We start from the raw sequence: 69,252 nt of genomic DNA, 5'->3' as shown, positions 1-69,252 counted from the left end.
TGTCCCTCCAAGCAGCAGCATCAAGTTTAGGCTGCCAAGGAAGAGTGAAATGTCCATGTGTGGGTTGGGAGTTGGAGGGAATTGGTTTACCTCAGGGCTGTGGAGAAGATTTAGGTTGGTTGGAATGTATGCAAGGAGAGAAGTCCTCTTAAAGGCGTACATTGGGACTGGGCCATTAGGCCAGATGACCTCCACGTTTTCTCACAGTTCTGAGCCTAGATGGCCAGGAAGGGTGAGCAAGGGGAGTCTTCAGCTTTTTCCGGGGTTATTCAGAAAGATTTCCTACTGACTGGTTTCTCCCCTCCTCCTGCTTTTGTCCCAGGGAGGGAACTTGTATATCCAGTAGAATTGAGGCTCCCCAGTTTGCAGGGGCCCCTAAGTAGAGGATGGAAAAAGTAGAGAGAGGCAGATTGATGGGCTTCTGGGCTGGAAGGTAGCCTTGAAAGATCATAGGGCCCATGTCCTTTCCTGTGGGCAGATGGAAGTGTGAAGCAGCGGGGGTGGCTACACCTCTGGTCCTGAGGCTCTGTAGCTCAGAGGACTTGGTCAGGCTGAGGCTTAAAACAGACTGTGGCCCGGCCTCAGCCGTTCAGTGGCAGGCATTTGGCTCTGGTCTCCTACCATCTAATCTTCATATGTTCCGGTCATCTTCTCTTAACCTGCGTATGAGGCTGTCCGTAGATCCAGCACGGTGTGAAGCACTTAGTGAGTTCAGATGTCTGCACAGGAGAGAAGCGCGGAGAAGAGGGGGAGTCAGGAGCACCGAAGAATCCAGCAGGGGAAGAAACATGCACGGGTCATAATGCCATCTCATTTTCTTCTTCCAAGAAGCCTGTGAGGCAAGTAGAGCAGGTGTTTATTTTACAAGTGAGAAAACTGGCCTGGAGTTCAGCTTCTATAAGATTTCACAGATGGAAGCAGAGCCTTTGGTTTGGAGGCCAGTGCTCCTCTCTGCTTGAGCCCCTCCTCTCATTGTGGATGGTGCCCCTTTTCTACCAAGTGGCTTCTGTGATTAGGAGAGCTAGGACTGACATTGCACGAATTCGCAAAATAGACAAGGTTCCTCCTTAGCACCTCTGCCGTCCATTTTCCTTCTGTGAAGCTGCGGGCCCTTGGGCAGGTTGTTGGATCTCCCGTGGTCATACTGAGGTGGGCGTGATTCACTGGGGACCAGGCTGGCAGCGGCGGTGGCTTGGTTTCCAGATTAAGGAGCCTGCATTTTGCTTCAGTCATCTGAAGTTTTCCCTTCAGATGTTGAAGGGTAAGCCGCTCCCTGTGGAGTTGAAAAGTAGGACACTAGGGAAGCAGGAACATGTGAAAAAGTGTGTGCGGGGAATTTTAGAGCTCCTAAGGAAGTTGCAGGCTTTGGAGTAGAACAGATCTGGGTTTCAGACCATCTGTGCCATTGAACAGCTGTGACTTCGGATGAGGCCATGCATCTCTCTCAGCTTCAGTTTCTTCATCCCTGAAGCGGCCCGGTTGCTGTGTTGTAGGGCTGGGGGGAAGTCAGAGATGCATGTCCCCGAGTGGCTGTCATGCGTCCGAGTTGCTTGTAGTCTCCTGGGTGCTGCCTGTGGATGGACCCTTGATTGCTTTCTGCTCTGGTGAGCTGAGAGCAGGAATCCCAGGCCTAGCTCTTGGGAAGCTCACCCCAGGGGCGATAGAATCTGGTGCATTTGTACTTTCCCAGGAGAAGGGGGATGATGTCTTTAAACTTCGTGTTGGCTGCTGGGCCCTGGGACAAAGGGGAGACAAGCCCCAGGGCTGAGACAATCATGTCTTTATTATCTCAGATGTCTCAGGCCTGTCCCCCGCCTGGAGATATATGGCCGGGAAAGCTAGCTCCACGGCCTCGGCGCGATTCCAGGTCCTAGGAATGTCTGGCTGTGTTATAGCAAACAGGATCACGCATAACAGCCCAGCATCCAGGCATCTCCGCCCCAGCAAGCTCTTTCTCCGCCAGCTTGTAAAACAGTGGGACCTACAGCAGTGTGACATGGGCCCCATGCCTCTGGGGGTCCCAGCAGCCTGGCACGGGGCGGCAATGCTGGGCAGTGGTGGAACCATCTGAGACTCTGGGCACAGGGCCAGCAGCGCAGGCCTGGCTGTACCCAGGGAGCATCTTCCAGACCAAGCTCTGCCTGGCTCACATCTGACTTGTAAGCCATGGGCTGCCCTGATTCTAGCTGCTTTCTCTCCCTTGTGTCCCCTTGGGAACAGCTGCAGGGAGCCACTGAGAAGGGTTGTTTATAGATGCACTTGGCACGCGATGGGGAGACCAGCGGCGATGAGTCCTTGAGTTCCAACTTCCAGCTGCTCCCAGGTGCTGGGGAGCCTTCTGCTCTGGGCCCCAAAGAAATGAGTCCACACTGTTGTCTTTGGCTGAGGCTTCAGGAACGCGGGGATGAGGGGACCAGGAGACAGTGGGTCAGATGGCTGTCCAGGGCACCATTTATAATGAGGCCGTGTGGGCTGGCCCTCCGGGGAGGCCTTGCACAGGGACCAGGACTCTGGACCCCCGCTGAGGCTCTTCTCTGGGGCCTTGAAAGGGGAGTGGGATCCTGCAATCCAGGCATAGTGGTAGATGAAGATGGTTTCGTCTGTTTGCCTGATTCTCTTGTTCTGGAGAAGGAGTGCAGAATAACAGCCACAGAGCTGTGGTGTTCACTTCTGCGCCCGCTCCAGCGCAGTCCGTCCTCAGGTAGTCTGTCTCGAGCCTGTCTGGGACTCAGCAAATGGCTGCATTGCATAATTTTCTGTATGCCTTGGTTCATTGGAAACATATTTAGTGATTGCCGACAACAGCTTCCCTGCCCCTCCTTGCCCATATAAAATAGAGGATCCGGATCCCACCTTGTGGGAGCTCTGAGTCTGAGAATGAGGATATGAAAGTGTAAGCAGTAGTGTGTGTGGCCCAGTGTGCCGTGTACTTCAGGGGAAGCGCAGATCTGCAAAAGGGGTGCCCGCCTGTTTTTCTGTAAAGTGTGTCCTCTGCCCAGCGGAAGTCGGGGGTTCCACCCTGAAACATCTGGCTTGGCCAGGCTTGGAATCATGGGCGAGGGAGTGGCCACAGGAGCATTCTGTGATGGCCACAGCAATAGAGCTAGCTTAATAGCCTGGTACCAGCAGTGTGACAGGCAGCTAAGTGCTAAGTGCTATTCGTGCTTTATCTTCACAGTAGCTCAGTTTCTAACCGAGGAAGCAGGTGGAATGACTTACCCATGGTACACAGCTAGGACGTGGTAAAGCTGGGGTTACTTGACTCTAGGGCTTTTAAGCACTAGCGCCGCCCCCCCCCCCGCCCCCCCCCGTAGACAAATAACATGTAATTTGAAAGGCTTATGTTAGATACCAGATTTATTTTAAAATGTCAGCTGGAGGTAATAACGTAAGGGTTTTGTCTCTAAAGGCAAGAGGTGTAGGTTAAACGTTGAGAACCCCTTTCTTGCTAATGAACTGATACTTCTGCTGGGCAAGCTAGACAGGGGGGTTCTGATGCTTGAGAGCAAGTTGGAGGGGAGTAACCTGCTTCTCTCCTCACCATGCTGGGGCCCTCCTATCCCACTGACTCTTGCTGTGGTTGCAGGTGGGTGCCTGAGAGCAGACAGGGGTGGGGTGTGTGTGGTGGGGGGGCTGCTCTCATCACACGTATGGCTGTGCTACCTGGCCCAGTGGGAAGGAGAGCGTGCATGTCCTACGGCAGAAGTGGTAATGGGCCAGGAGACTGTTGACTGGACACTGTCTATATTACACTTCATTTCCCACAGTAGCCTTAGAAATGGCATGGGGGGAAGGGCAGTGGGGACTGTTGGGGGTTAACTTATCAGAGGTCACTCAGCTCACAAGAGGCCTGAGGAGACTCATTCCCAGATCAGTGCAACGTTGGTGCTCAGGCTTCTGGCACCACGCTGTGCCTGCTCTTCTGAGGAATGAGTCTAAAGTCCCCTCCCCGAAGCCCCCTCTGATGAGTGACTGAGCTACCCTCTCTCTCAGCCTCCCTCTTCCCAGACTGAAGCATCTGAATTCTTAGCAGCAGCCCTGCATCCTCTTGGTCACTTCTCTGGATTTATTCCAGCTCTGTGATGAATCAGAGGGGCAGCAGCTCGCCCTGTCCTGGCCGCGATAACCATCAGCCTTTTCTGAAGCTTCCCAGGTGGCTCCAGCCGCTGTCCGGGATGGTGGTGAGGAGGAGGCCCAGGCTGCAGGAGGTGCTGGGAGAAGGGAGGAAAAGGGATGGAAAGACTCCCAGGAGAAGAGAGACCAGCAAACTGGAGTGTCACTGTACCCTTATGGGGCCAGGAAACTGCTATCCTCACACCCTAGCACACAGTTTCCCTCTGTCTTCAAGAAAGAGCCAGGTGCTGGCTGATGACAAACATAAGTATCACCCCATTCAGTGTTCCAGTTGGTTCTCCAAAATGACAGGGTCGGGGTGGGGGCCGTGTAGAGTAGAGGCTTTGGAATTAGAATTGGGTCCACTTTGGCTCTGCTCCTCACCTCTCTTTAACTGATGAGATTCAGAGGTTTTTAACTTGCTTCACTTTCCCCAGGCTGTCAGCAGTGGAGCTAGAGTGACACCTGGGGTCCTGATGTCTGGGAGAGACCGCACGTGGTGGGAAGGGAGAGACAGGTGGCATCTACAGGGGTCTGGTTAGGGGCTGTTCAAGTTCTGCCTTGGAATCCGCTGGTTTCTTTTCTTTTTTCTTTCTTTCTTTTTTTTTTTTTTTTTTAAAGATTTTATTTATTCATTTGACAGAGATCACAAGTAGGCAGAGAAACAGGCAGAGAGAGGAGGAAGCAGGCTCTCTGCTGAGCAGAGAGCCCCATGTGGGGCTCGATCCCAGGACTCTGGGATCATGACCTGAGCCGAAGGCAGAGGCTTTAACCCACTGAGCCACCCAGGCGCCCCAATCCGCTGGTTTCTGTGTGCTTACGATCTCTTTGCTTTTCTTCAGTTTCTTAGTAAAAGATCTTTTTGAAAAATGCCTCCCTTTTTGTCTGAACTGAAGGGGATGAGGAGCCCTCTATACCGTTTTCTATACCTTGGTCCAGGTTAGGTGTTCTAGAGGAGGCATGGGAATACCCCGAAGAGAGTTCAGGCTGTGGATTCTCAGCCCCTCTTGGGTGTGGTTAGGAACCCAACAGCCTGTCTGGGGGGCTGGACACCAGACCTATACCTTCCGCCACACCAGCCAGGGCGGGGTTGCTGTTGCCGGCTCTGGCTTTGTCAGCCTTGGCAGTGTGACTCCAGCCTTCCTCACTCTCTGCCCCAGGGAAAGCTGGGGCATGAAACCTACAGAGCAATGTGTAGGTCCCCCGCAGAGTGATAGACTTGACCTTAGCCCAGCCAGAGACATAATGCTGCTTTGTGGGGAGTGCTGGGCTCAAGGCTCTGAGGCCCTTTAGCCCAGGACTATCAAAGGTCAGTCTAGGCCAGCAGTGGGGTGAGGGAAGGTGGAGATGGTTGTGGGATTAGAGAAAAGGCCTGGTGACACACTACATCCTGACTAGGAGCCTGAAGGCGTGGGCTCTGGCTGTACGCAAGTCTCTTCTTTCTGTGGGTCTCAGTCTCATCTGTGAAATGGGGTTAAGTCACACACCAGCCTCTCAGCTGGTTTATGCAATAGGAAATACATATGTTCCAAGCTTGCTTGTAATCATGCTGCGGGGTAATGCTGGTGGGTGATGGTTAGTGTGAACATGACCCTGTCGTCAGCAGATTCTCAGTGAGCGATGGTGCTGGTTCTTTCTGATGGTTGGCACAGTGTCCCGAGGGGCCTGGCTCATCTCAGGAGGCTGTGTCACTTTTCCCAAGTGGAAGCTCCAAGGAGGCTGCAGTTCTACAGTTGCTACAAAGTCCAGAAGAACCTGGGTAGGTGAGGAACCAAACTGAGAATAGAAGGTTTGGCTCAAAAAGGTGATGCTATCCTGCTGAAGACTGGGAGGTGGAATCAGGAAGTCGGGGGTAGGAGTAGGGTCTTGTCTTGGGCATGGGCTCTCCCAGTGGTTGCTGGGTTGAACTAATTATGTCTAGTAATTCCTGGTCCGGGACCAGTCTGTGCCAGAGTTTGTTCTGGATCCCTCCTGTCTCCCTTGGTGCTGTATCCTCCATTTATCGGTTTCTGGAGCTCAGTTTTTATCTTCTCTGGGGTCCCCCTTGGTCTTCTCAGTTCTGGGGCTTCTACTGTAGCCTTCTTAATAAGTCTGGGGGTTTTGCTTATGGGACTAGAGACTGGCCCTGCTCCAAGGTCATATACAGTGTGGTCTCTCACTAGACCGTGAACCCGTTGAGGGCAGGGTGCAGGTCTGAATTGCCTCTGGGCTCCTGTGTCCAGCATGCTCTGTTGCCAGGCTGGCCAAGGCAGCACAGGCCTGAGTTGGCCCTTCTCCCTCACAGGTGGCCTGGGTTAAGGTGGGGATGGGTGCTGAATCAGAGTATATGGCTCCTTGTGTCCAGCTTCCTCTTTCCGGCTGGCCCAAGGCTTGGGAACAGTGGCTGCCTTTCTGGGGCAGCCAGGGCGCCTGGCCAGAGTATGCTCTGTCAGGCACTGTCAGCTCTTCAGCAAGCCCCGGTCCTCCTCTTAACCTAGAGAAGGCCCCGGGTTATTGGTGTTATTCTTGGCGGACCACTGGGCCCCTCAGCAAACAGGGAGGCGAGTGTGCACCCGGCCTGGGCCTGTTTGTGTTGGCCTCGCCAGGCGGGGGATTAGCTCAGCTGGGCTGCTAATTGCCTCCGAAGTGCCGGCCGGGATGCTGACAAGGGCTGGGCCTCTAGGCCCCTCCTCCCCAGCAGGCACTATGCCAGGCTTGGGGGCCCAGCCCAGGAGGGCCCCTTCTCTCCCCTGTCAGCGCCTGCTTGGCCTAGACCCTTGAGATGTGGGCAGGGGGTCACCAGGGCTGGCAGCTCAGGAAGGAGTGGGGGGAGATGCCTATGAAGTCATTGCCTGGGCCAGGCCAGGCCATACTTCGCCCCTTCCCCCACATCCCTTAGACCCCCTCCTCCTTTCTGGAGTCAGATGCCTTCTGAAGCTCAGCAGTTTCTCCTTTTGTCAGGAAGCTGCTGGGCTCCTCTGCCCGAGATGCCCTCTGGTCCCTCAGCGCTGTGCTCTCCTTGTGTGTCTTCCTTTCTGTTCCTGTGTCTGTCCTCCCACCTTCTGGCTTTCCCTCACTCTGTTTCTCAGTCTTTCTTAGCCCCTCTCAGTTGCCCAGAACCCTGTACTTCCTTCTACCCTCTGTCTACCTGTGTTCTCTGGCCCTTCCTTGGCCCAAGACCCATCTCACACCCTGCCCCTGGTCTCCCCAGACAGCTTGGGCCACTGCTGTCAAGCAGGTGCTGAGGAGGAGGTCCATTTTATCATGGTCTCTCAGCTTTCCCAGAGACCTTCAGGCCTGAGTTGTGAGACAGACAGCTGTCAAGAATGGATCTGGACACAGGCTCTCCATGAGCTGACAGTACCTGGGAGTCCTGAAAGCCTTCCATGCTCGTAGGCGGAGCCCCTGGGCCCCACTCTGTAGGCTTCCTGTAGTTCTGACATTCCTTCCTCCTCCTGTTCCCGGTCCTGGCTCTGCTTTTCAGCCATACTGAGAACTTGGTTCGGCCTCTCCTGCTGGCGCTTTGGGCTGCCTTTGCCATTGCCTTGCTTGCTGCTGCCCGGGCATTCTGGCCCCACGGGTTCTCTTGTCTCCCGGCTGGGGATCTCTGTCCTGGGACATCTGTCTGTTTCTGATTTTGGGGAAGGGGCCAAAGTAGGATCATCTGTCTTTAGCCCTCAACTATCCCTGATTTCCTCCTGTTCCATCTCCTCTTCTGGCGCCCTCAATTTTAGAGCCACCTTAACTGCCTCCGACATTCCTGAAAAGGGAATAATAATATTTATAATAGTAGCTGCCATTTGTTGAGCTTTACAGATTTGATTTAACATCCCCAAGAAACTGGTTATTTAGCCTCACTTGAATTTGGGGCAGGGGGAGCAGGCCCATATTACAAATGAAGAAAATAAGTCCCAGAGAGGAACAGTGAGTTCCTCGATTTTCCATATAGTGAAGAAGTGACAGCATTGGGACTCCAGCCCATGTCTGTTTGATTATAAAGCCTGGGCCCTTTGCACAGTTGTAGGAAATGGTTGGGTATGGAGACCTTCACCTTCTTTGCTTGGCCATCGTGGACTCTTTGTATGACCTGTTCCTTTCTCTCTGACGTGACCCTGATTTCGGAATAAGGTGTCCTTTTCTCTCCATCCATATCCTAGACCCTTCCCTCCCTCCATTATCCCCTTCCCCAGTTCTTCACCAATCCGTGTGCACCTCTGCTCTCCTGGAAGAACTTGCTTCAGCTCTTTTATATGCCACTAAACTTTTGGAAAGCAGGCATATAGTTGCCTAACTGCTCCCAGACATGTGAATTTGCTGCAGGGGGGCGGGGGCTGGGGAGGACAGGTCACAGCCCCCTTGGTTAGGACGAGGACTTCACTAGACTGACGTTCCCACGAAGCCACCTTGGCTCTTCCCGTCAGCTCTGACTTGGGTTACGTTGCGTGGAGTTTTCCATCCACACTTCTCATCCTGACCAGGCTCCAATTCTGGAGTAGACTTCCAGCCACAGGCCTTGGATTCCTGTGTCCTTGGGCAGGAACTAAGTTCTTTTCGATTTGTTCCCTACCTTCTCAGTTGGCACCCACTTCACCAGACCCTCCTCTGTCATTGTCTTTGTTCCTCCTCTGTCAGTGCTCAAAAAGCATTCTGAGGCCTTAGCTTCTGGCCAAGGCTTAAGTAGCTGATCGTGGCCCCATGACGTGTGTGCAGGTAGAGCCTCTTGTGTTACAGGGGATTCCAGACGGCACACAGGTGGCTTCTTTCCATGTGGCCATCAAACTAGTTACTCAGAAGGAACGAGGGCCGGGAGCGTCCCCATATCTAGACTATGAACTGGTTATCTGCTTTCCCCATGTCCTTCCCCATGTCTCTCTCCTCCTTTTTCTGCAAACAAAGACACTTTCACAATTGCAAGATAAAGAAATAATCATTTTATCGTGCATCAGACTATTTCGTGGGGATGTTACAATGGCAAGGGACCTAGTATAAAAATTAGAAGATGGGGTAGGGCAGTAGAGGGGGTAGCAGCATCCAGAGCTGGGGCTTATCCAGCCCTAGGCCTCAGAGGACATCATCTTTGTCTTGTGGAGACTAGTGGAGAGGGTTTCGGGCAGGACTTGGATCCTCTGGCCAGCTTCCAGAGTGTGTGGGCTACATTAGGCATGTGCTGGTTCTCCCCTCTTTATTTGGGATGGTTTGGAGCTAGGTGTGTCCAGGGAAGCTCCATTTTCCTGTGGTTGTGGGTCCCTTTGGCCTTTGAGGTGCTGGCGGTGGTAGCAGTAGGGCTGGGCAGAGCTTCCTAGACTCTAGTCTGCTTTACAGAGGTCATACTTTGAGAACCCCACGCTGGGCAGCTTTGAGAGAGCCCCTAGGCAGGTGGAGAGGTGAAGCCTGTGAACGACACAGACCCTCTTACTTCTAATCCTAGGGACAGTATCTTTAATACCAGCATCCAGCCTGGGCCTGCCAGTTCCCTGGTTCTGGCAACAGGGTTTGGGGGCGGAGTAGAGTGGCTCTGCCCTGACTCTGGAGGGGGAGGGTCTCCCCTGCTTCCTTTGTCTGGGTCTGGCCTCTGCCAGTGAGGGATAGCATTTTCCCTGGCAGTGAGCAGACAGCTGAACAGAGACTGCCCGAGGAGCAGTGAGCCGAGCTGGGCCTCTGTGGGGACACTTAGTGGGCTCAGCTTTCATCCACATCAGAGCCTGCCCGCCCCAAGATTACCCCTCATTCCAGTGTGGCTGCAGCATCTCACTTGGTTTTGGCCTTCTTGGATGGACACTGAGCAGAGAGCTTGGCTGGGCGCCAAGGGTGTTGACCCTCTTTTAGTGAGGGAGCCAACACCAGGAGGCACAAACCACAAGGCCTGGAGGAGAGTTTCTACCAGAGCCCGTATTCTCAGTCTGGGACTTTGAATTCAGACATGGAACCCTGGAGCCAAGACTTGGGGTCTGAGAATCTCTAGTGGGGATCCCAGAGCCCAAGACCTCAAACCAGGAGCCTGGAGCCCCATTAAGGGGGCAGATTGGAGACTGGGCCTCCAGCAAGCTCCACTGGGAGTTGGGAGCCCTCCTGAGAAGCAGCAGTGAGGTCAGGACAAGTTTTGCTGTGTGCCATGTCCTGCTCATAGAAGTTTGGGCTGTACTCCTGCTGGTTTGGCTGGGGCCAGGCCCGGGCTGCTGGTGCTTTCTCTCGGGGACTCTTCTTCAGTGCCCAGGGTACCCAGGGGCAGGGGTGCCTCAGCAGCTGACACCTCACTTCATCAGCCCTCTAGCTGTCCACTGCTTCCCTTGGAGCCTGTTGTGCTGCTTGGAACCAAGTGGCTGCTAGGTCCAGCCTATAGTCCGTGGCTTCTGCTGCCTCCTGGCCCCTCTTCTCCAGCTGGTGCCCACTCCCCAAGGCTCAGACCCAAGGAGACCTGCAGTTCCTTGGCTTCAGGGCTCTTCTGGCTGTGCCTCTGCAGCCAGCTCGCTCTGGGACCTGGCTGAGTGTTGTCCCCAATGCTGTGAGATGGACACAAGCATGTTTGTCTTTGCACCTCCCAGGACTGTTGTGATCACCCTATGAGCTGGCCCAGGATAGGGCCTAGAACATAGTATTTACTTAGGAAATGTGGTTCAGTGAGGGAAGTAATGGGTGGGAAAGGGCTTTTTAACTGGCTGGTTCCTCTGCGTGTGTGATCTCCATTCTTTCTCTCACAGAGGAGCGGCACCGTGAGGAGACACACATAGAGGTGTCCCTGCAGAGGCCTGGCTGGGACCTCTGATCCAGGATGACAGCTGGTGCCTGGGAAGGACCAGGGAGTGGTAGCTTCCCCTCCTTGATGGGGAGGCTGGGTGGGCTGGGCTCCAGGGCAGGACTGGAGCCTTCCCTGGCCCTTGTCTCACCTGCTCTTCCTGCCTGGAAATTCCCACAGAGACTGACCTCCAGCTGCTCATGGAGGGCTGAAGCGAACCCTTTGCCCTTGAGCTGGCACCTGCCCTTTTCCAGGGGACTCGAGAGACAGGGCTACCAGGCTGAAGCTGCCAGGGGCCGGGTGTGTGTATAGGGGTACAGCTTCCATCAAGATGGCACTGGTTTCCCCCTGCCTTAGGGCCACCTCCTTCCCGAGATGGCAGGGTAAGTCGGCATGTGGCAGACACTCCTTGTCACCCAGCTGAAGTCTGCAAGTAGGAAAACAGATACGGATAGCACCCGAGTGGTCAGCAGTGGCCACATGTGGACAGCCAGAGGCATGAGCAAAGGTCCCTTTGGTCAGTAGCAGCCACAGAGGCCCAGGCTTCAGAGAGGCCCTGGCTGGTGCCCTCGGGGCCGTCTGCCTGCTTTCGGTAATAAATAACATGAGGACCCAAAAACCAAACCAAAACAAAAAATACAACCAGTATCTTTTGGGGTAGGTGCAGGGGGACTGTTTAAATTACCGGCCTTCCCCGGGCCGCGAGGTGGGCGCGGGTGCCGCGGTCACCGGCACGTGTGCAGCTCCACCAGCCGCTGGCACTGGCGGCACTTGACGAAGCAGCACCAGTGGAACTTGCAGCTGCAGCGCTCGGCCAGCTCCACCTGCACCGTGTGGAAGCCGCGGCCGCAGCACAGCAGCTCGCAGCCGTCGATGGCCTTGGACGTCTTGTTGCACGTGCGGCCCCGAGTGCCCAGCACGCCGCTGCGCATGTCCTGCTCGCAGAAGTCCGGGCTGGGCTCTAAATACACCAGGTCCTCGTCCGTGTGCGGCTTGAACTGCGCGTTGCGCGGCACCAGCGCCCTGGAGGAGCCCACGCGGCGCGGCTCCACCTCGGTGGCGCCATCGAACTTCTCCTTCAGTGCGTGGCCCACCTGGCGGAAGGGCGGCACGGCTCGCCAGCACGTCTTTACCTCACAGGAGCCCGACACCCCGTGGCACTTGCACTCCACCCGCATGTGTGTCAGGATAGCCTGCAAGGGGCGGGGAGCGGAGAGGGCCCATGAGGAGACGGAAGGGGTTGTGGAGGGGCCACGGTGGTGGGGGTGCCGCTGGCGGGGCCGGGGATTGGGGGAAGTGCCACAGAATTGGAGAAAGGTTGACTGTCGTGCATCCTCTGTGTTAAGAACCTGCTGTACACCGGGGTGGGCCAGTAAGCTGGCTTGGGGACAGTTGAAGACACTGTCCCTGCCCTTGGGGCACTTGGCGCAGATGGAGGAGAAGCATTTCAGAGGGTATAGTTACACAGGACAGTGAGTGACCAGTGGCAAGACAGGGGACAGCACGGCTGCACCGAAGCTGCCCAGGAGCTGTGGGGAGGAGGTGTGGAGGAGGCACGTGGTCTGTGTTGACGCCACGTTCACATCCTAGCTCTGCTGCTTCGGAACGGTGTGTGTGTGGACACAGACTCGTGGGTGGGCGTGTCAGGGGCACATACGGCTCTGTGATCCCTGCCCACTGGCCACTTCCCCACCCGCCGCCCCTAACCCACTGGCCCACGGGGGTGCTGGTGCTGGTGGGAGCCTGAACAGGTGTTCCCGTGTGGCGCACGGGGAGGGGAGTGTGCGGGGGGTCCTGCCGAGACTGCCCTTGCCCTGGCGGTGATGGTGGCAGGGGGTGTGCTGCACTACCTTCCTGCCAGCCTCGTTGTTGTGGAGGTTCATGAGGGCGCGGCTGGACGACGCCCCCTTACTTCTCTCCCGCACGTCCACGAAGGACTGGGAGAAGGCCACGCCGTAGGCGATGTTGTCCGAGCATCCTGACCACTGGAAGCCTGCGGGGGTGGGGGGCGCACCGTGGCCGCAGTGAGTGGCGGGCAGGGCCCAGGTCCTTGCCCGCCACTCGCCCCCTTCCCCCCTCCGACACTCACCCTGCGGGCTGACCCCATGCACTGTCCGGTCACAGCCACACTTCTCCAGCTCCCCACTGCTGCATGCTCGTGTCACTGCAAAGGCCACACCTGCCGAAGAGATGGCGTACACGAAGGCCGCCTCCCGAGTCCCTGTGGGAGGCAGAGGGAGGGCAGGGCTGGGTCTCAGTGCTCTGCCCCGCACCCTCCTTGGTCGAGGGGAGTGGTCCACGGGAGCCCAGGAGGTGCCCCCAGCCGCCGCCCTGGTCCCGCCCAGACCAACCATTGGGTCGCTTGCCGCCCTCCACCGCTGCCTCCGCCCCCGCGGTGCCACGCTATCTCCCTCTCGGGTGAGTCCCCTCCTCTGGGCTCACACAGCGCAGTCCAGCTTCAGTGCTCTTACCTACCAAGGGACACTGTTCTCACAAGCTGTCCGGAAGACGAGTGCTGTTAGCGTCACCACACGGGAGACAAGACAGGCTCGGGAGGTGAGCTGACTTGCCGAGGCTGGACAGCAGAGCCCGGCCGCCAGCCCAGCTCTGGCTTTCTCTGAAACCTCTGCTCGTTTCCTGCTGACCCCCCAACTGGCCCCTGGCACTCCGAGGGGGCCCCCTGCAATCTCGCCCTAGCCCAGCCCTTTTCTGCTGAAGCCATGTTGCTTCCTGACACCTTGCCGAGGGTCTGTTGTCAGGGCAGCAGCCCCCACTGTTAACCATGACCAGTGCTGAGGAGAGGGTGTCCTCCGCTGCTGGGAGCCTTATTCATGTCCATTTCACAGATGGTGAAGTGCCAGTTTGGGGAGGGGATGTGATTTGGTCCCAGGCACCCAGCAAAGAAGTGATAACACCAGGACCCAAACGTGGGTCTGTCCGCCTCTGTCCCTGCTCTTCCCCTTCCGTGCTGTGACTTCTTGGCGGTTCTATTTTGGTGCCTGCCCTCCTCCCCTGCCTGAATGGGTGTTTTTATCCTCCTAGGAACTGTGTCTTGGGGTGTAGCTGCTGTGGAGTCTCTTTCTGGGGCTGTGGGTGGTGGTGGGGGTGTGTGTTGTGTGTAGCGCATGTGCGCATGGCTGGCTGGGTGTGTGACCAGACAGGCCCTGCTCCTCTTCTAGGCCCTGTGAGGGCCTCTGTGTGCCCGTGACTGTCCTCCTGTCTCTTGCTGGAGTGTCTGTCCGCAGGAGTGGAGGGGGGCAGGTTTTGGCCCCGTGGTTGGCAATTACCACTGTGACACCCAGGCCTGTGCTCTCGGCTGCCCCTGGGAGCAGTTGCCGTGGTCAGATGGAAACAATCACCTCCTCTGTGCCCGTGTCTGTGGACAGGCAGCAGAAGCCGAGCCCTGGGATGGGGGACAGCTCGGGCCCCAATGGCTCAGGACGCCCTGTTCCCTGTTCAGCCCTTGAGCTGGGGCTACAGCCCCCCACCTACTCTTTACTGCCCTCCCTCTGCCCTGGCTTGGCCATTTTGGGCCAGCATCAGGGAGCTTGGCTGGAGGAGCCGCCCGGGCCTCGACAGCCTGGGATGGAATCCTCTCCAAGTTAATCGAGGTTAGTAGCAGGATCATGTTGGTTGGTTCTGTGCTGTGGCTGCCCAAAGAGGGACGACTTTAGTTTCTGGTATTTCTGGTATTTCCAGGCCTGAACAAGCACAAATCTTTGCCCCAGAGACTAAGGGGGGGAAGGGCAGGCGGGAGATAGGGACTGATAGGGTGGCCCCAGCTCTTGGCTGGGTGTGGTCCTTACTTCTGTTTCTCTGGGCTTTCAGGCAGCCCCTGGTCCTCCCGATCCCTGGGCTCATCTCCCCTGTGTCCCCTGAGTGCTGGTAGCCCTGGTGTGCAAGGCTCCCTGTGAGTTTGCCTCATTCCCCAGACTAGCGGCCATCTACTGGGACTCCAGGTCCCCCTTGCCCTGGTCTCGGGAACAGGACACTACGGTTTTCTCTGCTCGGGAGTGGGCCTGAAGGAAGAGATTCTGGAAGGAAAATGTGAATGTCAAGAGCAAAGGCTTGTAGAGCGCTCGCTCTGTGCTGGGCACGGCCTGAGCACTGTACATCACTTATATATCCTGCACACCAACCCAACGGGGTAGAAACTTCGTCCTCGTTTTATAGACGAGGAAACTGAGGCACCGAGGGGTGAAGCAACTGGACCAACAGTACCCAGCCAGGAAAAGTAAATCATGGGACTGGTATTCTAACTCCGGCAACTTTCACCTTTGACATTGTCTACATGCAGGGCATCTCTTCCCACCTCCTGTGTGTGAAGCCAAAAAGGGCTTTCTTAGGTCCACCCTGAATCTCATGTGCTGTAGACCAAGCCTGGTCCGTTTTGTGGGCTCCTCCCTGGGGGATGCTGAGCAGTTGGCCTGGGCTCAGCACAGGAGGCCCCAGAAGGCCCGGAGAATGTGGCCATGCCACCAAAGGCCCACAACAGTGGCTCTGGCAGCCTTTTCCAGGGCTGTGGCCCTTCCTGGTCCCTCCCTTCTGCCTGGGTGCCCAGGCTGGAGCCTCGCTCACTAGGGCCACCTGGCAGAGACAGAAGGGGCCAGCGGCACGCCTGCAGGCCTAGCAGAGGGAGGCCCCACGCGTTGTGGAAGAGAGCTGCCCCCTGGTCGGAGGCTTGCCTATTCCAGCTGCAGCAGAGACAGACCTGGCTTTGTCCTCCGGGGACATCAGAGCCTGCGGTAAGGCAGAAATCTCGAAGGTGCCAGCCGCCTCTGCCACCTCCTGCCTCTTCCATAAAGCCATTTGCCACATCCGACAGCCAGCAATTTTCTTCCTACTCCCCTGGCTCCAATGTGCACCCTCTGGGTCTCACCTCAGGGCCATTTTCCCAAAGTGCGAAGGTGGACTGGGGCTGGGAACTCAGAGTTGTCCTGGGGACCCAGTAGTAGCTACCCTTTCTGAGGGCCTCCTGAGTGCCAGGGCCTTTCCATGTGCTATCCATGGCTCATGACAACTTAGCACCCAGCTCTCTCCAGCTCTGCTCTGTGGAGGAAGCAGTGAGGCTCCGTGGCCTGTCCAGGGTCCCTCAGCTGGTCAGCAGCTAAGTGGGAACAGGAACTGAAGCCTGTCTGACTCCAGGCCCATAACCTTCGGAGCACATCATGTGCGACGTCTCTCCCAGATGTTAGAAGGAAGGACATTTGAGCGGGAAGTTGGGAGGAGAAGCCGTGGGCGCTGAGTTGGACTGGAAAGGAAGCAGCGGGCATGGTGATCCCCTGGGCACCAGGCAGGTATCCTGGTGGAAGGGCCATTTAAGCATAACTCAGTGTTTCCAAAGCAGACCCAGCGGGAGTCCTAGCAGATGGGGCAAGACAGGCATTGGTCTCTGAGGACATTGTCCCCATCCTTTCCCCTTCCATGCTCCCAGCCTGCCTTCCCAGTTTCCTTTGTTTTTCTTAGCTGCAAAAGCTCACCTTTCCTTGAAACCACCTCTAGGAAGTCTCTTGGGATTTAAGAGACCATGTAGGACAGGGGAAAGAGTCAATTAAGACTCTTAATGTGGTGAGACTGTCCTCTGTGAGCCTCATTGTCTCCACTTTTAACAGGGCAAGAGAGCGCTGCCCAGGCAGGCCGGGCCCTGCACTTCTCCCACCCCTCCTGCCCACCGTCTTGGACTCCCAGGGCTGCCTGCGTGCTCGCTGGCCTGCCTGCCCTGGGACCAGAATCAGGCTGCAGGTCTTATCTTCTAAGTGTCTTGCAGCCAGACTGGAAGCTCCTAGGGTCAGGCTGCCCCCCTTCTTTTCCTTTGCCCGCCCAGCACCCAGCACAGGGTTGCGCACAGAGCGGCTCTTGGACATGGGTGAGTGCTGGAAAAGGGTCTAGATGCTCAGCCCACAGGCCTTCGAGCTCCTCACTCAGCCATTTTCTAGGGGTGTGATTTTAGTTTTCTTGGCCACAGAATGGGGCTGATGGTACTGACCTCAAGAGGGGGCCATGGGACTCCAATGAGGTGAAGTACAGAATGTGCTTAGTCTAGTCCCTGGCACATAATGGGCACTCGAGACCTATTTTGTGGTTATTGTGTGATTAATGCCATTTTAGTCACCTGCTCACAGATGTCCTAGGGCACTGACCCTCTGAGGGTCAGGTGGTTGACTGCATGTTTGCCTTCGGGCTGAGAGCTTCCTTAGGGCAGGGACGTGCCTTGCTTGCTCCCTTGCCAGACATTTGCTGATTGCCCGCCAGGAGCCAGGCCCGATGCTCCGCACCAGGGATACTGAGGTGGGTTTGTCTTCAAGGAGCTCCCAGGGACAGAATGTCTCTGGGAACCCACCCCAGCCTACCTGGAACTAACTTGATGACTCCAAAAGACTGGCTCTGGAGGTCACCCGGAAGGAAGGCCTGTTCCCACCCTCATGGGGCCCACCATGGTGCCAGGACTGGGGGTCAAGGTGAGGGCAGAGGTTTTGGTAAGTCACAGCCTCAGACCAGAAAGCCTTCACATCTTAAATCCAGTCTGATGTTACAGTCAGTAAGGAGTCTAAGTGCCGTTAGACACACGGTGGGAAGGTGGGCCTGGGTTTGAATCCTCACTTTGCTTTGGCCAGTGCACTGCATCACCTCCCAACCGTGGCAGCCAGAGGCCGGAGGGTCTGAGGGCTCATTGAATACCCTCTCCCAGGACAGGCCTCCGTCAAGGTCACAGAATGGGATGGGAGGAGGCAGGCAGAGGCACGGTACTGCCCACGGATGGAGGGAAGAGGAGAAGGGTTTGCACTGCCTTTCCTAGCTCTCCTGGTCATGCTCAGGCCAGCCTGCTCTGGGCGCCCAGTATGTCCTATGCATGACCTTGAAACTTTGCCAGTCTCTACAGGGCTTCACCTTCCCATCCTCAGATCCTTTTTATTCAATCAACACGTATTCATCAGTTACCTACTCTGTAGGTGCTACGCTAGGCTCTGGGACAAAGCGTGACTAAAACATACAGAGGACATCCCACATTCGGTCCTTAACCTCTGCTCAGCAAGAAGTGCCACCTGACCCCATTCCTGGCTGCCCCCAATTTCTCCTAGATTTTTAGCCGAGAGCATATGGTTCGGCCCTCAGTCATACACTATCCTCACTGGTGACCGTTAGCTCACATCCATCTCCCCTTAGTAGGCCAGGAGCAAGGTGACCTCTGCTGCTGGGGGTGGTAGTGTGCAGGGCTGGAGTCTGGGAGACCTCAGGCAATGTCAGCCTTGGGGGGCTCTGGGGAGTCAACCAGCCCTTCAGAGGCACCTTCTGTGGCTGATGGGAATCCCAGGAAGTGGGTCCTGGGATCGTCCCCACTTTACGGGGAGGATGCTGAGGCTAGGAGAGGGGATGGACCTTGTCTGAGATCTCAGAGCCAAGAGTTGGTAGGTCCTGGAGCTGGGTGGGTATGTCTCCACCCTCTGCTTGCTGAGCCTCCCTTCCTGGTGGTAAAGTGGGGGACACCACCACACATCCAGTTGTCGTGAGGGTGATCTGATGCCAGACGGCACACAGCTCGCCGTCAACGAATGGGGTTCCTTTTCTTGTCCAAGGATGACCCGGCTCCTGGGCCTCCTCCATGTCTGAGGCTATGACCCCAGCCACGCAGCTCATGAATGTGGGCACCAACCCAAGCTCACCCTTGCCATCACCCCAAAAGCTGGTGGCCTCGCAAAGGGCCTGCCCAGCCTGGCTGCTGCCGTTGTGGCTTTCCCCAGTGCCCGCAGCTGGTGAGGAGAAGGGCTCTTCTTGGGTCAGGGAGTACCCTAAGTGCTGCCACACATGGTGTCATGGGACCTTCCTGACGGGCCCTATAAGGTAAGCACACGTGCTCATCTCGGTGACGGGCCTGGGCGCTGTGGCTCGGGATAACACCACTCGCCCAAGGTCACCCCACCCATGCCCCTCCCGCAGCTGTCTCCTGAGCCCCTGAACCTTCCGAGAGCGGCACCTGCCGATGGCCAAGTCCCTCTTGCTCAGTGGAGACAAATTAACACTTCCAAATGCAAGAGTAGAGAGATGGACGAGCGCAAAGAGCTCAGACCCCGCCTCCAGACACACCTGGTGTCTGCCTGGTGCCTCTGGGGTGCCTGACTTGGCCCCAAGGGGGCTGGATGCTCGACCAAGCCACTCAGACTTTAGTCCAGACGAGGTGTCAGCCAAGTCTGGTAGGATTAATTCTCAGTGTTCCCCAAACTTGCTGAGCCAAGGGAGGGCCCTTCCTTGGTTCGTGCTGCAAACACCAGTGAGGAAGGCACTTCTCCATGGGGTTCCCCGCCGGCTTCGGGCCAGCGTGGACCCCATGCCTCCCTTTCTTTGCCCCTTTGAGTCCTTGCCCTGACTTGCTGCCCCTGAATGACATCCATTGACTGTCTCCTCCATGCCAGGCTCTGCCATATGCTGGGAAACAGGTAAATGAGACAACACCTTGCCATGGGAAGGGCTCATGCTCTAGGGATAGGGGAAGGGGGGAAGGGACAGGCATTACAGTTTAGTCTAAAAGATGTAATGAGGGGTGCCTGGGTGACTTGGTTAAGTGTCCGACTCTAGATTACAGCTCAAGTCGTGAGATCAAGCCCCACATTGGGCTCTGCACTAGGTATGGAGTCGGCTTGAGATTCTCTCTTTCCCTCTCCCTCTGCCCCTCCCGCCACCCTGTGCACCTGCACACTCGCTCCCTCTCTTTCAAAATAAAAATAAAAGCAAAAGGTGTAATGAAAGCTATGTGAACACAAGTGGTTTAGGCATGCATGTATGTGCGTGCGTTTGTATTAAGGGGGGGGGGAGAGAAATTGATAAGGCAGATGGGTTAAAATGTGGACAGTTGGTCAATCTAGGTCAAGAGTAGTATGGGAATTCATCATAGGAAAAACCAACATACATAATGGAGAGAACGTAGTGGGGATGGCCAACGGTGGGGGTGAGGAGGTGGGTGAGATGGCTGAGGGGGGGTCAAAAGTTACAAACTTCAGTCACAAAATAAGTAGGTCATGAGGACGTCATGTACAGCGTGGTGACTATGGCTGATAATCCCATGTTGCACATGTGAAGCTTGCAAAGAAAGTAGATCTTAAAAATTCCCATCATAAGAAAAAAGATGTGTCATTAACGTGTGGTGATCATTTTGTAATATATGCAAATGTGGAGTCCTTATGCTGTATGCTTCAAAAGAATATAATGTTGTATATAAATTATACCTCAATACAAAAAGAAATGTATCGCCTACAGGTGAAAGAATTTTTTTGGTAAGTTTCCTGTAAGTTTGAAATTATATCAAAACAAGAAATTACCAAAAAACCTGGAAAAAAATAAACCAACCCCAGCATGAGCAAAGAGTTTCAGAGCCCAGAGGAAAAAGCAACTGCCCAGTTGTAGGAGCTGGGGAGAAGCTGGGGGGAGGGAAGAGCTGAGCTGGCACAGAAAGAGGGGTGAATATTTAGGGTGGAGGCAACAGCACGTGCAAAGGCACGGGGGCTGTGACAGGGCCTGGCACAGGGAACCACACGTGCCCCTAAAACTCCAAACACGGGCCTTCCTGTGCTTGGAGTCTGTAGTTTAAGCCTAGTATTTGGGCCTCGTCAAACAGTGGCCCCCAGGCCCTGGCAGTGGCACCATCGTCCCGGGGAGATCCTCCATTACCAGGCTATTTGCTGGGTTTCTGCTGCTTCCCCAGAGTAGCAATATTCAGTAATGCCAAGCATGATGGTGCCTTTTTGGCTTCTGTCAGCTCCCTGGAGAATTGCTTCCAAATTTCGATCACAGTTGGTTTCCAACAACATCCAAACGGTTTGCCACGAGCCCAGCAGCTCTGGCTGTCCAGGGCCACAGGTGCCAAGACAAAGGTTGGCCCAGGCAATGCCCTCCTGCTGCCTGGTGAGTCAAAGGGCCCCGTGGATGGTTAGTAGCTCCAGAGTGTCAGTTTCATGCTCAGGAAGTAGAAAAAGAGGCAGCTGGTTTACAGCCCTTCCTCGAGGGCAGCAGATTGACCCAGTGACCTCTCAAGGAGCCTTCCAGTTGCACAGAACGTTCCCTCTGCCCTGCCCACCTTCCTCTGGCTTAATGCCTTCTCGTATTTCTCATCTCAGCGGAGGGCCTAACTTCTCAGCAAAGCTCTCTCCGAGCACCCATTCCTGGCCAGGGGAGAAGTCTACCCTTGTGTTCCCGAGGCTCGCGTGTCTGCCCCCCCATCACGGCATCTTCTCATTATGGGTGACAGCAGGACCCTGGAACTGGCCTGCATGGGCCCCAGCCCAGACTCTGCCACTTGCTAGTTCTGTGACCTTGGGCAAGTTACTGAACCTCCATGTGCCTCAGTTTCTTCATTTGTAAAGTGGAAGCCCATCTCCAAGGCCAGAGGACTTAGCATGTACTTAAAACGGGGTCCAGTCCCTAGTTTGTGCTATGGGTGTGGAAGCTCCTGCCCCTCCTGGGCTTGACTTGACTGCTTCCAGGAGGACAGAAGCGGGTTGCGGCTCTTGCTTGGTCTCAGAGCCGGTCACGGTAAGGCTGTCCACATGGCCTCCACCCAGGAGGCCAAGGGTCAACGTCAAAGCAGCATGGGGTTGGGGGGTCTGGAGCCCCAGGTTCACCCTCTGAGAAGCTCTGGGCCAATCCATCCTTCTCCCTGCCCAAGCCTCGGTTTCTTCCTTGGTAGAACGGGGATGGCAGCTTGGGGACTGAAGCGCTATGGACGAGAGAGACCTGCACGCACAAGGAGCAGCACCCCCCGCGCTGGCCTTCCCACCCTAGTCCCTGGCTCCAGCCACTCGCTGGTTCAGCTTGCTCAATGACAGCCGGCTCCCGAGCACCTGTCCCCCCTGCCAGGGAGCTGCCCACCCCTGCCCCTCCTGCGAGCCCCTCCCTCACCTTGCGTCACCACCTTGCCGAAGACGGGCAGGGAGTCGAGCGTGGAGCAGTTCCAGCGCCGGTTCCGGAACTGGTACTGGCACTCCTCGATGGCCAGCTGAGCGCCTCGGCGCACTGAGTCCATCACCTCCAGGTTCCGCTTGCACATCTGTACCTGCCTCTGGATCAGGCCCTTGAGCTTCTCACACGTCTCCTCCTCCGAGATGCTCCCCACCGAGGACAGCTTGGCCAGGTACCTGGGGAGAAGGCGGTGGGGTGAAGTGCCGTGCGGCCCGCCTTCTCCTCTTGCCACTGCTGGGACCGGGCTGTGCCCCGCCCAGGTCTCCGGGAACCAACTCATCCTACTGACCGGTCCTGGCAGTGACTTCTCTCTGGATCCGGAGACAGACTCCCCTGCCTGGCTCTTGGGGCCAGAGGGGGAATGCTTCTTGCATAAGAAAGCCTCTGCCTCCACCAAAGCAGGCTAGGCACCAGGGGGGACCCTGACAGAACCTCCAGCCCAGCGTGACCCTGGGGCTCTGACCCTGTTATGTCCCTCTGGCCGCGAGGCTGAGACCACTCCCCTGGCGTGTCTCTCTTTCCCCATCTCCAGGCAAGGATCCTGGCCACCTACGCCCAGCCCAAGCTACGGCCGGCCGCATCCCCGGGCACCAGATGGAGGCCAGCATCGGGGCTGCAGCCGGGTACTGGCACAGGGATGGTGGCGGGGGGGGAGAGGGCTTAAAAAACACACTGTGCCATGCTCTTCCCTCATCCCCTTGAGTTTTTAACAGCCTGGAGATGGGGCACCAATGCTGGTTCCACCTTACGGGGTTATGACGAGGACCACAAGCTAGGTAATGCACGTCCAAGGGCTCTGGGACCAGGCCTACGGGGAGCAGGGGGCTCTAAAGCGTCTGTTTCAGGGGAGGACAGGAGAGACCACAACTGTTCATTGAACACCCATTATGTGCCGCGCAGAGTGGCAGTCACTGCTTCCTGCTGCATTCTCGCCCCCAGACTGTGAGGTGGTAATGATTATGCCCATTTTACAGATTCCAGCATGAAGGCTAAGAGGGTGACACAGACAGCAAGTGCCAGAGCTGAGCTGCGAACCCCTTCAAGCCCTGTGGGCCTTCCTCCTGCCTGTCCTCCCTGGTGGGTTGAGGGCCAGGCTCTGCCGAGTGTGAGGAAAGACCCTGTGTGGCCTGGGCCAGGACGCAAGGGAGCGGGAAGCTAGACGCAAGAATGCTCAGCAGGAGGGGAGCAGAGCTGGGGAAAGGCCCTGTCAGAAAGGAGCAGTCCCCCTCAAGGGAAAGAGATATGCATTAGCTGAATACCTACTAAGTGCCAGCTATGTCTCAGATAGGTGAAGGGTCACCTGACTTGTGAGGGCAGATCTAGACTGAAGGCCAGGTCCAACAAGACTACGACTGGGTTCTAACCACAGGCCCTCAGCCTGTTCCCCCCTCCACTAACATCCTTGGCCAAAGAGAGCAAGTATCCAGCTGTCCCTGACTCTATAGCGAACCAGCCTCTCCCTTCCTCCTCACGCCTCCTCCCCCATAACTTGGCTAGCAACCCTGGACTGGGACGGGGGGAGCTTTCTGGAGTAGGGGGTAGAGATGCTGTTGCTCCTATAAGGTAAGCTGCACGAATTTCTTGTCCAAAGGGGAAGGCCACTACCCTCCAGGACTTAGTTTTCTCATCTGTAATGTGGGGAGGTTACCCCTGGTTCTGGCTAAGTCATGGAATTGCTATCAGAGCAAAAGGGGTCCTGTGTGTGAAAGACGGTCTGACCAGGGGTCCGAGGCAGGGGGGCAGGAACTGGCCATTTGTTTGCTGAATGAAGCGAATGAATGGAGAACAAAGAGAGAAGTTCACAGAAAGCCCCACTAAGATACGGCACATTTTAATGACGATGGTCCTAAGCATCGCTCACTTTGATGGAACTTCGAACCGGGCTAAGCACTTTACTTACATTATTGCATTTATCCCCTCAGCAAGCCAATGGACTCCAATTTTACAGAGGAGGACACTGAGGAACAGACAGATTAAGTACCTTGCCTTGTGCTCAAGGTCATTCAGCTAGTAAGAGGTGGAGCCAGGACTTAAACCTGGTTTTGCCTGGTTTCACAGCCTGTGCTAGACCCAACGTTGTTTTAAGCGGCTCAAGGACTAGACCTGAGCTCTATGGGCAGGAGCTGCTGGGAGCTGGGTTTGCTCAACCTCAGGGTGCTGGTAAAGGTGCAGCCCGTGGTCTGCCCGCTGGTAGTGGGGCTCCCCTCCCCGCTGGGGGGTGTTTGAGCGGCAGGTGGATTCTGTTTGTCAGGCACGTGGGCTGGACCAGAGGAATGGTGCTCAGATCTGGCGGGGCCCATGTGTGGGGTTTGCTGAAAACGCAGGGGCCTGGGTCTCCCTCCAGGTGGGGCTGGGTGGGCACCTGGGCTTTTCGCACATTCCCAGGAGCAGCTGGGAAGCTAGGCTGGTTCTGGACGGCACTTTAGGGGAAGCTCTTAGCTAACCACCTGTGATGCCTCCTTCTACCCCCGAGAGAGATGTGATTCTGGGACTCCTGTTCCTCCTCCCCGTGGCATCAGCTCCCCTCCCCCAACACCCCAGTTGTGGGGCCTGAGTCTAGCTTTCTTTATCTAGAAGTGGCGAGCATGGATCCTCTCCCAGAGGGCCGCCGTGAGAGAAGGCAATTCCACGTGGCTGAGGCACCTGGCTCTGAGCCGGGCACACGGCAGGTGTGACCAGGAGGAGCCCCCCTTCCCTGGCAGTACAGGTGAGTAGGAGGTGGGTGGTCTTGGGCTGAGGCAGTCCAACCTTCCCTTCCTCTCCTCAAGTTCCTTTCCTCCTGGGGGACCTCCCCATCTTCTCTACCAGGTCCCCTCTAGGGGAGGCACAGAGACTGGTAGGGTCGGGGCAGGAGCCTGAGCCTCCCAGAGGGGAGACAAAGGTGGGAAGATGGTTGAGGGGCGCAGGGAGACTGCATCTGGACAGGATGGGGGCAAACTTGGCTCTTCAGCCCTGTATGGGTGCTCCTCTTGCCTGGGCCAACTGAGGAAAGGGGGTCCCCCTGTGGAGCCAGTCCCACCTGGTGCTCTTGGCCTGCAGGGGGCGCCAAGAGCCCAGCGACTGGCCAGGGGCCAGGTCCATACTTGGGAGGCCGTGAGTGAGGGGACAAGGAGTTGGGCCTCAAGTTGGATCCTTTCGTGCTCAGACCCAGGCCTGACCTCTTGGGTAAGGGTGGGGGCCCCTATTCCCTGAGCGACATGGGGGCACAGAGCTGGCCTGTACCCATCTCAGCCCCCTTTCCCTCTGCGTCCTGCCAAGGGGCCAGGTCAGGCTATACGGGCTGCTGGCTCCTGATGAAGGGAGGTGTTCAAGGGCAGGAGAAGCAGGCTGGGGAGGCCTGGCTGAGCCACCAGCCCACAGTGTGATCTTGGGCAAGTCCCTGCCTACTTGGAGCCTTTTCTCGTGGGGACCATAACCTGGCGGGTCTGTGTGGCTTTTCCCACTGTCTGAGGGGCAGTCCTCCTTCTACAGACCGGGAGGGGGCGCTGTCCAAGCCTCAACAGCCTTGGGGGGCCCCCCGGCCGGGCTGGTAGACGGAGCCCCTATCGATGAGTGAGAAATGAAGTCCACCCCGGGAACTGCCCACCGCTCTCTCCTAGGTCCGGACTCCACGAGGGGAGGCGGCCTGAAATCACAGTAACAGGGCTGTAGGGGAGCTGTGGGCTGCCACGGCCGTGAGTCACCAAGACAGCTTCCAGGAAGAAGCCGAGAACCCTCTTCCGCTGAGGAGCGTGCTTGCCCCATGGCCGGCACCCGAGCCACGCCCCCGGCCCCTGCCTTCATCTGGCTCAACAGCTGTCCCCTTCCATGCCACAGGAGGCACAGCTCCACCCCACCCGATTCTGTCAGATCCCTGGTCTCGCATGGGAAGGGCTGGCTGGTGCGACCAGACATGCATCTGGGAATGGGGTGGACAGACCTGGGACCCCAGGCCCTTGCCTGCGCTGCTGGTCTGGGTATCTGGTTCAGGTTCGGGTGCCTAGCCTCATGTTACAGAGGAGCGAACTGAGGCCCAGAGAGGTGGAGGGTCTCATCCAAAGTTACACAGCCAGTGAGTGACACGGAGCTCTCTCTCCCCTGTATCTTGGTTGTGGGTCTGCCCTGTCTGAAGGCTGGGGGGCTGACACTACCTTCAGTGTCCGTCCAGCCCATGGCCTCCTCATTGCCCGGCACAGGCGAGGCACACAGAAGGAGTTCAGTCAATGCCTCCAGTGTGATGGACGGCTCTGTCCCCCTCTGTCACCTACTGGCAGAATACTCAGGGTAGGGAAGGGCAGGGGTGAGGGAGTACGTTGGGAGCTGCCTTTGCCTCCCGCCCTGCAGTGGGCTTGGAGACGGTCAGGGGTCAGGCCCAACTGGTCCTGGGGGCCTCAGGAATCCCTTCCCTGCACCCTAAGGTGGCTCAGCCTTTCCCCCAGAGACACATGTGCCCCTCGATGACCCTGGAGCTGGGCCGGGCTCGGATGTTGGCTGCACAAGCCATTTCTGGGGAGCTGGAGAGCCAGGTCTGTGGAGGGCCTCGACCATCTCTGCCTGTTCTCTCGTTCGGGTCGCCTTGCCCCAATTTAGGCTTCTTCCTGCCACTGCTGAGTCCAGGCTTAGCAATCTGCCACCTGCTGCCCCAGCCACCCAGGACTCTCGCCACAGCCCTGCCATCGATCAGGTTACCCCAGCAGCCCGGGCCGCTCGGCTGCCGCTGCCAGCCAGCTCGTGCCCCCATCTCCTCACCCGGGGGGCTGCAGGTCCTTCAGGCTTCTCCTAGGAGGCCGTCCCCGCCAGCCCGTGCCGCAGCCTGCAAGGCGGGAGGGCCCTGGCCCTGCCAGGGAGATCAGATCCTCTCAGCCACCTGCTGTTTTCATTAGAAACTAAAATTAGCTGGGCTTGTCCCAAGCTTTTCCAGGTTTGCTTGCTTTTTTAAAAAAATATACAAATTCCTAGAGGAAAATCCGCACTTCTCCGACTGCTCTCCAGCTCTCATTCTGCGCGTCCAGAGGAGAGGGGACGGGAAATAGCTGGGGTGTTTGGGAGGCCAAGCAGATCAGTGTCGTGGGTCCTGGCCCTGCGGGTGTCCAGGTGGGGGCTGGGACGCCAGCCCAGGCCTCTCTGCCCCCTCCCTCTGGCCTCCCTGCCTGCCCGGGCCACATTTAGAGCCTCCTCAGGAGTGGCAGTGCCTGGGACACCCGGGAGGAAGGAGGCCAAGCAGGCGGGAGGAGGAGCCGGAAGGAGCCGCAGCGCCTGCCCAACGGCGAGCCTCCTGGGGGGACAGGCCGGGCGAAGGCACGCGTGCCACAGACCCCACCCGGGACCGCGTTCTCCCTGGGGGTGGCCAGTGCCTGCTTCTTCACGTCGTCACCACACCCCTCAACTCTCCTTGGGCCTTCGGATGCTTCTGCATGCGCAGCCTCTGAATCGGGCTGCCCGCTCCCCAACGTGGCCCCATCCCGGAGACCTATCCTTCCGCACGGCCCGCAGGGTGGCGCGCTGTGCAAGAGAGATGGCGGTCAGAATCCTGGCTGTGTTCCTGGAAGCAAGTTAGTGAGCATCTATGAGCCTCAGGGTCTTCATCTGTAGAATGGGGAGAATAATGGGTCTCTCCTCAGGAGGCTTCAGCGGATTAAGCGTTCACACAGCAGACACTGCTCCGCTGTCGGCAGCCTTAGTATGTTATGTGGTCACCATGGCCATCGCTGAGACGTTTACCTTCATCATCACCGTCCTCATCACCACTACTGCCTGGAAGCCCCTTCCCAGTCCCTTGAGCTGGGCCCCCCGCTGGACTGCAGACCCGTCCTGCTCATTGATCTTCTTTGGCTCGGCTCCCTCCACGCCTGTAGACCTGGGTTCGCCAGTCTGAGGGAAGGACATGCTTCCACTGGGAAAGGGGGGGTCACTTCAGTCCCCACCCCGACTGCAGAGCGGAATCTCTGAGGACTGAGGACGGAATCTCCTGACGGAGTCCACAGAGCTAGAGGATGTGTGCCAGCAACTCGGCCCATCAGACGGACCCTCCAGGGACCAGAAGTCCCTGAGAGGTGGAATGGGGGATAAGGTGCTGTTAGGGGATCAGAGGCTGGGACAGTGGGGCCCAGAGCAGGCTTGCTGTGCCCGGGGAACTTGGAAGCCCTTTGCAGGACGAGGCTGACTAGGCAGGAGGGACTGGACGTCCCTGCCCGCTGCGCCTCACAGACAGCAGTCACCTGTGTGAACACATCCTTGGTGCAGCTGTGGGCACCCCCTCCGAGATTCGGATTCTGGGAGGCATGTGTTCGAGGCCACGCAGCCCGTCAGGTCATTCCAGCTCCTATGCCCAGGCTTGCAGATCAGGACCCGGAGATGGCCCCAGGTACCCAGGGCCTGACGTTTTGGCAGTGACCGTGATTTGAGAAAGGTGGCTTCATTCTTCTATTGCTGAGTCCCGCTGCAGTCCCTGGGCCACTGCAAAGGCATCTGCCCTGCTCTCAGTAGCAAGGGGTACTCGGGAGGGAGGTGTCTCAGTGGCTGCTGGGCTGCCTCGATGGTATGCGGGCCCATGGTCTCAGCAGCCTCTGGGCCCATGGAAGGAGTGGCTGCCATTGGCCTGGGACCTCAGGAGGGGCAGCCGGGGAGGAGGGGCCGGCCTCGGAGACACGGTGGTTGTGGGGTGCTGGGGGCGGTTTCCCCTCTACCTTCTCCACAGCTCCGGTAGGACTCTGGAGTCCTCGATGCTCGGCTCAGGTCCCACAGACCTTTCCTCAGTTCAGGGGAATGACGACCTTTTCTGGAGCTCAAGCCCCCACTCCTGTAGCTCAGGCCACTCTTCCCCCTTCTCCCTGTCTCCTGGCATCCCTAGTTCTTTTGCTCCTGATCTTCAGAAGTCTTTGCAACCCCATTTTAAAAATCCTTTTGCTTCCAGTTTCCATTACTTCCCACACTCTGGTGCCCCAGCTCCCTCCATGTCATTCCCGAGGGCTCCGTGCCCACCCCCTTCCTGTGTGGGGGCCCCTCTCCCATCTCACAGTATGTGTTCCTGGGCAGTGGGTGGACTGACTCAGGCCCAGGAAGTAGGCACTCAGACCTGAGCCCGGATGGCCCCAGAACTGCGCCTGGACGTGAGACTTCTCCTTTCCGTGGGGCAGGTGTGATGGTGGGGGTGAGTGGGTGTCAAATTTTGGGCTCTTCCTGACCTTGCCTTGCCCCCTCATTTGGCGATGGAGAGCTTCTCCCTTGCAAAGACCCACCTAGCTCACTGAATCACTGAACAGTGGGAGCCCAGGGGGCAGGAGCCAGGAGGAGGGGCTAAATTCCCAGCTGAGCTGTCCAGGTCGGGCGCTGGCTTCCTAGAGTGGGGCTCAGGCTCTGGTGGCTCCAGGCTTCCAGTGAGTTCCTTGGCTTTGGTGGATCCCTTCTGAGGGCCCCATCCCGGATGAGCCTGTGGTCAAACCGTCACCCCTATCCCAACGAGGCAGCAAGGACAACTTTGGTTCCTTCCTTGCTCCATTGCTCATAACCTCCCACAGAGGATGACTGGTGAGGGTGTGGGGCTGCAGGGAAAGTTCTGGGAGGACAGTCAGGAGACCTGGCCTGGAGTTCCAGCTCTAGCACGAATGTGCTGTGTGACCCCACGTCCCTAGCACGGTGCCTGGCCAGGTCGGTCTCCACAAGTGAGCATTTGACAGGACTGAATGGGGCTGACCAGGCATGGCCCTGCTTAGAGTTTCAGTGTCGCTGGAAGGGGTTGAACGGATAATCTCCAGAGACCCTCTGAACTCTGAAGGCCTTGACTTGGTCTTCTGTGCCTGGGGTGCCAGGACTTCTGGGCCTCCCTGACTCAAGAGCAGTACCTCCCTGTTGCCAGCCCTCAGGGAAGGGTTCTAGGAACCCAACCCTGCCATGATAGGTCCTGTGTGTTAACAGAGGGAGAAAGAGGGTCTGAAAAGATCATCCAGGAGTCGCCGCAGGAAGAGGCCCCTGGAGTTTCCCTGGAAATTTCCCACTGCTTCTAAGGGGCCTCTCCAGATTTCCCTTGTGTGCTGTGAGCGGCTGGCTGTTGGGAGGCTCCTTCCCACTCTGATCACATCCCTCCCTCCTCCTACCCACCTTCCTCCCCTCTCAGCTCAGACCAGGTCCCCTCCACGGCAGCGGGGGTCATGACTTGGTCAGGGGAACTTTTAGAACATAGTTTGGTTTCAAGTTTGCCAGGAGATGGGGGAGGTGGAGAGGGTTTGGATGGGGAAAGGGGGGAGCCGGTGGGGTCACAGCAGGGGGCGAGCCTTCTCCTGGGTTTGGCTGAATCACAGAAGACGCAGTTCAGGACTCAGAGATAAAAGCTGGCAACTTGCGAGGACATCTGGACCATAACTGTGGGGTCCCAGCTTCACCTTCCAGCTGAGCTTGCTGAACAAACGGGCAGCAGTGGCGCTAGGCTCCTCTGCAGCAGGGGTGACCGGAGGGGCCGACGGTGGGCGGGCAGCTGTCACCCCCTTCTGTGGCTCCCCAGCCAACCCCGTGCCCCGTTGGCTCAGGCCAAGCCCTTCTTCCCAGAGGGAGGAACAAGAAAAGGAGGCTTGGCGTAAACTCTCAGCTTTGCAAACGCACCCACAGGGCCCGAATTGGGCGAGTTTCAACAGGTTTGGGGAACACTGTCTTGTCAGATGTTTGCTGCGTTGCTCAACTGCTAATCCAGGGCTGAGGGAAGAAAGTCAGGCCACAGCAGACAGCTGGGTGGTAAACCCCTCGGGCAGAGCCTGGGCTCGGGGCCCTGCCACGGAGGGTGAGGGGGAGAAAGGGCTTAGCCAGGCTCCAGGGGGTGTGCCTGGCAGGGGAGCCGAGGGTCTCCAGAGCAGCAGCCCCATGGGTGACAGCCCTACGTCCCGAAACCCACTTCTGCCCCTCTTAGCATCACCTGAGACTCATGGGTTGGTTGTAGAGTGAAGCTTCCCTTCTACCCGAGATCTTGAAGATGGGGCATCCTTTGGCAAAAACTTAAAGCCCTCTAGAGTGAACAATCCCTTCCCTCCTTTTGCCGTCAGGTACTGACTGAGCACTGGATCTGTCAGACCCAAGCGGGCACTGGGACTCTGAGAGCCATCCGGGCCGCAACCTTGGCCTTCAGGTGTTTATAACCTCATGGAACTACGAGCCATGCTATTGGACCATGGTTATATATAATACAAAACAGTCTTCTAGGCGGGGGATAAGCACCAGGAGATCAGGACATGTGAGAGCAAGTCAAGTTCAAGATCTGCTTCTGATTTGCATAATGTCCTTGGGGGAGTCACCGCACCTCTGGGTCTCTGAAATGGGGCTGCAAAGAATACAGACTCCTCCAAAAGCAGGGAGAGGTTAGGGGGTTCTAATAGGGTCATGGGTGCGAAAGTGCTTCGTAAACCTGACTCTCAACAAGGGGTGATCTTTCCCCACAGGGGACATTTGGCTCTGTCTAGAACACCCGGGCGTGCTCCTGGCATCTGACAGGTAGAGGCCGGATGCTGCGGAACGTTCTGCAGTGCGCAGGACAGGCCCCAAATATCAACGGAGCGGTTCAGGAGATCCTGGTGCCAACTATGAAGGGACGTGTTGGTGATTGGTCTGATGCCCAGAGCGAGGGGAGGAGCTCCAGGAAGTGGGGTTTACTCTTTAGAAGAGAGGGAGGGACCCTTTGCAGCTGGAGGTTGGGGGACACTTCCTGGGGGAGATGGGCCACACCTTTACCTGTAGGGCCCAGCACTGCACATCTGGGCAGGCTCTGCCCATCCCTGGCTCAGTGAAGTGCACCCGGAGTGCCAGGCCTCACTGTGCCCACGGTCAAGGGGTTCACTCCCTCCACCCCGTTGCTGGGCACGTAGGCACACAGGAGCTGGGGCCGGAGATGCACACCTGTGGGGAGTGAGATCCAGTGAAGGTGAGATGCCACCAAGCCGCCCTGAAGGGCGCGTCTAGACAACACTCTCTGGCCACCAGGATCTGCCGGGCTGGACCTCCCTGGCTCTCTGAGGCCCGGGCAGGGGCCCTGGTTGAAGAGCAGGGAGGTGGCCTGTGTGAGAGTGCAGGATCCCCACAGAACGGTTTGGGGTACACAGGGCTTGGGAGCAGCGCCCTAAAGGCCCGTTCTCTCTGTCATCCCTGTAAACAAGGACACGGCTTCCCCATCACCGCGACGGCGACCCTCAGCTTCCAGTGGCAGCCATGGGGGCCACTTCCAACGGCGTGCCTAACAGGGCACTCGGCCGCTCTACGTGTGTATGTTCACACTTGCCTCCCAACTGCCCAGGAGTGGGCGCCACTTAAACAGAGGAAGAACCCGAGGCTCAGAGAGGTTAAGGAACCTGTCCGTGGTCACTCAGCCGGTCAGGGATAGACCGGGGGTGGAACTGCGGGCTCTCTTGGAGACTACCTCACCCTCATCGGGGGTCTCTGCTAGGGCCCTGGCCCAGCGCACTGCTGTATTCCTTCAGAAAATCGACAGTCATGAAACCTTAGCTGATCTATTCCCTGACTCTCCCTGGTACTTTCACTGAGAGTCCAGAGAAACGTGCTGAGGCTGGGGCCCAGGGGGCCAGAGAGGCTCACCCAGAACCAGCCAGCCTGGGGCGGGGGACAGAGCAGCGACTAGAACCCCAGCCTCTCAACTACCAGCACAACCTGTGTCGGAGGAAATGTTCAGGGCTGTTTCTGAGGCCAGCTGTGGCAGAACCGGGCCTTCTACCGACGGACTGTTGTCATCCATCCATCCTTCCGTCGGTGGTAGGAGCTGCCACAAGCTGTCAGCTCGCCCGGGGTGCCAGACACAAGTCTCATCAACAGCTTCCAGCTTCTCTGGGCTTGCCCAGGCCTCAGGCTGTGGAGCCCTCCCAGCTCCAGTCTCCGTCCTGCCCAACAGCTGCACGCAGCGGGACACCTGGCCTCCCTGCCAGGCCACCCGCCCTTCTGAGACAACAGACAGCACCGTCTCCTGCAACCGGCCAGCCAGCTGACCCTGGACTGAAGCCTAACGGCAGGTACTGGAATGGGGATGGACACCCAGGCACGGCCCCCCTGAGAACACTGCCCGCCATCCTCTCAGGGCCAGACCTCCATGGTAACTCACGCGGGAAAAGGTAATGCCCACTACCTACCGTGCCTGGATGGACATCTGCCTGCCCAAAGCTTTTCCTTCTAGAGGCAGCTTTTGGGTCAGACGCCCCTGCCGTTTACTCGCTAGGTGACTTTGGGTGATGACCTTTGTGATTCCCCCATCTTCCCATCTGTGGAATGGGATTCAGATGATTTATTAGAGAGTACAGTGGGAGTTATTATAATGATGACTATTATTGTCATGATTCTGCCACCTTTAGGCCAAGTCCCCTCTGTGACCGCTCCGGCTCACACTGAACCCTTCCTCTGATGGCGGTAGCATGCACACTGTCCCACCCATCTGTGGTTTTGTCTTGCTTTTATCCAGACCCCAAGGTCCTTGAAGGCCGGGCTGTGATGCTTAGTTCCCTCTGAGCCGGCTCAGTCCCTGTCCCAGGGATGAAGGCTGCTAATTATAAGGCAAATGATCCGGTCTTGGAATGTGCCCAGAGATTGCTTCTCCATCACTGTCTCTCTGGTTTGGTAGGGGTCCCAGGAAGCCCCTCATTCTTCCTGTCTCGGGCTGTGCAGAGACCCTTGGCTCGGAGCCTGGGGTGGAGCAGAAGTGCGCTGGGTCACCCAGAGTCCTGCTTCGTGGCAACCTGAACCATCACCACTGCAGAGAACAGGTTTGCCAACCTCTCTTCTCCCTCCGGGGCCGCCCCTCCTCACCCCGCCGCCTCCGCCCCCCCTCGATGCAAGCCCGAGAACTGAGCTGTTGGAATTCCCCATGGTTGGCGTGACCCAAAGCTGGGGCTGCCTCTCCGGATGGGATTTTGGGCTTAGATGTGGGGTGGGTGGTGACATCACCTGGGCCACACCGGCTCAACTTGGGGACGGCTTCAGGGAAGCGGGTATGTCACTGTCCGGGAATCAGCACCTGGGTTCAGGTCTCCGCTCTGAGTTTGGGTCAGTAGCTTCCCCTCCTGGGGCCTCAGTTTCCTCATCTGTGAAAGGAGCTCAAACCCTAGGTGCCTTTGAAGGACGTTTCACTGTGGATGTTGCTCTCTTCTCTGAAGACCTGGGCTGGAGTCTGGAGCTGCCACTTCTTTCTCCTTTTCGTAGCCCATGGTGCTTGGTGGGTCACACCTCGTCCTTGTTCTTTCTGATGCTCACGCTCCCTTTGGAGACCGTGGCTCTGAACGCCCCCTTTCAAGGGTCAGCCCCAGATCCCCCCCAACCCCAAGTCCGAATCAGCTCCTTTCCTCAGCTCGGTGACCTCGTCCTTGCTCAGGAGGATGGCCTGCGGGGGTCATGGGGGGGGAGGGTGGTGCCCTGTTTTTTGCACACTTTGCCACCGCCCCTGAAGTGTTAATCAAATTAAGGCTCCAAGAAAAACACAAGCTCCACAGCCACTTTGGGCTGCCTGGGAGTCGCTCGCTCTCCCAACAGCTGGGAGAGTTCCACATCACCTCCGTCCCCCCAGCCCTGGGGGGCTCTGACCCCAAGGAACACACTCCTTCCAGCCTGCAGGGACCCGGCTGGCCGCAGTGAGCTCATAGCAACAGCCATTGGACACTCAGGGCAATTTCACGGGAGATATTTGTTCTTTAGTCTTGATGCAGAGAGAATTTTTTCCTCTCCCGCTGTCTCCATGGAAACCCCAGCTACACTGTTGGCTATCCCCCTTCCCACCTCATGCTTTTCAGATCAATATTGGAGCTTGGCTCCCCACTGGCTGCCCACAGCGGATGGGGGCAGAGCTCTGGGCAGAAGGAATTGGGGCCAGGGTTAAGCCTGGGGCCTGGGGAACCGTCACTGATGGGGGGGGGGGGGATGAAGAAGGACTTAGAGTCTTCCTGCTTTCCTGTTCATCCACTCACCAAAGCTCATCCCTTTAGAATCCCCCTCCCTCCACCTAAGACCCCCCCCCCTCAGTGAACCTTCTGTCCCTTCCCAGGGAGTCCCCTGAGCCAGGCCCTGCAAAGGAGAAGCAGACAGGTCACCCGTGGTCACCACCCCTCTCTCCTTAGGTGAGACACAGGGAGGTGGTGGGCTGTTGTCCTCTTCAAGTGCTGGGAGGAGTTTCTTCCCGCCCCAGGGAAACAAGGCCAGCGCCGGCCGCGGACTTTCCGAGGCCGAGGCCGGGTGTCCTGGTCCCTTCCTTCCTTCTATCCCTGGCTCCCGCCCCCCAAGCAGAAACAGGTCCCTGCACGCCTCCAGCCCAGCCCGCAGCGACGCGCAGCTCGGCGCGGGGAGCTCGCTCCTGGACTTCCCGGGATTAACCTGCTATTATGAGCCAGAGTCCTTCCCCGTAATGGGCTTCCTCGGCGACCTGTCAGCTGAGCCCGGGGTGCGCCCCAAGCCGCGCACCCCACCCCGGCCGCCGCCCCGCGCTCGCGCCCCTCGCACTCTCGGGCGCCCCAGTCCGCCTATGGGTGCGGACGCCGCCGCCACCCCTGACGCCTCTGGGCTGGGAGCCGCACCCGGACAGGAGGGGTGCCCAGAGGGAGGCCCGGGCCGTGGCGGCGGCAGCGGAGAGGGCGAGCGAGCCTCGCGTCCCGCCGCCGAGACACCTGCCGGGCGCCCCCGCGCCCGCTGCCCCGCGCCGCCTGGCACCGGCCGGCTGCCCCCGGGGCCTGTCCCGCCCCGCCCCGCCCGGCCCAGCCGGGTCCCGGCCCGACTTACAGCCAGTTGCTCGCGGCGGCCGAGAAGACAGCGAAGACCAGGAGGCGCAGCGAACGCAGGCACGAGCGGGGACTCATGGTGCCGCCGCGAGCGCCCGGCCCCGGGCAGCGGCTCCGACCGCGGGGGGCCTCCCGTCGGGGCGGCAGGTGGGCGCCCCGCGGGCGGGCTGGGGCACGGCGCCGGGCGCGGGCCGGGGCGCGCGCGGCGGGGCTCTGCCTCCGTGCCTCCCGTCAGCCCTGCCCGCTGCTGCGCCCGCTGCCCGGCGCGGACCAGACTGTCAGCGCCGCCCCAGAGCCGGGATGCGGCGGCGGCGGCGGCGGCGGAGGCGGGCGGGCGGGCGGCCGGGGGGGGCGGGCCAGGGGCGGGCCGAGGATGGGGTTACCTGGGCGGGCCCAGCGGCCCGGGACACCCCCCGGGGGCGGGCCGGAGCGACCGCGGCAGCGGCCGCCCTGGCCCGCGGGACTGGGCTTCTCCGGGGGCCTCCCCGGCCGGGCGCCCGGGAGGACTCAGGGCCGGAGCCCGCTCCAGGCACGCCTGGCTGCGCGCCGCCTAGCGCGGCCGGGCTAGAGGCGCGGCCACCCAGCTGCCCGGTCCCAGCCCGGGCCTTGGGGACAGGCGGGCACAGCTCCCCCAGCCCGCCGCTTCGGGCACTGCAGCACCGCCCTTGCTGCCCCGCCTCGCCCCCCGCCGGCGCCTCGAAGCCCGACCCCCGCCCGGCCGAGGCGGACCCACCAGAGCGCGGCTGCCGCTTCGCGCGCACGCAGCCGCCTGCGCTCCAGCCGCCCGGGGCTGCGCACCCGGTAGTCCCGAGCCACCCGGTCGCCCCCCGCCAGGCCCCTCCCTGCCTCCCGGCCGGCTCGTCTTCTGGCCCAGCCTTTCCTTGGCGCTCACCTCCCTCCAGCCTTCCGGGAGCTGGACCCGGCCTTCCAAGCTTTGGTCAGCTTGGGACAGTGGCCGGAGCCTGCGGGAATCCGAAACCTCGTTTCTGGCTAGCCTCAAGCTCTGGGTGCGCTCTAAGCCGCAAGGTCTTGACCAAGCCCCTTACATCTCTGGGCCTCTGTTTTCTCATCCAGGAAATGGACGTAAGAGCCGGAGATTGCAAGGATAGAAGGAGCTTAGGGAAGGTCTCTTTTGGGCACCCTCACCAAATCTTGCTTTGCGTGTTGGTTTTCTGTGCGCTTGTTCTGTTTATCCTCCCATATTTGCCAGATTCTGAGAGCTCAGTGCCTTGCACAGCAGGTGTGACTGCGTGTTTGTGGGATGAATGAATGAAGTGGCATGGGGTTGTGACAGTACCTCCCTAGGGCAGAGTACTCAGTTCCACACCATGGTGCCTGGTAAGCCTTATTTGCCCATTCCCAGCTCATGGTCTCTCCGGGTCCCGGATTTGACTCTGTGTCTCTCAGTTACTCAGGGCTGGAAGGACTTCTTGTCTAAATGGGAAAACCAAGGCCCAGGCACGGGCAGGGAAGGGCCCCACCATCCTAGAGGTTGGGAACAGACCAGGCCTCTGCCCTCACCTCTCACCCTGTGCTCTTCCCTGTTTAGGAACATGAGGTTTGCTCCCATGTGGATGGTCGCGGTTGGGTGCTGGGACGGTGCCCTTCCCTCTGTGGAGTCTCTGGGGGCTCAGCACAGAAGGAGGGCTCAGTAAACATTTGGTGTTGAGAGTAGGCAGAAGGTGGCGGGGATATACAGGGCTGAACAAGAGTACAGATGGAGGCTCGCGTACCATATGTCTAAATATTTGCAATTTATAAATCAAGCTAACAAAATGTGAAATAAAATATGTTCTAGTTTCCTACCTTGACAAGTACACTTTCACAGCAACCAGGAAGTCCAGCTTTGAATGTAGAATTCTCAGACTATCGGACCCTGTGTAGAGCCTGGTGGTGCAGGAAGAGGAGACCCCTTCTTTCCCACATCTGCCTAGGGCCTGCCCTGCACATGTGAGCCTCTTAGCCAGTACGTGCAAGCCCGTCCGCACCTCCTTTCCCCTTGGAGAGCTGTGCCTTGGCCATCCCTCAGGCCCAGAACTGGGCATGCCTGTGGTATGGATCTGCAGAAGAGACCCAGCCATGTGGGCTTAGGGAATCTGTCTGGGCAGGGAATCCCCGGGGCCTGGGGACCTAGAGAGTGATCTAGAGAAGGGGGGGCATGGGCTCCACGTGGACACAACCTTTTGGCTTTGTGTTCTCCTCTCTCTGTGATGACAGCTTGGCTGGAGAACTAGAGCTCAGCACCCCCAGGGAATAAATTTATTTATTTATTTGACAGAGAGAGACATCACAAGTAGGCAGAGAGGCAGGCAGGGGGTGGCAGAGAGCCCAATGTGGGGCTCGATCCCACGACCCTGAGATCATGACCTGAGCTGAAGGCAGAGGCTTTTTTTTTATTATTTTTTAAAGATTTTATTTATTTATTTGACAGAGAGAGATCACAAGTAGACAGAGAGGCAGGCAGAGAGAGAGAGAGAGAGAGGGAAGCAGGCTCCCTGCTGAGCAGAGAGCCCGATGCAGGACTCGATCCCAGGACCCTGAGATCATGACCTGAGCCGAAGGCAGCGGCTTAACCCACTGAGCCACCCAGGCGCCCCTGAAGGCAGAGGCTTAACCCACTGAGCCACCCAGGCACCCCAAGAAATTTTTTTAAAAAGATTTATTTATTTATTTTTTGGAAGAGAGAGAGCACAAGCGGGAGGAGCAGAGGGGGAGGGAGAGAGAATCCGAAGCAGACTCCGTGCTGAGCCCAGAGCCCAACACAGAGCTCGATCTCACGACCCTGAGATCACCACCTGAGCTGAAACCAGAAGTCGGATGCTTAACCTACTGCATCATCCAGGCGTCCCCCAAGCCAGGACATTTTTTAGAGCACTCGGGACTCTAACTAGAAGATCTGCTCGTTGTCAGGTATAAAGCAGGACAGTGTCCAGCAAACTCAGATACCTTGTTCTGCTAAAAGATTGAGTCCTCATATGCCAGGCATCATTCAAAGAGCTTTACGTGGTGTCACTAGCTCAATCCTCAACAGCGAATCTAGGAAGTAGGTACTGTTATGTTCCCATTTTACAGGTGAGGAAAGGAAAGTTAGAGAAGTAAATCACCTGCCCAAGGAAAGGGGTGGGCCCAGGACTCCAGAGCCATGTCGTGTGCCTGGACTCAGGGCTTTGGGCTCGAACCTCTGTCCCACAGCATGTGCCACCGACCTTGGAGGGAGCTGCTGGGCCTCCTGGGTCTGTATCTGTCAGGCGGGGACAACGTTACCTGACTCACTTGTCCTGGGGCTGCTGGGAGACACACACGGAGTAGGAAGAGTCCTAAGAGCTAGAAAGAGCAGAGCAGGGGAGGGAGGGGAACTGAGGCCCAGGGCCAGGAAGGTCCGCCCTGATTGCGATAAGGGAGAGGTGGAGTCCTCTGGTCTGAGTCAGTGGAAAGTCTTAATGGGAAAGCGTCTTTGAGGAAACGCTCCTCAAACTTTCAAGAACAGTCCAATTGTGACGATTTACATACAGATTAATGAGAAAGTTCATTCATCAATAGCTTTTTCTTAAATAATCGGACACAATGTTAAGAGTGAATGTGTGTCTAGTGCTTCGGATGCCCCGGCCACCCAACCAGAGGCTTTGCTCGTATTACCGCCTTTAATTCTGGCCACAGCCTTGGAAGTAGAAACTGTTAATCCCATTTATAGGTGGTGAAACCGGGGTAGCAGGCAGGCGGGGGGGGGGGGGGGGGGGGGGCGGGGGCGGGGCGGGGGCTGCTCTAAGGTGCTTTAAGATGCATCAACAATCCTAGGACATAGGCACTCTAATGTTACGTCTGGAGAAACTGAGGCACGGGGGGATCAAATGGGTTGCCTACAGCCATGCAGTTAGGAACTGGCACAGCGAGGCTGTGAACACAGGTGGTCTGGGGGCTGAATTACCCGCTACCCTGTTCTTCCACATGTAAGGATTGATGTCTGGGTCCAGAAGGGGAAGGTCATAAAATTTCTCTACATTCCTCCTGGAAGTTGCCATCAGTTCTCAAGGGTTGAGATGGGCCCCCTGCTCTGTATCTCCTCTCTGTGCCCAGTGCCTCGAGTGCCTTATACAAACTGGAATTTGAATACTTTCTGGTTGTTTTCTTTTCTTTGATCGAAGAAAACAAGCCTTTAATTCTCTAAGTGTCCCATTTTGTGGAGTGAGTTATCCTTCCTTACTAGAAAGTTCACCAAGGAAGGGAAACCTGGCCAAGTTTCTAATGAGAAAGAATCACATACAGCATGTCTTAATTATCGCCAGTTCTTGGTGAATGGGTCCAAAGCCATGTGGTTGGCTGTTCTCCAGCCAATCTTAGGAGAACCCAGTAACAGAGTGTTTGGTCAGTGGGGGTCTGGGATTTCCAGTCCAGCTTCCCAGATTTTTAGGTGAAGAAACTGAGGACTTAGGCTTGGGATCTAGAACCTTCTTAAGCCTATACATGCATTGTTCAGGGAGATAAAAAGCCATGGGCTCCTCTCCTGCCTCCATGGCCTGCCCCATCTCGGGCTTGGCTGAATGGATCTGCACAGCCATCCCCTCTGAACCGTCCACCTGGTGCCCTGACCAAGAAGGGACAAGAAACTCGATCATTCTCAGCCAGCCACACACTTCTGTGTGGCTGGGCAGCTCCCAGCCCTTCTCTGGGGCTGTCGTTTGCTTCCTGAATTCCTTTCTAGGAATTTAGAAAGCGGGTAAAGGGGAATGTCAGGTCCTCGGGAAGCCTGTCTATGTTTCCAGTGCTGCCAGATCTCTTCCTCAAGCTGACCCTCGGCTGCTTCATCCGTGCAATGGGACTCATAAGAGAGACTGTGAGGACTCGACGGGATGATCTGTGTAAAGACTTCTAAGCATGGGGCTCCGCGCCCCTGAATGTTGAGTAAGCCTCTTCATCTGTTTCTATAGTTTGCGCCGCAAGTCACACTCCAGTGGTCTGTTTTACTTGGTCCACCCAATATTTTTAAAATATTTATAATTTGTTGACAACATTTCAAGATTGGGAAAGTTCCCAGATTGATATCCCCAGCTTTTCTTTAAAAAATGGGAGAACTAGCAACAGGGTACCCACATTTACTGGGGAAGAAAGGTGACCTCTGTGCACCTCGAGTCATTCATTCATTCATGTCCCTACAATCCCCTAACACGGAGCCAGTGGTTTCTGAGCGCCGTGCTGTGGGTTGGAGCTGTGCCTGCATAGTGCACTGAATCCTCACCATAAGCTCTTAACGCCCTTATTTGGCCAACATGGCATAGAGGCTCAGAGAGTTGGGATCGGTTGCTGAGGTCTCAGGGTTAGCAGATGGTACAGCCGGGACTCCCACGTAGGACCTTTGTCACTTTCCTCTATTTGGGCTCTTTTCCTACCACAGCCTAGCTTCAGGTCCATGGAGGAAACCCTAGTTATGACCTGTGGATGGACTGATGGAAGAATTTAGCATGTGATGTCAATGCCCATGGTTCCCGTCCTTTACCTTCAGACCCCCGGGGCTGTGGAGTTAAGGTAGGGGTCCCGGAATTAATGGGTACACCTAGAATTCTTGGAAAAAACTTTCCGGCCTACAGATAAGATGACTGTAGCTTAACATTTTGAAATGAACATTATGAAAATGTTTAGAGATGCCTGGGTGGCTCAGTTGGTTAAGGATCTGACTCTTGGTTTCAGCTCAGGTCATGATTTCAGGGTTGTGGGATCAAGCCCCACATCAGACTATGTGCTCAGTGGGGAGTCTTCTTGGGCTTCTCTCTCTCCTTCTCTCTGCCCTCCCCTGCTCTCTCTCTTTCTCTCAAATAACTAAATATACTTTAAAAAAAGAAGAACAGGTTCGAACATCTACAATGGAAGACAGTAATAGTACAGTAAAACTCCATGCTGAATCACCCAGACTCAGCAATGACCAAAATTTGGTCCCATTGGCTTCATCTACTCTTTTTTTTTGGTTTCTCTTCTTCTTTTCTTTTCTTTCCTTTTTTTTTTTTTTTTTTGAAGGTAAAATTTATTTGAAAGAGAGCACATGAGCAGGAGGGGTGGGGAGGGGCAGAGGAAGAGGGAGAAGCAGACTCCCTCCTGAGCACGGAGATGGACAGGGGGCTCCATCCCATGACCTGAGCCGAAGGCAGATGCTTAATGGGCTGAGCCACCCAGGTGCCCCTGTTTCTCTTTTTCTTCACTGAATTATTTCGAAATGCACTCCAGATATCTTGTCGTGTCATCGGAATACGTCAGAGGTCAGAGTTGGTCTCTAAAACCGGTGGGAGGGTGGAGCCCGCTGGTTGTGGCTGCTCAGAGCTGGATGTGAGTACCTCTTCTCAATTCTGCCTTTAGCCATGTGGCGTCGGCGGCTGCAAATCTGTCACTTGGGAATGTTTATACCACGGAATTCAGCAAACACTACAAGACAGGGTTCCCCTACAACTCTCCACCCCAGAACCGGGGGCTGAACATTTATTAGTTCACCACTGCCCAAAACTCATGGACATTTTCTTATATAACCACGGTGCGATGATGTTATTACTGAAATTACCGTTTACATTCTAATCAAATGTCCACGAGAGTCTCGAAGATGTCTGTTTCTGGATGGTTTGTCTGATCAGGACTCAGACAAGATCCACCCCTGACGTTTGGGTGTTTATGTCCCTTAATTTGTCTCAATCTAGAACACGCCCTTTATCCCCCACCTGGGGCTTTTGTATGCCCTTGACGGTTGCGGAGATCAGGTTGGCCGATCTGTTCCGCAAGCTGTGTGTTCTGTCGGCTGCTGTCCTCCTCTGTCCCCTTATCTCCTATCTTTTTTTTTTTTTTTAAGATTTTTTTTTTTTTGATTATTTATTTGAGAGAGAGAGAGAGAGCGTGAGAGGAGAGAGGTCATCGGGAGAAGCAGACTCCCTGCCGAGCAGGAAGCCCAATGTGGGACTCGATCCCAGGACTCCAGGAACGTGACCTGAGCCAAAGGCAGTTGCTTAACCAACTAAGCCACCCAGGTGCCTTTATCTCCTGTCTTTGAAGTCTGAATCGATTCAGCTCAACTTGGTTGGTTGGTTGGTTTTTTGGAGAGGGTCCAGAAGGCTTAATCGATGGCTCTGGGTTGAGCGTTTCTTTTCAATGCTTGCAGATGATTTGTGACAAATGAAATGCAAAGCCATTGGGAAGCGTTTTTGAATTTATGATGGCCTTTTGTTACTTCGCCATCCACGTATACCACAAGTTCAGCCACGGTGAAATCTTCTGCTAGAAGGAAGGGCCGTGAGAGTCAGGAAAGCTGGCCTCTCTGATTGGGCCTCACCAGCCTGCGCAAGTCTTTCTACATTTGGGTCTCAGGGATGAAGAACTGCCTTTGCGAGTTCATTCCATCATGCTGTCCGTTTGACGGTCAGATACCCCTATCTCGTGTCTAACTGCAGTCTTTCTGGCTTTTCCTGAAGCCCGTTTTCTCTGCCTGGATCCTTGGCATTTCCTTTTTTTTATTTTTGTATTTTTTAATTTTTTTTAAAGATTTTTTTTTTATTTGTTTGACAGACAGATCACAAGTAGGCAGAGAGGCAGGCAGAGAGAGAGAGGAGGAGGAGGCAGGCTCCCTGCTGAGCAGAGAGCCCGATGCGGGGCTCGATCCCAGGACCCTGGGATCATGACCTGAGCCGAAGGCAGAGGCTTTAACCCACTGAGCCACCCAGGCGCCCCTATTTTTTTATTTTTAAAGATTTTATTTATTTGCCAGAGAGAGAGAGAGAGGGAGAGAGAGACAATGTGTGTGTGAGCAGGTGCACAAGCAGGGGAGAGGCAGGCAGAGGGAGGAGGAGGCTCCCCGCTGAGCAGGGAGCACAGTGTGGAACTTGATCTTAGGACTCTGGGATCTGAGCTGAAGGCAGAAGCTTAACCGAGCCACCCAGGCATCCTGAACCTTGACATTTCTTAAACTCCCCTCTCTCAAGTCTCTTCTACCATGGGGAGAAAAACAAACCGAAATGTCCTGTGGTTCTAGGTTCTGGATCCTGTCCTTGATGTGGCAATCATTTCACCCTGAAGTGGTTTGAACCTCGCTCTGTCCCCAGCCCCAAGAGACACTGTACATACCTTCTCCACACCCCTGAAGGATGGGAGTCCTCACAGACCAAGGCACAGGACATTTGTCCTGGGAGCCCCCTGTGTACCCTTGCTCGCAGGTCTGGGGTCTTGTCTATGGACCAGCCTCAAATTATGGCTTTGGTTCCCGAAAGGTTCCTGTCCTTGCCCGTCCTTCCCACCCTTGCTGTCTGGACTGAATCCCGGAAGCTGGTTCCTCTTCACCTTCCTCCTCTTGCCTGTTCCTGATCTCACCCTCTGACTTGGGTGGGGGCTTACTCCTTCCTTCCAGAAGCAGGGAACTGTGGTGAAAAGCACTCATTGTGGCTGAGCATTCTGCTTGAATCTTGAAGATGGCCTGAGCTAGAAGTGACACCCTTTCTTTTGGGAAGCAGAGTGGTGTCTGGAGAACATAGAAGCTTCCTTAGGGCTATGCCTCATGCCAGGAATTTGAGTCTGAGCCTGTGTTTAAGCTGCTGTCAGGACTTAATGTAGGAAATGAGCTCTTCAGGGTGGGAAGACCCTGTCAGACCTTGCACCTGTAGTGGGGGTGGGCAGCATGAACTTGACTTTTCCTCCAAGGTAATTCACATTACCTATAAGGTCTTGGACACCTGTACTCTGGCAGTCTCACAGAAAAAGCCTGACCTGTAAGGAAATACTCAAGGGAACTTAGAAGAGGCATGCTGTTAAGTTCATGGAAACAAGGAACGTGATTGACAACTAAGGATTACTGCATATGGCACCTGATTGCTCTCGAATGTTTATCTTCTTGACTTGTGTTTATTAGAACCTTTAAAAAAATGGGCTGTTAAGCTGTTTTAATAGAGGACTTAGTTTTCTTAAATATTCTGAGTTAGAACTAGTGATGTTAATTTGTTTGTCATACTTGTAGCTGAAATCCAAGGAGGATGAGGAGACAATACTACGGGCAGCTCCCAGTGCTGTTTTCCATCCACGGCAACCTGCCCTCATGTTAGAGAGGCACAAGCAAAGACCCTGGGGTCAGCTGGCCTTGGCAAATCATCTTTGGCAAATCTTCTCTTCTGTCCCTCTGTCTCCCCTCCCTCTCCCTTCTGGGCTTTGCACGTGCTGCTTCCCCTGCTAGAAATGATCCTCAACCAGTCCTTTCCTGAGCAAATACCCTCAGGTCTTAGCTTCCATGTCATGTCCAAGAAGACTTCCTTGGGCTTCTGGTTACACAGTCTCTGTCAGCTCTCTGGACTTTTCCTTTGAAGCACTACCAACCTAATCAAAAATGATTATTAAATTGTTATTTGTAAAATTTTCTATGTGGTGTGTCTCTTCCAGTGGTTTCTGATCTTCAAGACAGTAGGGATCATGCTTGTTTTCATTGCTGTGTTCCTGGTCCTGCTGTGTGTCTGGCACAGAGTGTTGGATAAAGAAATGAGGTGCAGTTCTTTAAGCCTCAGTTTCTTTATCTAAAGAATGGGCCTATGACTCTCTTTCTTTCAAATGGAAGTAGATAACCCGACAAATATCGATTTCTTTCCTATCCTTACTCCTTGCAAAAGAAAAAAAAAAAAGCAATTCAGAAGAAATAAATGGCCTTTTGAATTGTTAGCCTGAAAACCCATAACTTAAGAGAGCACACATGAAGCTGGAATTGTAATTGTGGAGTGGTGGGGATGTCCCTGGTTTCTGCCACAGGAGGATGGACTAAATGACTCCCTTAGATCCGGGGGCAGAGGAGCCCTTTCCCCTGGGGATGAGGGAGCTGATTTGTCTGTGTGGGGGGCCCAGGGTGGGCCGAGGATTCCACAGAGAGTTGGGGGGCTCCATTCCACCCCGGGAGTGGCTTCTAAGCTTCTCTTGGCCTCTGAGGTGGAGATGAAGGGTGACCCAGGGTCCCTGCCCCCTGTGTGGCTTAGGGATGCCTTCCTGCAGGCCCAAAGGGTTAGTGAGGTTAGCCCAGCAAATGGCCAGAGGAGAAGTAGTTCAGGCCAAGGGAGTAGCACATGCGTGGGCCTGGAGGTGGGAGGGCATGGCGTGTGGAGAATGAAGGTTCAGAGGAGGGGCAGGCAGAGAGGGGCATGGCGGAGGCCGTACTGTGGATGCTCCTAGGACTGAGGGGTTTTTGTCACGATGGAGCTGGAAGAGGACAGCAGGGGCCAGGGCAGCTCATGGGACACTGCATGCATGTGTGCGTATGTGTACACGCATGCATACCCATGTACGTGTGTATGCGTGTGCACCTGTGCACATATGTGCATTGTGTGCACGTGTATGTGTTAGTGCATGCACATGTACACGCGACTACAAGTGCATGTGTGCATGCCTATACATGTACATGTGTGCGTGCATACAAATGCGCACACACGTGCATGTACACATGTGTGTATGTGTATATGTGCACTTGCATGTACATGTGCATGTGTGTATGCACACATGCACATGCATTTGTACTGGTTTGTGTGTACGCGTGTGCATGTGTGCATGCGTGTGCGTGTGTACACGTATATATATATATATGTATATATATTTGTGTACCTGTGTGCACGAGTATATGTATTGCACGTGTGTGTGCTTGTGTGTATGTGTGCCTGTTGTGGGGGACAGCACCCTCAGCCTCCGGCCAGGAGCCGCACACACAGATGCCCAGCAGGCATCCCCACAGATGCAGACACCCCAGCCCTGGAGTGTCAGAAACCCGCCAGCGCCAGAGCAGCTGCTTCTAAATCAAGGCCAAGGGCAGCCGAGGAGCCGGGTTGGGTTTGGTGGCTTTGCCTCACGGGCTGATGGGGGCTGGGGCCGAAGAGGGGCTCTCCATTAGGGATTCTGGGCCAGAGTGAGCCTGGCCGGTTTGGGGAAGTTTATTTTGGAAACTGGGATGATGCAAAATTAAGTGGGGAGGAAAAAATAGATGAGGCGGCGGTGAGGGTCTGTCTGTGGCTGGCGGGGTTGGAAGCGCCCAGCTAGGAGAGCACTGTTGGGTAAACAGATGGGGGTGGCAGCTTTTCTGCACGCCCGCTATAAATATCCCACAGTGTGGCCGCCTCTGCTGGGGTTTCCTGGCATCGTGGGTGTGGAGATCAAGGTGCAGACGCAGGGCACTTCCGGGAGCAGTGGAGGGCAGCCGGGGCGCTGCTCAGATCCCAGTTCCTGGGGGCGGCGTGGCCGCTGAGGTCTGAGGCTGAGGCCTTGGGTGGGGGCGGGAGGTGCTCCTTCACAGCCCACTGGCTGTGGAGCCCGGGCAAGCCCCCTTCCCTCTTATGACAACAGAAGGCAGGGGAAGCGTCCCTCCTGGCGCGTCGGTGGGCAAGCTGGAGACACGGAGGCAATGCTCTGTCCATGGTCAAGCCTCTTAGGTTCTGGGTGGCCTGGGTGAGTTCTCTCATCTCCTGGAGTCTCCATCTCTTCATCGAGTATATGGGGGCGGGGGGCATCTGGGAGGCTGGAGTGGAGGCGCAGGTGTGGCAGTGGGCAGCAGTGGGACCAATATCTCAGAGCTGACCGTGAGTGGGGCTCCCAGGGGACCTCCGTCATCTCTGCAATACTGTGCTCTTCCTAATACCGATGCGGGCGGTGGTTCCAGCCATGCCCACTGGAGGCCTGTGATGATCCAGGGACTTGGCAAACTAGGTTATCTAAGCTCTTTTGTGATCTCAGGGTATTTTCCCAGCCATGCCATCCTACACGTAAAGAACCCGAGGCTCAGAGAGAAGGGACTGCCCACAAGATCCTTCATTCGGCCAGTAAGTATCCAGTGCCTATCAGCCATGAGCTGGGCCCCAGGCCAGTCACCGGGGATTTGGTGGGTCTCTGCCTCCGTAGAGCTCGCAGCCCGGTGGGGAGAATGGGCTGACTATCAGGGAAGGAGGGACATACGGACAGGCATCTAGCATCACGCGTAGACTGGGACCTTCTGCTCTCTTGCATCTGTGTGTCTGTGTTGGGGCTCCTCCTAGGACTAAGGGGTTTTTGTCATCCTGTCACCCCCTAGCACCGGCCCAGGAGCTGGCAGGTGCCTGCTGAGATGAATCGAGAACACATCAATTCAGTTCATCAAAATAGCGTCTGAACAAGACTCCGTGTGAGGGTTGTGCCAGCCTCAGCAGGCCCGCTAGGGCTGACGGGGCTGCGTGGGGAGAAGAGAGCAAAAGCCTCTGCTTGTGCATGTCTGTATGACAAATCACGATGGAACAAATATTCTCATGCCTTCCCAGAGCCCAGCGAATGAGGCAGGGCAACCGGCACCCCCATTTCACAGATTAGGAAACTGAAGTTCAATGAAATTCAGTGACTTGCCCAAGGACGCTCCGCTGGGACGTGGTAGGGCAGGGCCTGGAACACAGGACTGCCTGCCTTCAAATCCAGGGTTCTCCCTGCAGATGGGGAGGGGCTTTGGGTCTGTGGGAAACACCCGGAGGGCCCCAAACTGCCTGGGGGGTGCTGTATTACTCTGGCAAGCTTGGCAGGGGTGGTTTGGCCCAGGGAAAGGCAGGCATTTTACTCTGGCCTCTCATGCCCCACTACGAGGACGTCTGCCTGCAGCTTGAGGGCAGAAGTGGGGGAAGGGACAGACGCTGGACAGAGTTTCTGGAGACCCAGCTCTGCCCGTTACAAGCTGGGCCCCGGGAATCCAGTCACTCTCTCTGAGCCTCAGTTTCTCTCTGTGAATGCAGGGGTTGGACTTGATCGCTAGAGTACATTTCAGCTTGGACGCCCCATACTTCTCCTCCAGGGTGCCCTGTAGTCTGTCTTTGGGCCCGGGAGGGTACAGTTGGGAGCAAGTCTGTGTCTGAGGCAGGACCAGGCAAGATGTATGCTCCGGCTCCCCCGGGGCACCTGGGCTCATGGTGAACCTGAAGTGTGAGCAGGGCTGGGGAGCCGAGGAGCAAACATGTCCCCTCCGGCCTCTGGCATCCCCGGATTGAGGAGATGGGCCAGGGCTTTTCCTCAGTTTCCCTTCCTCACTCAGTCCCCATCCCACTGGCTCTGGGACAGTGCTCCACAAATGTCCAGGTTCTCCTCCTGCGGGATCCGTGGTGGGAACTCACTGCCCGCTCTCCTGAAGCTGGGGCGGCCACCTGAGTGGATTTGGCCAACGAAATGTGACAGCCACCAACGACTGGCAGGATGGTGTTGACTTGGGTCCTGAGTAAGGACAACGTAGAGCAGGGTCCCCACCAGCCCACAAGTATGTGGTATGAACAAGAATGAAACCTTTGCTGTTTGGAGCCCCTGAGGTTTTTGAATTGTTTATTTCCATGCCGTACCCTGTACATCCTGACTAGAGTGGGGTGCACAGACGGGACAGCAGCCTTGGGATTAACTGGTTGGACTATTCTTCCTCCTTTTATTTTTTTTTGCACATTTATTCATCCATCCATCCATATAGACATCTGTATATCCATCTACCATCATTCTGTCTGTCCATCTACCCATCCACCCATCCATCTATCCACCCATCCATCCATCCATCCACCCACCCGTCTATCCATTCCTATGTTCAGCTATCCATATATTCATCTATCCATCCATCTGTCCGTCCATCCATCTGTCCAGTTATCCATCTGTCCACCTAAGGATTCAGACCCAGTTCAGTCTGACCCTGAAGACCAACCTTCTCTGTTGTGCGAAGATGCTTCTTTGGAAAAGACACATCCTTCTCTCTGCCTGCCCAAATTGCCTCTTTCTGCAGGGCCTGCTCGACCTTCCCTCCTCCAAGAAGCCCTCCCTGACCCTCTCCCAGCCCTAGTCAGGGTGTCCAGGGGGCTACACAGGCCCACAGAGCCCTGATCACCATGGCTGGCCTGTAGATGAATGGACTGAGTCACGGTCTGGAGGCACAACTGCCCTTTCCCGGAAAGAACTGAGGCATCATGGGATTGGCCAATAGTGGTCTCGGGACTTTGCCCCAAATGGCCCCACATTCACATATTCAGGGACTCTCATCCTTGGAAAGCCTCATGTACCCATTTGGGCTTGGCAAATGTGCTCCCAGAGTCACAGAGCCCACTCTGCTCCTCCAGAATTTGGAGCAGCCTCGGGATCTACATTGAAACCTTTATTTTGCAAAAAAGGAGGAGGAGATTTTAATGTAGGGGAAATTGGATTTCAGTGAAATTGCCAAGAGCTGGCTGGCTAGGGGAGCCCCTCAGGCCTCTGCTATTTCTTCCGAGGTCTCCCCAGCAGCCTGTGCTGAAGTACTGAGGGAGCAGAAGCTCCCCTCAGCCTCAGGGTGGCCTGGTGGCTAATGCCTGGCCTTTGCAGGCAGAAAGTGGGGCTCCGTGTGGCCCCCGGGCAGAAACTTCACATCTCTGAGCCTCAGTTTGCCCATCTGTAAAATGGGGGTCTCCTCAGCTAGAAGGGCTATTGGAGAACACAATGGGGTAGTGGAACAGGTGTGCAGGGCCCGGCACGTGGGAGATGTGCAGTAAATTGTAGTTTTCATGAACGGTGGCGTGCCGTGCGCTGGACAGGACCTCACTCAGGGGTGAATGTACAGAGTTTGATGTCAGGAGTGAGGGTGATGGTGATGATTATCCTATTGAACTGAGTAAGTCCAGTCCCTCTTGTGGAGGAGGCTTAGCCCCTGAGTTAAATGTACAGACCAGGATCAAGGGCACAATTCAAATTTATCAGGGAAAGAGAATGATTGTTTTCTAACACTCTGCCTGTGAGCCAGGTGCCGAGGTGGGCAGAGCAGGCGCGATCTCTTGGGAAACTTGCCCAGGGATCATTAGCCTCATTCTACCGATGGTGCCATTGAGGCTCAAAGAGGCCAAGGGATTTGTCAAGGTCATACAGCCAATAAAAGATGGAGTGAAGATTCCAGCCCAGGGGCGAAAGGAAGGAGGTGGGAAGTGGGCTGGTGAGAACAGGTGGTGTTGGCACTGGGGAGCTGGCAGGCTGTTTCCTACACCCCATCTGTCCCCACAGAGCCCCTTTCTCCTTCTCAGCCCCTCCCAAGGCCACCACTGCCTTCATTCTGGAGCCCACATCCCTCCTTCTTGTCAGGGCAGAGAATCAGTCCGAGGACCCCTGTGCCTGATTTAGGCCACTGTCCCCAGGCACAGGAAGGGGGAGACCCGCCAAGTGGCAGAGCCAGAACCGAGCGCGTGGGCTCCAGACTCCTTTCCTCCAGGCCCCGCTGTCTACAGAACTCCCAGCATGATCCCATCTCCCAGCTAGCTGGTTTCCGTGGGAAATGGGAACAGACGACCTGAAATCAGAAACTGTCAAGACCAATTCGGGACACACAGCACAACTCAACCACACACTCTTTTCCTTCGTTCTCTGCATTGGGGACCAAACGCTTTGCTTCTCCGGGGAGTGGGCACGCAGGACAATGCAGCACCCAAACACCCAATTCTCATATTGGCTACGGTGGCCCCAGGGCAGGGTAGAGACCTTGGCACGAGGGGGCATTCCTGGCTTTCCTCCTTCCTGATCCATCACGGCCTTCGGGAAGCTGACCAGAGCCCTTGCGCCAGGCCGGGCCTCCTCAGAAGACCGTTTCTGTGCCTTCCTGTTGCGGTTTTGACTTTGGAGAAATGCTCCGGCCTTGAACTCACCGAGGGCCGGCCCCATGTGAAGCTTGAAGTTTGTTCAGCCGTTTTGGGCTCCTGGTGGCAGGGAACTCGGCCTTAAGCAAAGTCCAAACTGACCGCAGGTTTCCAGGGTGACTCTGGGGTAGACGGGCCTATTTATATGTGGTAGGCATCATATCACCACTTCCCCTGACACTTAGTTTGTGAAGGTTTTTCTTCAGGGGGAGGAAGCTTGGCCTTCTTTCCAACATCACCCTTGGTTTTCCTGGCCCTTTGGAGCATGGAGGCCGATGGGACCAGGGGAAGTAGTGCCATCGTGGTTAGGGGGTGGAAGCAGACACACCTGTCTTTGAATCCTCTAGGTCTCAGCTCAGATGTCACCTCCTCCAAGAGGCCTTCCCTGACCACTCTGCCCCTCATAGTATTGACCACTATCTGGATGATCTCATTGTATATTTATTTGTCTCACTATCTCTCCCAGTAAGATGTCAGCTTTGAGGTCAGGGGCTGTGTCTGTTGCCAGATGGACCCTCAGGACCTAGAGCAATGCTAGGTACACAGTAGGGACTCAAGAAAAGTTGGCCAAATAAATGTGTGACTGGGGTGTTCTCAAACTTCAAGGAGCATCAGAGTCCCCGGATGCTTGCTGACTCTGCTGACTTGGGGCCCTGCTGTGGGTCTGGGTCTGGGGTCTGCAGCTGGTCTGGGGGCCACCCCTTGGGAGATGTGAGCTCAGGGACCCTGGGCCTTGGTGAGGCCCAGAGCAGGGCAGGACTGGGGCTGAGCTGTGCGTTTGGCTCCCTGAACACCCTGCCCCGGGGCTTGTGGGAGGGGGCCGGGCAGCAGGAAGGGCCATAGGAGCTCCAGGTGGGGTATCAGCCGGTGAACCTCCAGGTGAAGCCAGGCTCTGTTCCCACAGGCGTTTCTATCAAAGATCCCACTTTTTTTTTCTTTTTAAGATTTTATTTATCTATTTGACACAGAGAGGGATCACAAGTAGGCAGAGAGGCAGGCAGAGAGAGAGGGAGAAGCAGGTTCCCTGCTGAGCAGAGAGCCCGATGCGGGGCTCGATTCTGGGACCCTGAGACCATGACCCGAGCCGAAGGCAGAGGCTTTAACCCACTGAGCCACCCAGGTGTCCCCACGGATCCCGCTTTTAATTCTTTGTTTAGCATCTGTTCTTTCTGCTAGACTATAAGGGTCCCGGAGGGCAGGGATCCACTCAGTTCCTGCCTTCCCTGAGACGGATGCCGGTGAGGCCCTGACCTTGACCCTGGACCCTGCTCTGGTCGTCTCTGGCCCACACTCCACCCTCGCAGGCTGAGGGCTGCACCCCCTCACAGCCTCTCCTCCAGATGCCAGCACGCCCTGCCTGGAGGCCTGAGCCCCCTCCTTGGTCTGGTTAGTGGGGGGGGGGGGTTTCCCTGGGCCAATGCTCCCAAGGTGCACAGCACCCCAGCTGTGAGCACTGCTGGGCTGAGTGGCCTTGGAGCACAGAGTGTGGATGCGTGGCTGGGGGAATCCACACACGAAGCTCAGAGTAAGGAGAGATGGGGACAGGCCTTCGGGCTGCAGCGCTCAGTCTTGCTCCCGCTCCTCCTGCCTGGGCCCAAAGAGGGCCTGGCGCCTGGTTCGGCCTTCCCTTCCTTCTCCCCCGGCCTTTCTCGGCTTCTGGGCTGCACCCTCCTTCAAAAGCAAGCAGGGAGCTGGGGGTGGAGGATGCCTATGTGTCATTTCCTTCCCGTGGCTGCTCATCATTTATTAGTGCCTGCTGCTGTGTCCAGTGCTGCCTTCAGTTTCCATGTTTAATCCTCAAGGTGTCTGGGGTTAGGTAATGTTTTCCCTATCCTGTGATGCTCAGAGAGGTGAGGAGACTCCTCCGAGGCCCCATAGCTTGTAGAATGCCCTCCATTGGTGACTCCAAAGCCAGTGCTCATAGGCTGGGGGAACCTGTTTCTTAGGAAACAGCAAAACTCTGGGTAGTTTCGTGGGTGCTTGTGCTAATGCGGACTGTTTCTAGGGTGGTGATGCGGTGAAGGGGGAGAGGGTGGGGATAGCTCCAAAGTGCCCTGCGGAGGTCAAGGACAGGCCCAGTCACGCAGGAGGATGTCGGGGTGTCCAAGGACTCTGGGAGCCCTTCGAACCCTAAAGCCACCATCAGACCTCCCAGAGCCTCCCCAAATAAACACCAAATTAACAAAGGGTAGAGATTGCCCAAAGCAGGTCAATGCCCCTCCCCGCTCCCTTCTACCCAGCTGACCGAAAGCAGGTGGTCCCTAAAGGCAAGACTCCCCGCTGGGTGAGGCAGGGCTCCTCTAGCCTGGTGTCCCCTCAGGAAAGAGCTGAGCCCCCGGCATGAGCCCCTCAAGTCAGTCAGTGTTTAATCCCATGCCAGGCACTACACTAACGTCATGGTCACAACAGCACCCGGGGGTGGTGACAGTTATTATCTTTGTGCTACATATGGAGAAACAGAGGCTCAGAGAGATGAAGTGCTTTGCTTGAGGTCCCAGAGCTGCAAGGAGTGGGGGGTATTGAACTCCCATCTCTCTGACTCCAGAGCCCGGGGGGCTCACCCTTTCCCATCCACCCAGTGTGGGCTGAAGCCATGGGCAGTGTGGCAGGAGAAGCAGGAAGAGGTGAGCCCTGACTCCCATTCCCCTTGGCTCCCAGACAGACTAGAAGGTGAGTGCGTGGCACACCGGGGCTGGGGGAGCCGGGTTGGGCAGGGGGCATGTGGGTGGGTGCGGAAGGGTGGGAGCCTCAGCCCAGCAATGCCAACCCTTTCCAGGAAGCACTTTTGCTGGTCTGGCTAGGCTGTGGGTGGAGGACAGCTGTGTGGGACGCCTGCTGACACAAGCTGGAGATGGCTTCTAAGGGCAGAAGGTAAACAGTCACCTTGGCTACTGGGGTGTGCACCTGGGGTGATGGGTCAGCCCTGGAATATTCCGGGAAGCGAAGGAGGGAGACGAAAGGCCTTGGCTTCTGAGAGTGAGTGGGCAAGGCGGGAGCTGGAAGACCAAGGAGCCTATAGTCCCAGTGGTGGGCCATAGCCGGTGGGGCCGGGATGGTTTCCGATCTGGGGCAGGGGGGACCCTGGAGTCAGGACATCAGGGAGGCTCAAGCTTCCATCAAGCGGATGGTGTCTGTGCGATGGCTTGGCTCATGTGTGATGTGCCACGTGTCTCAAGAACCAGGACGCTAGTGCTGTGGCTGTCCACTCGCCCCTTCATTCTCCGTGTAACACATAGTGAGCGAGGAGGCTCTGGGCCAGGCATGGAGGAAGAGCAGCTCCCGGGCCCCGTCCACGGACCTTAGTTTGGAAAAGTCATACCGGCCTGCTCTCCTCTGGTGTCGGTGCCGTGAAACCAGCTTAAGCCAAACACACAAGAGCACTGGGGTGGGGCGGGGGGCATCCCGTAACAGGGAAGACTTTCAGACACTGCTGGCTCCAGGGCAAAAGAACATTCTCAGGACCAGTGGATTGCCCTCTGTCTGCTGGTTCTGCTTTCCTTGTTTGGGGCTTTATTCTTGTCCAGGCATTCTCCGTGGGGGTACTGAAGATGCCTGCCCCAACCCATGTCCCCGTACTCCCCCTCTTCTATCAACACCCATCTATCCAGTCTGCATCCGGACCCATCTCTGGGATCATTAGGTCCAGTGGGAGGGTTGTTCTCCTGAGGAAGAGGCAAAAACAATGTGCGCATGACTAAGGAGACAGATATTCAAAGACTAGTTCAGCCAATACTTAAGTAATTGTAATTGTGATTGGGGCTACAAAGGAGATGTACAGGATGTGACCAATAAATGGGGGAGTCTGATCTGGTCTGAGAAATCAAGGAAGAGTTCCCTGAGGAAGTGATCTTTGACTAGGGATCTGATGCATAAGCAGGAATTAACTGGCTTCAAATGGGGAAGAATGTTCGAGGCAGAGGGAGCAGTGTAGCTATGAGGTTGGGTGCAGATAGCCCCAGGGAGAGGGTCAGTGAGGGTCGGTAGGGTGGTGGGCTCTGCCCACGTGGGCCTCTCTGTGCAGGTGACAGTAGAGATCTTGAAGTTTCCTTGCGAGCAATAGGAAGCCATTGGAGAGTTAGAACTGGGGCTGGCATCATTGAAGTTATGATTCTGTAATGATCTCTCTAGTAAACTAGTTGTCCAGGCAGGAGATCGTGGTGGCTTGAACGAGAAAGATGACATAGGAGACAGAGAAAGGTGCGTGAATGTGAACTATATTTTGGAGGTAAAATGAATAAATTCAGTACCTGAGTGGATGGCGGGGGGATGGTGGTGGTGGTTAAGAAACACTTGAAGGACAATTTCTAGGTTTCTGGTTCACACAGCAACCCAAGGAGTGGGGATTACTGGCTCTCATTTAACAGCTCAGGACACTGAGGCCCAGAGACAGGAGATGACTTGCCCAGGATCGCACAGCCGGTGGGTGGCCAAGCCTAGATTCAAACTCAGGTCGGTCTGTCTTCCAAATCCACGTTCTTGTGGAAGACATGAACAGACATTTCTCCAGAGAAGATCTACAGATGGCCCCCGGACACATGAAAAGATTCTCAGCATCACTCATCAGCAGGGAAATGCAAATCAAAACCACAATGAGCTATCAAATCACACCTGGCAGAATGGCTAAGATCAAAAACTCAAGAAACAAGTGTTGGCAAGGACGTAGAGAAAAAGGAACCTTTGTGTACTGTTGGTGGGAATGCAAACTGGTGTGGCCATGGTGGAAAACAGTTTAGCTGCAGATTCCTTAATGGATTAAAAATAGACCTATCCTATAATCTAGTAATCACACTATCGGGTATTTACCCAAAGAATATGAAAACACTAATTCCAAGGGAAACATGTACCCCAGTGTTTACAGTGGGGCATTATTTACAAGAGCCAAAGTATGGAAGCTGCCCAAGAGTTCATCGACTGATGAATGGGTACAGAAGATGCGGTGTATATACACAATGGAATATTATTCAGCCATTAAAAAGGATGAGATCTTGCCATTTGCCACAACATGAGTGAAGCTGGAGAGTACAGCGCAAAGTGAAATAAGTCAGTTGGAGAAAGACAAGTATCACATGATCTCAGCTCTCCATGGAATTTAAGAAATAGAACAAACGAACGAAGGGAAGAAAAACAGACAAACCAAAAAACAGACTCAACTCGAGAGAGCAAACTGGGGCTTGCCAGAGGGGAAGTGTGTGTGTGGGGGGATGGGGCATATAGGGAAGGGGCTGAAGACACTTGTCATGATGAACACCAAGTAATATACGGAATTACTGAATTACTCTTTGTACACCTGAAACTGTTAAAACACTATTAATTATAATGGAATCTACAAAAAAAATCATTGAAAAACCCCCATGTTCTTCTTCTCAGTAGGTTTCTCTCTGCCCTTATCTCCTCCATTAAGGCTTCAGGGAACGAGTGGCAGATTTAGAGAAGCTCAGGGGAACCCAGCCTCCTGCCGAGGGGACACCCACAATGAGTTGCCTGAGGGTTTTAGAAAGTCTGCAACAGAGAGCCCAAGTCAGACGGCCTGTTGGACAGCCGCCTAGGGGAGGGTGACTCAGGAAGGACACTAGCTCTTCTACGGATAAAGGTGCAGGTGTGTGTGTAGCCTGGGGAATCTCAGTGTCTCTTGACAAACAAGGAGATTGTCAGGCCTGGAGGTTCAATCTTGGCCCCGTGACTTCTGAGCTCTGTCTTGAACACTCCATTTCCTTGCTTGTAAAATGATGTCTACAGTCCCTGCCTTGCAGGCTGACTGCAAGGCTGGGATGGAGCCTTGGCCTGAGAAGGGGCCTGTAAATTGTAGTTGTTAAAATTCTCTTACGCTAACCCTGGGGTTTACATAGTACCGAGAGAGTCAAGCAGGTTTCCCTGTTTGAGATTCTGGAGTGGGAGTTCCCAGAGGTGGGGATACTGCTGACAAATGCCCAGGGCATGTGGAGGAAGTGGTGGGCACCCGGGCCAGCCTAGGCACCTTGAACTTGTACCCTTAATCTCCACACCTCAGGAAACTTGTTCTTCTCTGGGATGCCTTCTCAGCACACCCTGATCCACGTGGGCCTGCATGCCTCCAGGTTGGGTTTTTCAGTGGATCTAGGCAGATGTGCTGTCTTCTTGTTGATCTGACCTTCGCGAATGCCCACTTAGCTCTCAGAAAGTGACACTAAGCAGAGTTCCCCAACCAGCTGGGCGACTTGGAGTATCTTGATGGTATTGTACCTCTGTTAACTCAGGGATCTGGAGGTGATAATACTGTCTTCCCCAGAGGGTGTTTAAGGATTCAGTGAGGTAATGCCGGTCAAGTGCCCAACAGCCCCCATAAACAGCGTCTCCCATTGGGTTGAGTACTCAGAGTCTGCAAGGATGCCTGACACGGTAGGTGCTCAGTTAAGGCCTGTTGAACAAATGTGCTTCCCTTCTTGGTGTCCCCAGCAGTACCTTGCACATGACTGAGGATGGGGTGAAGGTTAGGAAGATGAATTTGGGGACCAGACAGATTCTGGGTTCATATCCTGCCTCTGACTCATCATGGCCATGATACTTCAAGTCACTTCACTTAACCTGCTTTCTTCTCTGCCACATTGGATTAAAAGGCTACCTCCCAGGGTTCTGTGATGATTCATTAAGTCACAGAACTCATGCATATGAAACGCTTCATGTGGTTCATGATGGGAGCTGCAATTATGACAGTCAGTCATTAACTCCCTTGTATGTGGCTGCCCAATGCAGTGGGCCAGTGTGGGTGGCTTTCCCGGTATCATTCTCCTCCCTGCCCCCTGCCCTCCTGGAGAGCCGTGGTTTTGGTTTGGGGAGCCAGACGACTTCAGGGACTGCTCTGCTTCTGGAACGAGGCAGAACTGGGGTTAAAACAGTACGTGCATTTCAAACCCCTGGCTCAGTGGTTGGTTTACATTTGGGCGTGTGACCTATACCTGTCACATCAGAGTGAACTTCAGGATTTTTGTGAGGGCTCTGGGACAAAGATGCTTTCTGATACCCTACTCAGCATGAATGAGGTGATCTTAGTCTTGGGAAATGCTGGCATGTGTCTTGAGACTATAGGGAAGCCAGTCTTGAAAAAGAAGTTGAGTGAGAGAAACCAGGTCCTTGCTGGCACTGTTAAACTGCTGGATCAAACTTTTCCTGAAGGACTTTTCAAAAAAGAAAATGAGCCAATAATTTGCCTTTATTATTTATGGCTATTTGAATTGGGCTTTCTGTTCCTAGTAACCAAAATCATCCTTATGGATGCAACCCATACATTTCTCCACCTTGTGTAGCTGTCACTTCCTTTCTGTGGGTGGGGTGACATCGGCTCAGGCCACATTTCCTCCATGAGCACATGGACTCTGTGAGAACCAGCTGACGCTGCTGCCTGTCGGAAACCAGACCACCCAAGAGCCGAAAGATTATGGAAACATAAAGAAAACCAGAGCAGGGAAAAATCCAAGTGAATGCTTCCAGAATAACCAAAAAGTTAAAAAAAAAAGTGGTGGCAACTCTAATAGCAAAATAATTGACCACTACACTCCTCATTGAGGAGGGCGTATCCCCATCTAAGCCACCTGAAGGGTATGTCATCTTTGCAGGGAATGTTCCTTGCTTCTGGCTGCCTGCATCAGCTCCCCTGCAGGCCAGCACTCCGGTTTCCTTTCCTGGAATGCAGGAGTCTCATCTTCCCTAGCTAAAGGTAGGCTAAACAGAAGTTCCTTTACCGGAATGGAATCTTGAACTGAAGAGCCTGATCCATCCATCCCTGAGTCAGGATCATTACCGTATTATTCTGATCATGGACCCAATGCTGTACCTGCTATTTAACGTCTGCAACGTCCCTGGTCCCCAAGCCTGGGGCTCCAGCCCCCCACAGTTTCTGTGAGTTTTCAGTAGCCTTCCAATATACTTCCTTTTGCTGAAGCTAACAAGGTGTATTTTTGCTGCTTGTAACCAAAGAGTCTCCAGTGATACACCTGCGGAAGGGGCTGCGACAAGGAGGCAGAGGGGTCTGTGACTCACTGGGAAGCCTTCTCAAATGCAGGCTGGGTCATTTTGCATCCGGTTCTGGCTATCCCACCATGGGTCCATTCTTGGGAAGGCAGATGGCCTAACTGTGAAGGTCCTCAAGGTCATAGTGCATTATTAGGCATCAGGCATGGTCTGCAGACTGGATCCATACGTAGATATTGATGCTGAAGTGATGAATGAAACAGGTCAGTTTCAAGGAATTCCTGAATTCCCACTTAAAAAAAAATTATTCGGTAGTTTATCATCTAACCAATACTAAACATAAAATCTGTGAAAAAGTTCACATGGAAAAGGGGTGTTCCTCTCGACAATGTCAGAATCACGTCTGCAGGGGTGTGATGAGCAGAGGGTGTATCCTGCAGGATCTCAGCAGCCATCCGGTCTTCTCCCCCTAACCCTCCCTCCAGCACAGCACCCTGATAGAGCTCTGGGAGCCTGGCTCCTCCCACTGGCTCTCTGGAGTGGCATGTGATTCAGATCTGGCCAATCAGAGCAGCGGATTCTCCGGGCCACGGTGATTGGTTCAGAGATGGGGAAATGACCCAATCAGAACCAACGAGAAGCCGTGAGTTTTGCTGGGGCTGCTGGGAAGGGAAGGAGCCGCCTACCATGGGCAGTGACGCAAGTGAGGGTGGGCTGGCGTGCCAATGGAGGCGACGCAGACGAGAGGGAGTGAGCTGGGGAGAGAGGCGCTGGGTCCTGGTAATGCGGATTGGACTCCTGGGTTGCAGGAGCCGAAGAATCCCTTTCTCTGAAGCCACTCCAGGGCCCTAAGGGACACGTGGGTGGAGTGGTGCTGGAATTCCGAGTCTCACTTAGAAAAGCATCCAGTTGTCATCGCCCCCGATCGATTGGCTTCTTGGAAAAGTCGCATTCAGTGTAACTCAACCAAGATGCGTCAGGGACCTGCTTTCTCTGTGCGGTGTGAGTTCCACTGGCACCTTCCTCACTGATGGGACTCTTTGGAGTTGCCGGATTTAGCACACAAAAATACAGGACATCTCCTTAAATAGAAAGTTCAGGTAAACAACAAATACTTTTTTTTTAAGTATAAGTATGTTTCATGAAATATTTGGGACATACTTATACTAAATAATTATTCACTGTGTATCTGAACTTCGAAATTTAACTGCGCATTCTGTAGGTATTCTGGCAGATCTCCCCAGGTGTCCTGTGAAGTCGCCACGGATGGGTCTGTTTGCAGGAGGAGGGGGAGGAGGAGGCAGGCCCCGTGCCCCTGAGCTGTCTCTGGATGGAGTGGAAGCCTGGAGATGTGAGAGGGACAGGGGAGGGGCTGAGCAAGGGAAGAGAACAGAGAAGAGTGGGGTCATTGAGGGTGTCAGCGGGGGGGGGGGGGGGGGGGGGGGGGGGGCTGAGGCCCAGCAGGGGAAGCTCCCACCTAATGGCAGGCAGTGAGCCTGCGGTGGCCATGACCCCCGTGAAGAGGAGGCTCTGCTCAAGGAATCCAGGTTTGCACCTCATGACCACCTCCCAGCCCCAGCTGGAGAAGCGCGGGCCCTTGACCCAAGGGCAGCCAATCCAGAGCCCAACTATGGCTTGGTGAGAAGCTGAAGTGGCTGGAGCAGATGCCGTCTTGGGCTTAGAAATGAGGAGAGATGGGGACAGTCAGTAGTAGGAACTGAAGCTCCATGGAGATATGGAAAGAGACCAGGAGAGGAGAGGCCTGTGTGAAGGGGAGGGGCAAGGGAGGGAAGCTGTGTGAATGCAGAGGCATTGAGGACCGGAAGCTAAGCTCCAAACCAGGTCTCAGGGCTCCAGGTATGAGCTCCCTCTGACAAGCTCCCAGCTTAGTGGGAGACTTCAAGGAGGAGGATTTCAGCTTCTCCTGGCAAGTTGAGGAGGGCCTCCTGGAGGAGGTGGGCCTTGAGCAAGGCCATGAAGGATGAGTAGAAGTTTGCCAGGGAAGGAGGCAGGGAAGGCATTGGAGATGAAGGCACTGAGAAGCAAGAGGTCTTGCTGTGCTCAGTGAGAGAGGAGGTTAGGTTAAAGGGTGACGTGGATGTCATGGGTGACATGTGGATAAGGTGGCCAGGGAGAGTGCAGAGACAGGGGTCACAGGCTGCTGCTTTGGGGGGCCAGATGAGATATGAGCGAGATCCGGTGGCCTTCTGGGTCTCCTTCTATTTCCCAGCTTTATAGGGGCAGGGATCCAATCATTGTTCCCTAATTAAAATAAACCCCATGTGAAATGATAAAGAGCAAACGTCACTATGGCCAACTGGGAAGTTCATAGTCTGCCTAAAGCAGAGGCCCTGGACACTGGCGACCCCCAAGAATCACCGGGGTACCCTAATGACAAGGCTTCCTGGACCCCCTCCCTGGGGGCACTGACTTAACTGGTCCAGGGTGGGGCCCAGGCAGGGAAAGAGTTTAGCAGCGGCCCAGGTGCAGCTACTAACTTGAACCTGATTCAGGTCTGAGGTCCCGCCTGGCTGAGAACCACTGGCTCCAGAGGGATGCCGGCTGCTGCTTTGGAGGAATGGATCGTCCCAAAGCTTTTGGTTTTTCAAGAAGAGCCAGAAATCTAGAGTTTTCTGTGAAATCTCCTTACTTTTAAAATGTTGGCTCAACTTGAATAAAAGGCAGAGTTGGGGTGTATTTCCTACGGACTATTCCACGCTTCTTCTCCCCACACCAGCTCTGTGAGGTGTTTGTCTCAGCTCTGCAGGTGAAGAAACAGAGGCCTGGAGCGGCCGTGTAACTCGCCCCAGGACACAGAGCTCGAAAGTGCCTGTCTGGCTCCAGAAGCCATGCTTTTATCCGCACAACCTGTCTGCAGTCTGGATCTGGCCCGGGGCCCAGCTGTTTGCGGCCTCTGGTTGCTAAGAGGAGAGGAGCCCAGGACAGAGTCTTGGCCACCGTGAGAAAGGCGGCAGGAGTGGGCAGGGGTTGGGGAGATGCTCACTGGATGCGTGAAGTGCGGAGCCCTTTGCCACCTGTAAGGGCCGCCAGCATCTCTGAAGCCCCACATGGCTCGGCCTGGGGAGGGGAGCCCGGCGGCTCTGCTTCCGACACGGCCTGGCAGGTCCAGGCTTGGGTCTTCATCAAGGGCCTTGCCGACCCTGGAGGCGCTGGCTGGGCCCAGATGCCGCTGATAAATGGGCTCATGTGGTGGTGGGGTGGGGCGGGGCGGGGGGGGGGGGTGGGTTGCTGGCTTTGTTAGTTGCGGTGACTCAGGGCAGGTCATCACATCTCAGGGGCTCCAGGTGAGGCCCTGGAGCTATCTCTCTTTGGGGCAGGTAGGACCCAGCCAGCAAGCCCTGCTCGTGTCGTCATCTGATAAGGTGCTGTTATCTTCCCGCAGGCTTTGAGGATGGGGCCAGTGGGATGTCTGGATACGGCAAGAGAAAGGATTTAGTCAGCCAGTGGGGTTGAGTAAGAGGGCAAGGTGGCCTTTTTCTGTGGGTCTGCTCCATGGGCTGCACTGGGGTGTGTGTGTTTGTATCCGGTTTCTTCATTTTTCACAGTTCCAAGGGGTCGGTGTTACCTCCATTTTACAGGCGAGGGAGTGGAGGCTCAGGGAGGTGACGTGACTTGGCCAAGGTTTCGTGGCTTGTAATGGAGCTGGGACTGCGGTCAAGGTTGTTCCTGGCTGTTTACCGTCTCCAGGGATGTCCTGAGGCCCCTCCTCCAGACCTGCCAGGATCCCACTCCCTCAGGACCCCGAGGTCTTCCTGCCCAGTCCCCTTTCTCAGCAGGTCAGGCCTATGTGCACCTCCGTAGTGCACTTACGGGGTCACAGGCAGCTTGGACAGACCCGTCCGAGAGATGACAAGTCTCCCCAGATGTGTGGGAGTTTCTACAAATCAGCTGCAGAGAGACTCAGGGCCGGCCCTTGTTAACACACCAACGAATCCTGTAACCGATCCGTGAGCACTTTAGTTGAGTTACAAATAAGAACAAATCCATGTGCTGTTAACTAGCTGAAAAGCAGCGACTTACTTTGTTTTCCACCTTATTTTTAGCTTCGTAAAACGGGTTTGCAAATCAACGTTGTTGTCTTTTCATCTCTGCTTAGAGCGCCCCTTGGCATCTGGGTCTGTGCCTTTGCCTGGCTCCCTCTGCTTGTATGTTTGGTCCTGTGGGGGTGGGCTGTGTCCCGATGAAGGTCCCACCAGGTGCAGGGTGTGCACCTGGGTGCTGGGGAATTTCCTAGAAGAACCGCTGTGGCCCAGGTAGCGTCCTGTTTTGTGAGCTGGGCTGGGTGGTAGGTGCCTGGAAATGGGGAGGGAGGAGGTAGCTACCCAGTCTTTAGCAAGAGGCCAGCTTGGCACCTTTGGGCCCTTCCCAGTTGGGCCCTGCCTGGTGCACTCACCCCTACCCCATCTCCTCCCCCGTCCTGACCGCCTTTCCTCATGACCTATACCACTCAGCAGTCTTGGCCTTTGCATGGCCATTTGCTCTCGTAGGATCCCTGTTCCTTGCTTGCAGGGATTACGTGTGTAAAAGAGCCCAACACTGGGTTAAACATGTAACCAGGGCTTAAAAGCACACTTCCCTCCCTCTGTATGTGGAAGCATGGGCCTCCCAGCTCTAGCAGAACCCTAGGATGACAGAATAAGCATGGTACCAAGCCAGAGAAGCTTCTAGTCTGCCTACATGGAGAAAGCGATGTCTGAGGCCTACTGCAGAGGTGGTGGGTTGGGTTTGACTGTCCAGCCCTCAAGAGCCCTGGGGCTCACCCCGTCCACACTTTGCTGTTTGCGTGAGGCATGCCCCTCCCAGGCGTGGAATGTGTGACCCGCAGAAGCCAGCCTAGTCACCTGTTCATTCCCTGTTCTGTCAGCCACAGGGACTGGGTCATTCCGAGTCGGAGGTGGGGGTTGACTCTGAGCTGAGGGTCGTTTGGCTGCTGGGACAGATGCAAGCCTCCTTCTCCTGGGCTTCAGTCTGCGCCTGCTTCTCCCAGCGGCCGCCCACTGTGACCTCCCCATAGCCTCCCCGTGGAAGCAAACCCAGTTGGATTCTGTTGCTGGCAACCCAGGAGCTCCAGGGGAGACCTCCCTCAGATCTGCAGATCTAGCCCACCTCCGGGGATAGAGGAGCTGAATGCCTCTTCCTCAGCAGCTGGACAGGAGGGGAGGGTAGTGCTGAAGGCGCCTGGAGGAAGGGGGTTGCCCCGTCTTGGCCTGGATGGGACCCTGGGGTTGGCTAGTTCAGTCCTGGAGTGAACTTCCGGTGAGGAAAAGCCTAAGCCAGGCAGCCTGGGCTTTGTTCAGAGGGGTCTCTCCTAGCCACAGACCATATCCTCTGTTGCAGAGCTTAGGGTTAGGGGAGAGGTACTGGCCAGGAGGGGCTGCCCCTTCTAGGCTGACACTAATGTCCAGAACCACATTCCTGGTGCCCAAAAGTGAATCCGTGAGTGCTCTTACCAGAGCTCGTAAGATAGAAGAACGAGGTGGGCACAGGCCTTGGTGCCCAGCCCTGCCCTTCCCAGGCGGCCGGGAGAAGGGGAGTGGAAAGAATATTGCCTTGGAGCCAGATGGATCTAGGTTTGGGTCTCCCTCCTCCACTAATCCACAGTGAGAGACATCTCACCTCTCTGAGCCTCGGTTTGCTTGTCTGTAAGATGGGAATAATCCTACAGCTTCCTGGGACGGGGGTGAATCCCATGAAACGTTCATATGATGCCAGGCACAAGCAAGGACTCCACCAACATTTGCTTTTCTTGTTGTGAAGAAGAGGAACCCCATTTTAGACCAAGCTGGGGACATTCCTTAAAGAGTTGGGTTTGGTTGTAATTGCAGTGTTGAGCTCATAGACCTTGGGCCGCTGGCTGTGGGCTTCGTCCTTGGGTGTCAGTTTGCTCATCTGATGGGGATAATCGAGTTGACCTGAGGTTTAAAAGACATCATTCTCAGAAAGTGCTTAGCACCAGACCTGGCACGTAGTAGGTGCCCAGTAGACACTAGCTCCCTCCTAAACCACCTTCCCTCTTTGTCCTGAACATGAAGAGCAGGTGGTGTGGGGAGTAGAGAGGCATCAGAGCCTGACTCAAAGAACAGGCTCTGGCCTATTCTTGGCACTCAGTTGCTGGGCTTGCTTTGTGTGAGATCCTGACTTCTGGGTCTCAGTCTACTTCTTATCTGTTAAATGACCTTGGACTTGGTGGTCCCTCTTCTGCCTCTAAAATTCCATTCTGTGAAAACAGAAACATTGCTACTTAAGTAAAGGGCTGAAGGCAGCTAGCTGCTCCTTGCTTGGGTTGGGGCTGTCGCCAAAGTAGCCTGTACTTTTGCTGTGCAAGACCCCATGAGAGGTCCCTTTTGGTTATGAAAGGAGAAGGTCCCCAGTCGCACTGCCATCGGGCCTAGTCTAGAAGGAGAAGGTCATCACACAGTGAAGGACGTGGCGCTGTGGAAGGAGGAACGGGAGTTTGGAAGCTCTTTCTTGGCCACTGCATGGACACTTTGGGAGGCCCTGGACTGGGAACACAGTGGACATGGAACAGGGGGTTCCTCAGTAGAGGGGGGCTTGGAAGCATGAGGGCAGCCAGAGCCAGGGAGTGGGCTGGCAGGGAGGGCCTTGGAATGTTCTGGACAGTAAGTGCAACATTCATTTTGATGGTGCTGCTGGCTAGGTTTCGAACCTTCTCCTCTCCCTGAAACTTCAGTGAGGTCTACGGCCCACAGAGCCTCAAGTCTGTGGGACTCTGGGGATGAGGCAGTCTGGGCAGAGGCTGCACTCAGGCGCAGAGGAGGGCTGACAGACAGCAGCATGTGGTGCGGAACTAGGAGGTGGGAGCTGTATCCTCCTAGGGAGTCAGAAATACCCAGAAGGGCACTGGGCTGCCCATGGTCTGGGGCATGGGGTTTGGAACGATCATATTCTGGAAGTAAGGCCATGGTGACCCTGGAGGACATGGAGCCATTGGGGTTATGTTTGTACGATCATAATGATCCAAATCATAATGTTTATACGATTTGGATTGGCAGAGAAGAATGAGCATCCCCTCTTGGGTGGAGGTGGCGGGTGGTGTGACCCCTGCTTGGAGTTACCGAGCAAGAGTGTAGAGGGGAGACTTGTGGGTGGTGCTGTGGCCAAGGGCAGTGGGTTTGGGTTGCAAAGGACCTGGAGGGTGTGTAAGAACCCAACTTCTTCTTTATGTGATGGGGAGCCTGGAGGACTTCAGAGTGGGGGAGAGACAAGGAGCAGCCTGGCTGGGGAAGGTGGCCCCATTGGTGTGTAGTGGACAGATGGGGATGGGCTGGAGGCAGGCAGGGAGGGGGAAGGAGTGCTTGGGATCAAGGACAGTTCACTCTAGGGGTTTCTTGTGGCCACATCAGTGTAGGCGGGGAAGCAAGTTTGGATGCAGTGCAGGCCCTGGTGAGAGAGGGCACCTGGGTCACAGTCCTAGAGGCGGCCTGCTGTAGTCACCGACTTCCTCCAGCCTCTGGCTTTTTGGTGACTCTGTCCCTCTGAGGACCCAACACAGACTTGGGATTTTTAAAGTTCTGTTATCTCAGAGGTGACTCAGGGAAAAGGGCAGGCCAGGGGAAGGGATCTCTCACCCCCAGAACTTTTAGGTTGTTCCCAGATCTTCATGGGCCACAGCTAGGGTCTGGCAACCACACCAGCTGTTCTCATTTTCCAGATGGAGAAGCAGAGGCCTAGAGAGTGAAGGGAACTTTGCTGGCTTGAGTGGCCAGAGCAGTGGCCTGGGTCCGGTTCAAACTGAGTCACTCCGTGTGACTGTGGGTGAGTCTCTTCTCTCTGGGCCTCTGTCTTCTCATCTGTGAAATGGCATAACCAAGTCTGCCCAACACGTTCCATTTCCTCTTATCCTCTTACTTCCTTGCTTCCTTCCCCTCACCATTGACTCTGTCCCTGCCCAGGCCTTTGGTCCTGTGTACGGGTCCCAGATGTCTTTAGGGCTCACAGATATTCCCCCACCTGCTCTGCCTGACATGGGCTCCCCAACACTTCTGAGACCCTGCTTCTCTTGGGGATACTCCTTTGTAAGCCTATCACCTTCTGTCAGGCTGGGGTCCTCCTCATTCTGCCCCCGCCACCCTACCTTCCACCCTCCACATTCCTTGGAGACTTGGCTCACACCCTTCCCTCTACCCCACGCTGCCATCATCTCTTCAGCTGCCCGCAGCCTTTGCCTCCCTGGGCCTTGCGGCTCAGGACTGCCCCCTCTGGAACCCTAACTCCGAGCCTTCCGCCCCTATGGGGACCACTTCCCACCCTCCGGGACCCTTCCAGAGACCCTCAGTGCTCTGCTGAGCACTCCCTTTCCCTCCGCTAGGGCTCCCTCTGTCCCAGAGCCCCAGTCCCCATCCCCCACCTTCCTCTCCGCTGCTTGCTCACTGGAGTGTTGCTGAAGGAGGTTACTGCCCAGTGGGCCACAGCTGCTCCTGATCCATGGTTTCCAGTCCCAGTGGGCCCTCAGCACTCCCTTCAAGCCCTTTTATTATGGTGGGCGGTCCCCTCTCCCATCACTACCCTCCTTGGCCCCCAAGCCCCGCCCCCCACATCCCCAGGGTCTTCCTATTGGTGACTCTGCCCCTTGCCTCCTCGTCAAAAACTGAGGACCTGGTTGGGAACATCCTTAGTTTCCCACTCCAAATACCCAACCCTGTCATGCCATCCTCTGTCCTCTGGAGGCCACCTGTGTCGTGTATGGTGTGTGACCAGCTTCTCCTCCCCTTTCTTTGCTGGACCCTTGTTATGTCCCGAACCTCCATTAATTCCCATTCTCTCCGTCCCCTCCACTCCCTTCTCCGGGCCCACCCTCATGGCCCGTTATGCCTGCCTCACATCTCCCAGGGAAGGACTCCAAACCAGGCCATCTTCTCTCTGGGTACCAAGCTGGTCCCAGGTCTGGTCAGCCCACTTCATGCTTCAAGCCACTGCCATCTCCCCTCCCCTGTCCTCCTGCAGAACTCATGGCCAAATCCAGTGTTTAACCCTTTATACCTTAGCTAATACATCTTACTACTTTTTTCCTTCTGGAGAGTTCTTTTCCCTTCTGTGTTAGAGCCTGCTGGGGGCCTCACCTACAGTCATTCTCCCTGGGTTCCTTACGGACGGAACCCAGACCTTCAGGAAAGCAGTGTGCTCTGCTGAAAGGCCACATTTCCCAACCTCCCTTGTGCCTGGGACTGGCCAGTGAGGTGTCAGCTCTGGGGGAAGAGTGGGAAGGGCTTTCAAGAAAGCTCCTTAAAAGAGCCTGGGTGGTCTCAGCTAGGAGGTAAGTCTGCTTTTGCTTCTTCCTTCTTGCTGCCAGAGTGTGAGCATGATGGCTAGATCTATAGCAGCCATTTTGTGACCATGAAGTGACCTCGAATGTGGAAATCAGGGCTAAGAGTAGCAGAGCTAGAGACAGAGAAGCCTGAGTCTCTGATGGTGATGGACTGCCTGCCCCATACCTTTTTTTTACACAAGAGAAACTGGAAACTATTATCTTGATTAAGCCACTGATAGTGGTTTTCTGTTGCTTACAGCAGAATCCCATCTTCGACAATGCAACCTCCTATCTCCTAGGAGATTTCCTCCTATCTCTCAGGCTGTGCCTCCTCCGGCTCCATTGGTGGGTGTCTTCATTGCTCTGAATGGAGGGATACCAGGCTTCTGTTCTTGGTCTCCCCTTTCTTTCCATATCCCATACTTCCTAAGTCATCTTGGTCTTGCCATGGCTTCACATCATATGCGGAGGACTTCCCATGTGCCGTGCAGACTGTCCCAGACCTACGGCCTCCCATCTTCAACCAGGATTGACCACGGAACCCTCAAGCTCAGTGGCCTGCGGGCTCTTCCTCATGCCGACTTCCCCTCCTTGGGCCCCAAGGCGGGGGCACTTAGATGGCCACATTGCAAACTCAGAGTCCTTCTCTTCCTCCTCACGCTTGTCCCCGCTCAGCTCCTCCCGTGCTGTCATTCATCAAGATCTAGCAGTTTACTGCCTCACATCCATTAGGACGGCTCTTACCAAAACCCAAAAATAACAGGTGCTGGCAGGGACGTGGGAGAATTGGAACCCATGTGCAGGGCTGGGTGGGAGTGTGGAGAGACGCAGCCAGCGTGGAAGAAATGGCAGCTCCTCAAGCAGTTAAACATAGACTCGGGATACGATCTGGTGGTCCCACTTCAGAACGCAAACCCCGAA

General features: G+C 55.7%; 1 protein-coding gene and 1 long non-coding RNA gene across 3 annotated transcripts; one reads left to right on the top strand and one right to left on the bottom strand.

Moving 5' to 3' along the window:
• Positions 1-9,000: 9,000 nt before the first annotated feature.
• WNT4 (Wnt family member 4) lies at positions 9,001-35,763 on the bottom strand. 2 transcript variants are annotated; one of them, XM_047727521.1, is made up of 5 exons: positions 35,492-35,763; positions 21,713-21,948; positions 12,915-13,046; positions 12,676-12,818; positions 9,001-11,919 (listed from the first exon to the last, which is right to left on the bottom strand). In XM_047727521.1, the coding sequence occupies exons 1-5, from the start codon at positions 35,566-35,568 to the stop codon at positions 11,551-11,553; spliced, it is 957 nt and encodes a 318-aa protein (XP_047583477.1). In that variant the 5' UTR covers positions 35,569-35,763; the 3' UTR covers positions 9,001-11,550. The 2 variants fall into 2 exon arrangements, with proteins under 2 accessions (XP_047583477.1, XP_047583476.1); XM_047727520.1 differs by having other exon boundaries at positions 9,001-12,018; positions 35,492-35,758.
• Positions 21,909-26,723, top strand: LOC125098581 (uncharacterized). Its single transcript, XR_007126885.1, has 3 exons — positions 21,909-22,395; positions 24,347-24,479; positions 25,372-26,723. It is a non-coding gene; the product is annotated as an uncharacterized LOC125098581 (long non-coding RNA).
• Positions 35,764-69,252: the final 33,489 nt, after the last annotated feature.

The sequence above is a fragment of the Lutra lutra genome, chromosome 4 (assembly GCF_902655055.1).
Source record: "Lutra lutra chromosome 4, mLutLut1.2, whole genome shotgun sequence".
NCBI lineage: Eukaryota > Metazoa > Chordata > Mammalia > Carnivora > Mustelidae > Lutra > Lutra lutra.
The sequence above is the reverse complement of the archived record's forward strand: the minus strand, read 5'-3'. Positions and strand labels throughout refer to the sequence as shown.

What these genes read in the sequence shown, in the direction of transcription:
- WNT4 (XM_047727520.1), bottom strand. Translation starts at nt 35,568, where the DNA reads ATGAGTCCCCGCTCGTGCCTGCGTTCGCTGCGCCTCCTGGTCTTCGCT. An exon ending in GCCGCCGCGAGCAACTGGCT is followed by an intron (nt 21,949 to 35,491) that starts GTAAGTCGGGCC and finishes CCTTCTCCCCAG; the next exon opens with GTACCTGGCCAAGCTGTCCT. An exon ending in CGGCAAGGTGGTGACGCAAG is followed by an intron (nt 13,047 to 21,712) that starts GTGAGGGAGGGG and finishes TGCCTCCCACAG; the next exon opens with GGACTCGGGAGGCGGCCTTC.